The 72,089-nt window shown below is 45.3% G+C and overlaps 1 protein-coding gene, 1 long non-coding RNA gene and 1 pseudogene across 2 annotated transcripts; 1 reads left to right on the top strand and 2 right to left on the bottom strand.

Annotated features, from left to right (window-relative positions):
- Positions 1 to 15,097: 15,097 nt before the first annotated feature.
- Positions 15,098 to 17,423, bottom strand: AMIGO1 (adhesion molecule with Ig like domain 1). The gene has a single exon (XM_066598688.1). The coding sequence runs from the start codon at positions 17,275 to 17,277 to the stop codon at positions 15,757 to 15,759; it is 1,521 nt and encodes a 506-aa protein (XP_066454785.1). The 5' UTR covers positions 17,278 to 17,423; the 3' UTR covers positions 15,098 to 15,756.
- Positions 17,424 to 50,886: 33,463 nt separating this feature from the next.
- On the top strand, positions 50,887 to 51,587 carry LOC136624758 (uncharacterized). Its single transcript, XR_010792421.1, has 3 exons — positions 50,887 to 50,914; positions 51,064 to 51,214; positions 51,310 to 51,587. It is a non-coding gene; the product is annotated as an uncharacterized lncRNA (long non-coding RNA).
- Positions 51,588 to 54,251: 2,664 nt separating this feature from the next.
- On the bottom strand, positions 54,252 to 57,606 carry LOC136626541 (uncharacterized; annotated as a pseudogene).
- Positions 57,607 to 72,089: the final 14,483 nt, after the last annotated feature.

The following is a 72,089-nucleotide window of genomic DNA, read 5'->3' as shown; positions in this document are numbered from 1 at the left end:
GACACCACCAGGAAGTACTAGTGGAGACAAGACTGACAGGGGGTGATGCCCCCTGTACCTCATTGGCTGCAGACAATGCTCCCCTGCAGGTCCTGGCAGGCCACTAATCTGCTGCTGTCCCAGCTCGCCTTGCTGATGGAGGTTGGGCGCTGCTGCTCCGCTGGTGCTGTAAGTATCTGTGGCCGTCTGCCACTGCCACTCTCTGAGCGGCATCTGCAGACGCTGTGGCAACTGTAGGGGCAGCAAGCGTGGGGTCCAGGGCAACTACCGGAGCATTAGCAAGCGCTTGTTGGTTGCCGGGTTGATTTGCTTCGCTATGTGACAATTTTAAACAGTCTTTTACTTTAGATGCGGTTCGTTTAAATTTTTGCATTACCGCAACCACGTGTGTGTGGCACAGAGGCATTTGTAGCCTGTTCGTGTTGGGGCACGCCAATGTGGGGGAGACCATGGGGAAGCAAGATGGATGTAACAGTGGCTCTGCAATCTTTCCCGGCAATGGCGGCAAAGGTGCTTGACTTGGTCGCCACACAGTGGTAAAAAGGGTTTTACAGTCTATGAATACTAACGGTGGTTTGTCACGTGATGCCAGCACCTCATCCGGGACTTCTAGGGTTATCGACGAAATAGCTGACACTGTATTCACACCGACAACAATGGCAGTTTTGCAGTAGTGACAGAGATATTACTTTGCAGTAAATGAAACGTTGATTCACAATTGAATTCAGTATAACACAGGTAAATCTTCAACGCTCTCTTTCTATATGACTCTAGAGTAGAATTCCCACAGTCCTAGTTATCTGCTGGGGTTTCACTGGAAAACTACAAGGCAGATAATGAAGTTGATTTTAAGATGGGCCTCTTTCACTTTCCCTGGCTTTGATTTCACCAGGTTTTGTGTAACTGGCTGTTTAGTAGACAGGTCACAAACTTTATCCTCCACACGGCTGTTGATTAGGAAGTTCGTAAATCCTGACTTCCCACCTCAGAACACGTTATCACTGCTCACACTGTGGAACTCCTCTTGCACATCCTTCTCCGAGGACTGCCTCTTTCTGACTCCCTCACTGTACTCCTAACTCCTCCTTCACTTCCTGTCTTAACTCCCGTACTTTCTGTCTACACCTCCCCCTAATATCCTGCCTCACCCTGATATTTTCCCATTCTGGACTATCACACCATACCCTCCACCAATCAGTGGTATCATGACAAGCAGCCAATACGCAGCTAGCTGTTACCATGCAGTTAGCTTTAGCTTTGAGAAGAAATGGGAAAATAGGGTTTTTCCGAAATACAGCACCTTCTATGTCTCCAAGGAGCCCACAGCCAGGTGTTACAGGACAAATGATTGTGTGGCTATACTGGAAGACCTTCCGGGCCACTACACTAGCACTGATATATTACCCCAGACCAGACACTAAAGCAATATCACATACCATATATACAAGGTGCAAATACTATTACCATCCATATTACCTCCATGCTGTCATTGAACAAAACCCACTATACCAAAATCAGCATTAACAATAATAACATTATATAAGAGACAAATAATAATGCCTGACCATGATCACATATTACCACATAATGATGGAATACCACCATACTGCAGCAGAAAAAACACTATACAAAGACTAGTATTACCCCCATACAGTGACCATATAGTAGATATCCAGGTTTACCAGGACTGTGGAATCGGTAAGCCAAACCTCTGACTCCCAACACAATTTTCCCAGACTAAATAAGTGATTACAGTACCTTTACATCCAGTGATCACAGGTGATTTCCTGTCTGAATGGAGTTGTTCAGCTTTCTTCCCTATCTGATCCAGACCACCATGAGACTTTTTCTAGTCATAACTTTTCTCTGCAGAATGACACAGACATTTTGGCTCCTCGATTTTCCAACATCCTCCTTAATTTTTCCACAATTCTACACAATCTCCCCATCATCAGTACCCCTGATAGTTATAATGCCACCCGTATTGCCCCATACAGTAAAAGAAACCCCTTCTGTATAGGCCACATGGTAAGTGCCACTTATAACCCATTTTTGCCCCCACTCAGTAATGCCTCTTTAGTAATGCTAAAAATCCATTGTTTTCTGCTGGGCCAAAAAGTCACTTGCACCCCAAAATATTACAAATAATATCAGATTATGTTGCAAAAAAAAAAGCCCTCATACAGCCCCGGAGATGAAAAAAATAAAAAAAACCTTCTTTCTGAATATGGTGATGCAGAAAAATATGAAAATGCTTTTATTTTGCCAAAGTAGTAAAATGTTAAAAAAAAAATAAAAAAAAAATAAAAAAAAAAAAAAATATATATATATATATATATAAATTTGGTATTACGAAAATCGTAATGCCCCACAAAATACAGGTATCATTTATTTAACACGGTCCAGGACATTCGATAAGAAACAAAAAATAATTTGACCATTTTTTGTTCACCTCAGCTCTCAAAACACACAATTAGGCCGGTGTTGCACAAGCAGTTACGTAGTTTGCGCACGTCTGCGTACACAATTGTGCATACAAAAAACACGCACCGATGCTCTAAGCCATTCAAATGGCCAATTCATTTATTGAGTTCAAGCTGTCTTCTTTTCCTGTGCAAATGCACAGGAAGATAGAGCATGCTATGTTTTTTTGTGCAATGCAATTTCGCACGCCAAATACGCTGTTGTGAACAAACCCTTTGAAATCAGTGGGTTCCATATTCTGTGTATTACATGCAGAAAATTTTAGTGCACAAATATGCCCATGTGACACAGGCTTTAAAACGCAAAAGACATCTGTACTAGAGATGAGTGAGTATACTTGCTAAAGGCAATTGCTAGAGCGAGCATTGCCTTTAGCGAGTACCTGCCCGCTCGAGACTGCAGGTTCGGGTGCCAGCAGCGGGCAGGGAGCTGCGGGGGAGAGCGGGGAGGAACGGAGGGGAGATCTCTCTCTCCCTCTCCCCCCCCCCCCCCCCCCCCCGCTCCCTCCTGCTGACTGCAGCTAATCACCGCTCCCCCGCGCCGACACCCGAACCTTCAGTCTCGAGCGGGCAGGTACTCGCTAAAGGCAATGCTCGCTCGAGCAATTGCCTTTAGCGAGTATACTCGCTCATCTCTAATCTGTACCCCAAAACGGTACCAATGAAAGCGTAAACTTGTGCAATAATAGACGAGCTCTCACATAACTCTCTAGACAGAAAAATAAAAAAAGTTATGGCTGACAGATAATGGTGACAGAAAATATAAAGTTTTTGTGCAAAAGTAGTAAAACCTACAAAAACAATGTAAATTGGGTATTACCTTAGTTAAATACATGCACAAAATAAAATTGACATGTCACTTATAGCACACAGAAAATGATGCAAAATTACAAAAAAAATCCCAGAGTTAGGGCGCCCACCCACTGGCGTTTGCGATTTCCATGCGTGAAAAACGCAGCGTTTTCCGCGCATTTTTGGTGTGTTTTCCGGGCGTTTTTCGTGGCTTTTTCGCGCCTTTTCCGTTAATTTCCATTGACATTCATGGGTGCATTAAGAGAAAAATAAGGACACATATGCAACTGACAGTTCCTATGTTAAAAATTGCAACGGACTGAAAAAAAAAACGCAAGTGGACAGGAGTACATTCAATTCTAATTGCTCTTGAGAAAAAATGCAAAACGCAAAGGAAAAAAAATCGCCAGTGGGTGGGCGCCCTTAGGGTGGTTTCACACTGGTGATTTTCGCATGATGCGAGAGTGAGTAAAAAAAGCATGATAACCTTTGGAACATCTGGCTCTCCTTTATTCACAAGTTCACAACCCATCTCCACAACCCACCACTACCCCTTAACAGACGAGGTTTCTCCTTATCCACACATTAACCCGTTATACACTATATACCCGGCTTCCACCTGTCAGAGGCCATCTCTCGAGGTACCCTCATCAGAGCTATCACTGTTCCATTTGTTATGTATATTGATTGTCTATTTTATTTGTGATTATTAGAGATGAGCGAGCGTACTCGGATAAGCACTACTCGCTCGAGTAATGTGCTTTATCCGAGTATCGCTGTGCTCGTCCCTGAAGATTCGGGTGCCGCTGCGGCTGACAGGTGAGTCGCAGCGGGGAGCAGGGGAGAGCGGGCGGGAGAGAGGGAGAGAAAGATCTCCCCTCCGTTCCTCCCCGCTCTCCCCTGCAGCTCCCCGCTCCGTTCTGGCACCCGAATCTTCAGGGACGAGCACAGCGATACTCGGATAAAGCAAATTACTCGAGCGAGTAGTGCTTTTCCGAGTACGCTCGCTCATCTCTAGTGATTATCCATTGTTTCCCCTAATTTCTCTTTTCTGTAACCCCCCTTCCCCATTTTTTCAAACCAATCAAAAATAAAGAATATATATATAAAAAAAAAGCAGATTTATTAAACCAATGATTTTCAATGGTTTTCTTCCCATTAGCGATATTTTCAATGATGCGATGTTGCAAGAAAAAAAATTGCAGCATATTTTATCTTTCTGCGATGTGCGATTTTTAAAATCTCCCATGTTTCCCTATGGAGCCTCTTTTTAATCGCATCGCAAAGCAGGAACTTGCGTTGCAATGCGATTTTAATATTAGAAAGTCCTATTGACCTTCACGCTAGAAAATCACACAATAAAAACAAGTGAGAAAATCGTGAGCGGCAGCAATGTTTTTGCGAAAAAAGCAGCGCTGAAGCTTAAAAAACCAGGGGAAAAAGACGATCGCCTGTGTGCAACTAGCCATTGTGCTTTTCATCATTAAGTCTCACAAAAACAACATAAAAAAAATCAAAGCACTACATGGTGATCTGACTGGCAGTGCTGTCCACATGAGCAGTGCTAATCAGTCAGCATGTAGTGTCTAAGGCCCCCTGTCCACGGCTGTGACGGACTATCGCTAGTGATATTCCACCGCCGAGTGCTGTCAGGTCTCTGTGGTGAGCCTATCTGACAAATAGGCTCACTGCGGAGAATCGTGGCAAATCACAGCATGCCGCGATTTAATTCCCGCGAGCGGAGAATCGCTATTATTCTCCGCTCTTGGACATCGGGGCCACGCAATGAACTATCGCCTGTGGACAGGCAGCTTAAAGGCCCATTTAGATGGGACGAGTGTCAGGCATTATTTGCTGCATAAACGATGGATGATGAGCTGATCACTCAGTGTAAATAGCAGCTGTATTGAACGGCCGCTATGTTAGGGCAATGGAGAGCAGTGGGGGAGTGTGAGGAGAGAAAACTCCTCCAGCCTCCCGCTGTGAGCCAGTAATACTAGCTCTCTTGCAGGTGCATAGGCGCTAGTATGTGCAGAGATGAGTGTCGGCATCGTTTGCCCATCACTCGTCACGTCTAAATGGGCCTTAAGACTACTGATGCTACTAATACACAGTGTGCATCATCTAGTCAGAAAAGCAGTGCGTCTATCTTTGTTTCTCCAGGATCAGAGGGTAACTTTAAAGTGACACATGTTAGATTTGAAAAATTGGGCTTGGCCAGGAAGACTACAGCTGGCTGGAGCGGGAAGGGGTTAAATGCAGTGTTGTCATAGTATTTTTCATAGAAGTGTTTTCTTTAACCACTTTCCATTGGACCAATCTGTGTATGACTGTACATACACAGATAGCTGTCAATCACCGATAGCTCCGCCCACTGGACTCTTCAGCTCAGAATGTGCAGAGATACAAATTAATAAAATACAAGTTCTGCTGAATATTTCCCCATAAAACTATATATCTGGCAGCTTGGCTCCTCCGGCTCTATAACATGAACATGATGACAGGTTCCCTATAACAATTACCAAACAATCTGAAGGAAAAGTTGCAGAAGTTCTTACAATTTTGCAGTGTTTCAAAGAGATTATAATTGTAGATATTAATATATAGATTAGATAACTATAATAATAGATATAATATTACCTATCATTATAGATATCTAATTTATAAGGCCTCTTTCACAACATTTTTAAAATATATTTTGGAATTTTTTTTGTTAAAAAGCATATAGAGGCTTAATCCCCATAATGGCCAGTATTGCCCTGGTCATGTAGGTTTATGTGGAAAACGTCATGAATGCTTTTTATATCTTCAGACCTTTATGTTATTGTGTACTATGCAAACCAAATACATATGTTTAAACTCCTATTTTAATTTCTACACATAAACCTAGGCCACCAGAAGTATATCATCAGTCTGTGCATTCTCCAGTCTGAAATCCGAAAATGCTAACTCTTCTATAGGAGTTTAAGTGGAAGGAGGGAACTGTCACATTCAGCTCTCGGCACTTCTAATTGGCTGAACCGAGGCGCCCATATTTTGTAGCAGGGTTTTGGTCTATCATTCTGCAGACTGGGGGGCTGTTTAATGTGAAATATAGAATCTTGAGTTCTAATGAGAGATTAGTAGGTTCTGCGCACGAGTCTCCCTGATCAGCAGTGGAAGCTGCAGCGGCCTGAGAGCGGTTGGTGCAACATTTATTGCTGAAAGAACAGTTTCTGCAGGAATTATAGATTTTGCTTTGCAAACAAGACAAAATACTCTGTAAATAAAGGAATTAAATATTCTTCACTAAAATCATTTTACCTTAATAAATGTGTTATATAAGGTCCTCACACAAATGAGCACCGGTAGCGCATGTGGGTGGGGCATAAGGAGTCTGGACAGCTGCAACAAAGAGCATGGACCAGGATTAGCTCATTTTAAATGAGCATATGTATTTTGGTCAAAATATTAAACAGTAATCATATTTATCGATAATTTTCATTATTTTTGCAGCAAGCAGTCTGGCTTAAAATGCTGAGGAAGGCCAGGTTGTCAGTGCCCGTGTGGCTAAATTCTATGTGGGTTGTGAGCCAGCATGCTGCACCTATGATCTATTTTCCTGCACATCTGCACACCAAAAGTCCCCATAGAAGTCAATGAAATGCTGCGTAAATGTGCAAGAAAAGAACACATCTTGAACTCATTAGATAAATTAGCCATTTAAATGGCTGAGAGCATCATGCCTTGCGCACACAAAAACCAGCAAAATATATGTCAACTCCTGCGGGTACAAATATCCTTACTCTTGTGTGAAGCCGGCCTTAAGAAAACAAGCCTTTCATGGAACAACATATCTAACTATGAACCTGCAGGCAGCGCTGCTGTAACTGACCTTTCGCATTTAATTGTACGCAGGATGCAGCGCAGAGGCACAGTTTGTCATTTAGTGCAGAATGTGTTCTGAGGAAAGTCTTGGGGAATTTATTGCGTTCTGTTATGCAGACTTTAATTGCAGAATGACATCAACACCACAACAACTCCATAACAACAAACCCAAGATTCTATATTTCACATTAAACAGCCCCACAGTCTTCAGGATGATAGACCAAAGCCCTGCTACAAAATATGTGTGCCTCTGTTCAGCCAATCAGAAGTGCCGAGAGCTGAATGTGACAGTTCCCTCCTTCCACTTAGGGATGATTTTTGGGGTAGGGCTTATATTTTAAGCCACCCCCCAAATATCATCGCTGCAGGGGTTGCCTTAATCCCATTGCTTTCAATGGGGCGGCAGCAGCACCGGCCCGATTGAAAGCAATGGGATAGCATTGCGGTCCTCTGCCACAACTGTGCTGTGACAGCTGTGGCAGGGGAGTCTTTCATGCCCGCAGGAAGTCTCATCATCACTGAGCACTGTGACAGTGATGTCACAGTGTTCAGTGATGAGGGGACCTTCGTGGAGCAGCTGCGCTTCTACAAGCACAGCTGCTCCACTGAACGGGCATCTGAAACTTTGCCCGTTGAAGGCCTGCACACACTATTTTGGGCATATGTAAAAAAAAGCATAGAGCTTCAATCACGCGCATTTTGGACATCCGTGGAGCGCATTTTTTCTGCGCACATAGGCGCACAAAAAGAACCGCTCGTTTGACTGAGACGTTATTAAGAAGAGGTGAAATTTGCTGTGGAAATGGTGATGAAATTGACATGCTGCGGAATTGAATTTTGTCAATTTTTTGCCATCTCTGCTTGTCAATTTCCACACGGGTTTTGTATGGATTATTTCCGCAGCTTGTGGACAAGATTTTCAAAATCTCATTCACTTTGCAGCTTCTGTAAACGTGCAGAATTTCCATACCAAGGAAATTCCATGGCAAATCCCCCCCCTTTGGACCCCTCTTTGTTTTCTCAGTGTAAGGACGCTGTATATCTTTTCATGCATTTACAAAAAGTCTAGGCTGCAGAGATCATATACTGAAATATTTATTTTCAGATTGCGACTATCAGAACAATTCAGCCGAGTGCTGGACGTAAGGAAATAAAGTAGGATCTATATTTATATATGTATATATATATATATTTGTATATATATTCCGTACAGGGAGCAGATCTCTTCTGCTTACAGGGGAAGACATACAGTAAGACAGAAATAGTAAAGAGAAACAGAGAAGGCAGATTGTAGACATTAATGAATGTACAGTATATGGCATATCTCCAATTCGAAACAGATATCACAGATAAAGTGCCTGAATTCTCTGCTTGAGTTCATTTTTTTTTCACAACTGACAAACACAATAAAAACAATCCATAAATTAACACTGTATATTTTTCTTTGACTTTTTCTGTTATCTTAGCCACACAAGAAATGATTTCCTCCGTATTACATCATGACACGTCCGGGGCATTTATTTATAGATGGAAAAATATGGGAAAATATTCCAACTATTATTTCAGAATGACACCTTTGAAACTTTCACGCAGGATGGAGTTACATCGCAGGACGCAGCCAAATCCAGAGCTGCAGAATTCCACACCGAATTCACAGCTGTCAGTCATTCATGGGATTTGCATGACCTTTTAGTATCTAGGTTTATGTAATTAATTAACTATTCATTTTTGCACGTATCAAGACAACAACAGGAAAACATCTCCAAAAACATCAGATGGGTCTTTTGAAAAGCATTTCCTGAGTGGCTAATACTACTTAGAAGAGGCAATGTGGTCTTGATTGCATCATGCAGCTATTAGCTTACACAGAGACAAAATAAACAATATGACACAGAAGACAACTGACTAGAAAAAGCACCTTTCACACGGGACAGAATTACGCCACAGCCAAATCCGCAGCTGCAGAATTCCACCCCAAGATCTACAGTTCTAAGGGCTCCTTCACAGTGGCGATCGCAATTTTGCGGCAATAAAAGTGCAGCAAAATCGTGTCTTTGGTCAAGCACCAGTGATGCTTTTTTATTTTTTTTGTGATGTTGCTGTGATTATCTTGCAGGAAAGACAAATGGACTTTCTAATGTTAAAAACGCATTGCATGAAAATCACAGATTCGTGCTTTGCGATACGATAAAAAGGGGGCTCCATAGGGAAACATGGGAGATAAAAAAAAAAGGCACATCGCATAAAGATAAAGCATGCTGCAATTTTTTTTCTTGCAACATCGCATCAGTAAAAACATAGCTAATGGGAAGGAAACCATTGAAAATCATTCTGAAGATAGGACATACCATGATTTTTTTCACTCCACATCGCATGAGTGAAGACATAGTAAATATGAAGGAAACCATTGAAAAGCATGGGTTTCATAATTCTGCGTTTTCACATGCTCTCAAATTGCACAATTTTATCGCAAGTGTGAAGGCCCCCTAAGGCCGCTTTCATACTTGCGATAAGATCGAACGATGTAAGAGTGAGTGAGTGATGTGAGATTATTCACAAGAAAAATCATTGCTGATGCTCAAAAACCATGGGTACAAAGACACGATTTTGCCGCAATTTTCTTGTGGCAAAATTGCAATCGCCAGTGTGAAGAAGCCCTAAGGGTGACTACCCACTACAGTGTTTTTTCACTGCGAAATTCACAGTGTTTTTTTTCTCCAGGGGTCTATGGGACTTCGCGGAAAATTGCGATTTTGCCGCAATGCGTTTTTAACATTAGAGAGCCCTATAGACACCTGGAAAAAATAAAACGCTGCAAATTCGCAAACGCTAGTGGGTAGTCACCTTGATTCTGCATTTTCACTCATTCTTGCATTGCTCAAAAAACGTGTGATTTTCTCACAAGTGTCATGGCACCCTTATAAAGGGGTTTCACATGCTCAATAAAATCGCACGATTTTTGCGCGATACGAGAGTGAATTAAAATGCAGAGTTATGAAACCAATGATTTTCAATGATTGCCTTCACATTTGTGATTTTTTTCACTCGTACGATGTTGTGATAAAACAAAATTGCAGCATATCCTAATTTTTGCGTTTTATGATTTTTTATCGCCCATGTTTCCCTATGAAGCCTCCTTTACATCGCATTGCAACAAACTTGCAATTTTCGTGCAATACAATGCGTTTTTAACATTAGAAACTCTTATTGACTTTTGCGCAAGAAAACTGCAGCAAAATCGCATGAGAAAATCGCAAGCGGCAGCGATGTTTTTGCGAGAAAAAGCAGCACTGACTCTTAAAAATTGCGTGAACAAAGACGCGATCTCCCATAATTTTCTTGCGGCGATATCGCAATCACCGGTGTAAAACTACTTTAATGGCAACTTTTGATGCAGACTAACAAACAGCCACTTCCCATTCTTTACCAAAATCCAGAGGTAGCTGCAGATTGTGGTGCGGAAATTACAGCAGCTTGTAGTGTGTCATGCGGACTATTCCGTCCCGTGTGAAAGGTCCCTAACATTTTGCTAGATATTTGTAAGACGCCACTTGTAAGTTTTCAAGCATCTAACATACAAAAACCACAGAAGACCCAAATATTATAGGAGGAATTATATAAGCAAAATATAACATTTGGAAACAACGATACGAGTCTTCCCTTCCAGAGAAGCAGAATCTACGATAACACCACCTTATCAGTCCGTGTTGTCTGATGGCTGCACTCTAGATAGATTTAGCAATAGGAAAGATTAATTTAGTGCTTCTATTGTGCTGTTGTAGCCTGACGTCACACAACCAGGTTGTACTTGTGTACCAGTTGTGTGATGCATCCGCTGCAGATGAGATGAGATACTTTATATCGGTTTGCTTCTACTGTCTAACTTTCCTGAGTATAATATTATCATAGTCATATAGTTTATCAAATGTTTCCTTCCTAACAAAGATCCAGAAGGGGGTAGAACTCTCATTCTCTAGATGTATTTGCATTGGTCTTTAGCTAAATGTTGTGGGCATGTGATTGATTACAAGGATACAAAAGGCAAATATAAGTAGATCTATTAGCTGGAGATTATTTCTGAGGGACCTTTCATTGAGACGCAATATTCCGTCCAAAATCCACACTCCTAACTGCGGATCATGATGTGGGATTGCTGGACGGGATCTGCTATTTTCAACTCTGCATCAAAATCCTCATATCATTAGAGCAGGTTTTAGTCTAAATATTCCGCAGGACGCCGTATTCTCTACGTTGTGGAATATTCCGTCCCATGTGAAAGGTCCCTGAGAGGAGATTAGTGCCTTGCAAGTAAAACTGGTATGTCCACATGTGTTAGGAATGTATGGAAATGACCTGAACTCTCACATAGGCTACCTACACACGGGCGAGCACGATATCAGGTCGAGAAGCTCGCCAAAGATTTGGCCCGATATCGCACTCATCGACGGGTTTGAAAAACGCCTCCCATCACTTCTGTGAGGTAAGAATCCTCTGGTGCGGCTTTCAGGCGCTTAAGAGGGTCGGCAAGTGTTTGGGTTTAGCAAGGGAAACCTCGCATTGCACTCATGTGCACATCGTACGGCATGTGATGTGTTATACCGTCCCGTTGAAAACAACGGGGGATGTGTTGCAAGGAACGTGAAAAGAGAGTACATGCTATGTAAATTAGGACATCGCTCATGTATTTGACTCCATTCCAAAGAATGGGGTTCATATTCACGCAAGTTTTGTGAGTCTAATAACGGACCAAATTCAAGTGAGATTCTTGGCCGTGTGAAACCGGCCATAGTCAGGAATTAATGAACCTTTGTATATTTTCTCCTCTAGGGTTTGTTCGCACGTCGCTGATTTGCTGCGGATTTTGGTGCAGATCTACAGTAGGTTTCAGACTTTCAACTGAATTCAAATTAAAGGGTAAAATCTGTAACAAAATCTGCAGCAAATCAGCGACATGTGAACACATCCCTGGGAGGCAAAAAGTCCAGGTTGTCCTGGAGAGAAAGAGTATTCCAAAACTTGTCTAGTGCTTCAAGGATCTGATTGTCCTTCAGCAATGAGAGAGAATTCTGATGCTTGAGTTACACTTACTACATTAAAGGGGTTGTCTAATTCTGATGTCTTCTGGCGTTTTTAGACACGCTTGCGCAGTCCGTGCTTCTGGCTGGTGAATGGGGCCGCTCGTGCCGGAGAGCTGGTCACCGCGTCGTCATCGTAGCTCCGCCCCGTCACGTGTGCCGATTCCAGCCAATCAGGAGGCTGGAATCGGCAATGGAACGCACAAAGCCCATGGTGCACCATGGGAGAAGACCCGCGGTGCACCATGGGAGAAAACCGCAGTGCATCCCTAGGAAAGGACCGGCGGCCATCTTAGGGAGAAAATTTTTATAACTCCATATTTCGTTGGATCGGTGAGTAGCAAGCGGTTTAAAAACCGCTTTAAATTGCTATTTTATGCCAGGGGGGGACAGGGGGAATGGGGGAATGTAAAATTTTGATGTTTGCCGCGAGACAACCCCTTTAAGTAATGTAGTAAGTAGTATTGTAAGTAGAATGCACTTACAATTCAATATTTATAGGGATAGAGACCGTCTGGGGAGACTCGGACATGGGATGCAACCAGAAAATAAGATCTGCTAAAAGGGTCTCACAGTTTGTGTCTCTTTTCCTTTCTCCCTGTGAATATTTCTTATGAGGCCAAGGAGATGGTTGTTGGCTGAACAGCTATTTTATCTGTATAGCCAATTTAAGGTAAATTGCTACATATAAGGGCTAATTCACACAAACAATATTCTTGCATGAATTCTGTACGATTCGATGACCACAAAACTTGTGCAAATAAGAAATCCATCCACACTAATGATTCTTTCCTTGTAGCATTCACTGTGGGGGGAAAAAATCCCACCATGTTCTATTTTGGGGCATTACCCTAGAACGCCTTGCCTATTGTTTTGAATGGGACCTTAGGGCTCCTGCACACTAGCGTATGTATATATACTCTTGTGAGAGAATGATGCGATTGCATTAAATGGAGCGCGAATACTTGCTTTTGTACGTGTGCTGTGAATCGTACTTTACATTTTTGCACTGCCAGGTCCGTTCACATTAGCGCCGGAGACACCTGTGCCGGATTTGAACTGGCTTAGCAGCCTAATTAGGACTTAACACCATAAAATCGCACAGTTTCAATCGTAATTTACTGCTGACAAGGTGTACATTTGTGTACCCCCATAGACTCTAATTGAGCATCAGGTGCGCAAATGCACACAAAAATAGAGCATGTTGCGTATTTTTCCGCCCGACAGAAATGCGGGCGCAAAAACACTGATTGTGAGGAAAACCATTGAAATCAATGGGCTCTAGTGTCTGCGGATTGTGCAGGCAATTTGCACATGCAAAAATGCACTCAAAATCGCTCATCTGCAGGAGCCCTTAAAAGCCATCACATGGCACTTGCATGCTGTGCGATGAGCATGCAAGTGCGATGCAATGTTTCCCACTGAAATTAATGGGAAACATTTGCGATCTTTTGACGCACATGAAACACGTGAGGATTGCAATTTCACAGAAGTGATGTGATGTGGTTTTTAATCAAAAATGCTTTGCTTCGCCGTGAGAAACACACATTGGCAAACGGGATATCGGGTCAAAAAACTCGGCCCCATATCTCACTCGCCTGTGTAAATGTAATTTAAGTATGAGATTAATAGCTAAAATAAAGAGATTTTAGCTAATCTCCATATACAAGTATGAACATGGTAGCAAATCACTGATTAATTCAATGTGATAATCCAAAACCTAGTCCTTAGAATGACAACTAAAGACTAAAGGTGCCCGTACACTCTGCTTTAGGTACATTTCTGCTGAACCAGCCAATTTCGGCAGGATTGGCTGACCATTAAGCAACCCCAACGGCATATATTGTATTTCATTACGCCCAACCCTTTCTATAGGGGTGTTGCAGGACCTGATTGCTTTCCCTCACTCCACGAATGCATGCCTGGGGGAATTGGATTCAACCAACAGCTCTGTAAATTATATAGGCGGCTGAAGATAGCTTTATGTACCATGCATCGAATAGAGTAAATAATTCGGTTAGGCTGCTTTCATATCCACGCTGGAACCATCGCAGATTCGGCACAAAATACTGGAAGAAATAGAGCTGCATGCAATACTTTTTTGTCGGAACAGCTGAATGGAAACTGAATGGACCTTAGTATAATCAATGGGGTCCATTTGGTGCGGTTTGGTTCCACCGTAATTGGGTTCTTCCTTCAATGGAAGTCTTCAAACAGAGGCTGGACAGACATCTGTCTGGGATGATTTAGTAATCCTCCATTGAGTAGGGGGTTGGACCTGATGACCCTGGAGATCCCTTCCAACTCTAGCATTCTATGGACCTGATGACCCCAGAGGTCCCTTCCAACTCCACCATTCTGTGATTATATGATCCTTACAGCCAAGGAACCCCCAACGCAGACATGAAAGCAGCCTAAGCCATCTTTTGGCACATTCAGATTTTGAACCTTGAGGTGGGAATGAGGTAAATAGGAAACAATACTGAATATTGGTTGTACTAATGATACAGCATCCAGAAGCAATTTCTGTAATGCTAAACTGCCAAACCACCTTACATAAATAAAATGTAGTTGCGAGCACCTGTAGAACAAGAGGGGATCACATACAAGGAGGTGATGGAACGTGGCTGAGTGTGCTTATATAGCTGCTTCACTTTACACAACAGTCAGTTTTCAGCCAATTCTACACCAGACATAACTACAAATTCGTAATTACTACAGACTGTCACTTATAGGGGGGCAGGAAGCAGGATGGGCGTCTTCTGGATATTTTGATAAATGTGAAAGCCTGTGCTAGCTATTATACCAATCACTAAGTGAACAGTTTATTAACTTCAGTAACTTTATATTACTTATAAGCTACTTTAAAAGCTTGTGCTTTTCATTACTGACCACCAGCAGGAGTCTATGGTCATTCTTAGTTATCACTGATGCTTAATATGGACTCCAGACTTGGGGACAATAAGCGCCGCCCTATGGAGTTGTCTTTTATGTCATCAGCACCTAACAGTTATGGCAAGTAGTTCGATTTGTGTTTAACAAAGCAGTTATGGCAAATAAGATAATACAAAAATATTATCCTGACATTTCTCCTACATAGATTGTTGGGTCTACATGCTGATCCTATTAGTTGGGTCTACTTGCTGATATTATGAGTTGGAACTCTACATTTAATCTTATACTATTGTTTCCATTTGTATAAAATGTTTACAGCTAGACTAGATTTAATACATGTAGTTCAGCAAGGTCTTCAATATCCCTCGAGGTACTTGTGATCTCCATCTACTTACTACTCCTAAGTGTTTGATACTTTTCTACGTTCTTAAATGTCTTAAATATTCTTACCACACTAACATGACCAATTCAGTTTTAGAACCTTTTCTCGCCGCTTTCACTTTTCTCCCGGTCTTTGAACATGACTAACCTGACATGCACATGCGCTTTCAGGAGATTTTTTTAAATAAGAATTCTAGAGTTGGAGGTTACTTATGAGATCTTTGCAACCATTCCTAATTTACCATTTCTGAGTATCTATCCCCTCACACTACAATAGGGGTATCAGAAAACACAGAACTTATTGATCCAGGATCTGACAACTTCCTTTGCGGAGATGAAGGTTGTAATGAGTTGTTCTTTATTCCAAGTGCATCCTGTGAGCCATTTGGTTTAAGTTTTCCATTTTGACCCCGAAGGTCTTCGGGCGGATCCAGAAAAGCCACATGACGACTGAGTGCTGCTTTCTCACTGGTAGTCTCATGGTTAGGTGTTGCACTGAGAACTGAGGAGCGTATACTGTCCCTATCTTCCCCTTGACCTCTATCACCTGTTCTACACCAGCAGCGGCAAGGTGTCATGTATAAATAGATAAGGACTAGGATGACGCTAGCCACGCAGCCCACAAGAGTGGTATACGCAGTATTAAGTGTATCCGGGTGCACGTGTCTCGTCAAATTGAAGACGCTGAGAGTCACATACAGTGTCTCATTCTGTGCCTCACCTTGGGCATAACAAGTATACGTGCCCCTGTCCTCCAAACGGATATGTCTGATTTGTAGACTGCCATTATTCAGAACAGATATGCTGCTGTTAGTTTCAGCGCCATCGTACTGTCTATGCACCTCATTGCTTGGCGTCATCCATATCTGGCTTATATCTCTTTGTTTAGTGTCACAGTTTAAAACCACGGTGTCCTCCAGATACACTTCCATTCCACTCTCTCGCACAATGCTGCAGTTCATGTATTCATTTTCATTAAGGGCAAATACATTTAAAGTAACAGTTCTTTGCTGGGAGGGCGGGTAACAGCGCAATTGTTCCCGGAAGTCCACAGTGGACGCCAGCTGCCGGACGTGCCAGTTCCAGTACAGTCCATACAATTCACAGTTGCAGGTCAGTTGATTTCCATGTAAGTACAGCCTGTTGGACAGCCAGGCCGGCAGCACCCGCAGTTGTGGCACTGGGAGACTCTTCATTTGATTAAAGGAGAGGTCAAGTAATGTCAACTCGGGTAATTTTTCTCCATCCCTCACCAGTTCTATGGGGAAGCGTGTCACTAAATTGTAGCTCAGGTAAAGCTTCTGCAGATGCTTCATCTCATCGAAAGCACTGCGATCAATATCTATAATTGCATTTTTAAAGAGAACAAGAACCTCTAGATTCTCCAAAGCACTAAATGCATTCTCATCAAGTAGTCGCAATTTATTACAGGACAGGTCTAGGTGACGTAGATTCGGGGTCAAATAGAAAGCCTCCGATGATACAAAAGTCAAATGATTGTGTGATAACAATAGGGTATGTAGTCTTGTAAGTGGAGCCGGAGTCCATTCAGCCCTCAGACGCACCAAATTATTGTGAGTGAGGTCCAACATTGCTAAATACTTTGGTAGACCACTAGGAACCACAGCCAGATCCTTCTTGGAGCAAGTGATGACATCGCTTGCGCAGACACAAGTATCCTGGCAGTTCAATGGAGATGCTTCTAATACTGTCAGCATTTTTCCAAGAAAGCAGAGATTGAAGGCCCAAAACAGTTGTGGCCAGAAGAAACAGGATAGCCACATAGTGAGAGATCAGTCACAGGAAGCGGACACTTAATTATGTTGCATTGTACCAGACTGTGGATGGCAGATATTCACTGGCACAAGACATGTCACACATACTTCAACGCCTGTTTACTTCAGGAGCATGGTGAAGGGAGATATGTAGAAGTTGCTGAATTAGCCCATATTCTCTGAGTACAAACAACAAGATTTTAAAATATTTCTGTATCCAGATCCATTATGGCACATTAGAAAGCCAAAGCAGATTCAGCCGAGGTTGGAGGGTAAAACAACCCACTGTTAGGGAAAACAAAATAAAAATGTTGAAACACACAGTGCAATAATTACATTATAACACATATTTTTATGCTGTTATTACTCTTCTATATCATATAGACAACCATCATTTTTTCATTATGCTTTAAATCTATTAGAAGGAAATAAATTTATTGCCTGTGTTTAGTAAAAAAAAAGAATAAAGAACGTTTTAACTCATCTTTAGCAAGCTCATGTGCTGCCATGAGATGAGGTATCATATACTGTACATAATATTGTCTTTATGTTTACTTTAGACTTTACTAAAAGCATAGCCGTCATTTCAGGTGACTTTTCAGAACAAGTTGTTCTGTGTGTACATGAAAAGTTGCCCTATTTCTAGTAAAGATTTGACAACACTTTACTAGTTCCACCTGTAATTGTCAATGTTTCCTTAAACTGTAAACTGGAATTACTAATGTCTGTGGAGAGTTATCGTATAGCAGGAATAACTGAGACCTGGTTGGAAGAAAGCTGTGACTAGGCAGTGAACTTACAGGGCTATAGTCTGTTCAGAAGGGATTGTAAAAATGGAAAAGATGAGGGATTTGTCTTTATGTAAAGTCTTGTTTAAAGCCCACACTACGGGAATATATATGTGAGGGTAATGGGTAATACATGGAGGGAAAACCAATAGTAAAATCCTCATAGGGGTTTTCCATAGGCCTTCAAATATCATAGAAGCCACAGAAATTCTATTACTAAGGCAAATGTTACGTCTGCTCAGCGCACTAAAGTGCCTTACCTCTGTGCTGACGCAGAAGTGTCCTATTTAAAACTGCAATCACTTACATAGTGTTGCATAGACCAATTGCACCTCTCCAGGCAAAGATAGAAGGATCCTTGTCTTTTACTAACCAGGGCACCCCTGCCTAAAAGTGGGGTGATTGTCCCAGTAAGGACAGACCCAATGTCTTCATCTGGGACCTGGCTATCCCTGATTAGGAGCCTGGAGAAGTGCACAAAACACACATAGGACACGACACTGAACACGGAACAGGACTGCACATAAGTCCTTATTCACACGGACTACAAAATCACACAATTTTGTAGCACTACAAAAATAAATGTATGTGAAACCCATTGTCAACAGCCACCATCCGAAATGCATCCAGCATTCCTTGAACACTGTTTGTGAGCTATATTCTCTTTTAAAACAATGAAGAAGATTTAAAGCTGTTGAAGCTGTCCTCTTATCACATACATTTTGAACTATATCACAGCCGCTAGCCAACGGCATCAATAGGATTCAGCTCCATCTTTTCTTCTCTGTTATGCCGAGGTACTGCAGGAGAGGTGAGCCCCCTTTTCCCTTTTTTTATTGCTTTAATATGGCATCTGTACACCGTTCCAAGCAGTAAAGGAAATAGCCAAAAGAAACAGTACTCAGATGAATGCTTCTGCCTATTCGTTTTAAGGATCGGTTGGGGTCTCAGCACCTGGACTGACTAAACAAAACTTATGAAATGTCACTACCACTAGTCAGAAGCTTTTGAAAAAGTTTGGTTACCCTAAGTTTAGTTACCAAACTCTAAAATGTTCTTGAATTATATAAATAGAAAAAAGGCTTAAACCAGAAATTGTTGACCCTTTAAAAAGTATTGATGCAAGAATTGTAATGGGTGATGAGGAAAAAGCAAATCTAATTTTTCTCCACTGTATTCAAGAGGAAAATGAAATGTTGGGGGAAATACAAAGAGATAAAGTAAACTTTCCATTAAATGTCACCAGTCTAAAGGCCCATTTAAACGGCCCGATGATTGCTCAAAGATCGCTCAAACGAGTTTGAGTGACAGCTTTGAGCAATCATTTTGCATAAACTTTTAAGTAGCTACTCAGCTACTTAAGAGCAATTAAGTGTGCAAATGAAGCCTTAACTGAAAACAGTTAATAGCCCTGGGCTATTATCTGCCTTCAGATGGTTTGTTCTCCAGCTGGAAACAATGCTATCAGCACTCCCCGTGGAGAACTGCTGATAAGGCTGAACCACGATTTTTAGGTTGGACTGAATTTAACGATCAGACAGCAGTGCACGAAACGTGCACGATGGGCGCACATTTAGATGCAACGATTGTCGCTAAAACGATCGCCTTTTAGTGAGTTTTTTAGCAATCATCACTCCATGTAAATGGGCCTTAACTCAGGAAGAATTGCAGAGCTGCCTTAAAAAGATTAAAATAGACAAATCACTGGATCCAGATGGCATATATTCCCGAGTTCTGAAGGATTTAAGTAATATGATAGACAGACCATTATTTCTAATATTTAAGGACTCTATGGTGACAGGGTCTGTCCGATGGGTCTGAAATATAATTAATGTGTTACCAATATTCAAAAAGGGCCAAAAAGTGAAACCCAGAAACTGTAGGCAACTATAGGGTTTCTAAGAGATACTATCCTATAGTACCATCCGGAAAAATGAACATAGGTTTTTCAGTGATTGGTCCTGCCAAAGCAATCTGATCAGCTTCTATGAGGAGGTATGTTCTAGACTGGGCTAGGAAGAGCCATTGGATCTTGTATATCTGAGCTTTTCAAAAGCATTTGATACTGTGCTGCATAAAATGTTGGTAAAGAAAATGATAATACTTGGTGTGGGAAAGATCATGTGTAAGTGGGTAAGTAACTTTCTCAGTGATAGAAAGCAGAGGGTGGTTATTAATGGTGATTGGTGTCCCCGTTACTAAAGGGGTACCACAGGGGCAGTATAGGAGGGGGTCACCGTTACTAGTGGGGTACCAGAGGGGTCGGTTTTGGGCCCCAATTTCTTTAACATATTTATTAATGACCTGGTAGAAGGACTGTGCAGTAAAATAGCAATATTTGCAGATAACACAAAACTATCCTTTCAGTGAATGGCCATGGAATAAGAAGATGGAACAGGATTCTAGAGGTAAACAACTGGCTACATTGATGGTAGAAATTCACATCTAATTAATACATTTGAGAACCTTGTTATTAGAAGTGGAAAGAAAGAACAAAGACAAAATTCAGAAGGAAAGTAGAGGAGCAAGAGACACCGATCACAAACTAAAATGTTTTGACACAAATATACAGAGCATGGGAAACAAGCAAGGAGAATTGGAGCTCCTGAGGCTGCCTGCAGACGGCCGGGTTGGATCCCGCTGCGAGAATTCTCGCAGTGGGACCAGACACGAGCCCCTGCAGGGACCAGTGTGGCACTCACCACTCCCGCGGCTCCGGCTCAGAGCCCCGCACAGAGATAGAGCACGCCGCGATTTGTGATTTCGCATGGACAAATTGCGGCCATCTGCCTAGGATTTCATTTTCTAATGCAATCCTATTGCAGCGGCCACGGGCAGAAATTCCGCGGGAAATGCCGCAGCGGAATTTCCGCCAGTGTGCAGGGGGCCTAACACAGGAAGAGAAATATGATGTCATAGGCATCACATAAACTTGGTGGAATGATACACATGATTGGAATACAAGGCTTGAAGGATACAACGTATTTATAAGAAACAGACTTAAAAAAGGGGAGGTGGTATTGCGTTGTATGTTAGGAAAACATTCATCTCCACCGAGATTCAAGCCTCAGAGAATGGTAGTTCTATAGAAAGTGTTTGGGTAAGAATACAAGGAGAGAACAACAGAAAGGACACTATTGTAGGCATTTACTATACATCAGATGGCCAAGCTCTCAAAAAAGCATGACATAGTGATCATGGGAGATTTTAACTATGCAGACATTTGTTGGAAATCTCTCTCAGGTAAAAAGAAATGGATCCAACAAATTCTTATCCGCTCTTGCTGAAAACTTTATCTCCCAAAAGGTAGAAGAGAAAATAAGGGGATCTGCTATCTTGAACCTAATTCTTACCAACAGGGAGGGAGTGGTTGAGGAAGTAAAGGCCCATTTAGACAGGACGAATGTCAGGCAAACGATGCCCGACACTCGTCCCCGCACATACTCGCTCTCATGCTACTGCACAGGAGCTAATATCGCTGGGTTACAGCGGGGCGGCTGGAGGAGATTTCTCTCCTTGCGCTCCCCCACTCCTTTCCATTGACTAAACATAGCAGCCATTCAATACTGAAAGGCTGCTATTTACACTGAACGATGATCGTTCAGCTCATCGTTCATCGTTTATGCTGCATAAACAATGGATCATCGTCCTGTGAGCGAGCCAGCGATACTAGCTCCCGTGCAACAGCACAGGAGTGAGTATATGTGGGGAGGAGTGTCAGGCATCATTTGCCCGACATTTGCCCCATCTAAATTCACCTTAAGAGTGGCTGGGACCTTAGGAGACAGTGATCATGCTATCCCTCAATTCTGAATAAAAAGGAGAGGCAGACCTGAGAAAACTCAGACCTCAAGTTTGGATTTCAGAAAGGCAGATTTTAATGAATTCAGAAAGAGGATAGGAAGAATCCAATAGCTGGATGTTCTTAAGGACAGAAATGTCCAAGAAAGTTGTGAAATATTGAGAAGTGAGATTCTCAAAGCACAATCGTTAACAATCCCTAAAAGAAGGAAGAATGGGAAGCATTTAAAGAGACCAGGATGGATCAACACAGAACTTGCACACATCTTAAAAGCAAGAACAATGTTTAGCAAATGGAAAGAGGGGGGAATGTCTAAAGAAGAATATAATGTGGTCTGCAGAAACTGTAGGGCAAGTGTCAGAAAAGCTAAAGTTGATAATTAATTGAGGCTTGCAACACAGGCCAAAAGCAATAAAAAATGATTTTAGCAGTATGTCAAAAGCAAAAGAAAAGTCAAAAAAGCTATTTGATGCCTACAAGATGAAAATGGTGAATTTGATAGGAATGATGTTGAGAAAGCAGAACTTTTAAATTACTATTTTGTATCTGTTTTCTATCAGAAAGTAGATGGAACATCAACTGATCTTCCCCATGCTATTGGGGGAATAAAAGGATGCAGGCTATCCATATGCAGAGAGATGGTGAGGGAACACTTAGCTAACTTAAGTGAATTCAATTCTCAAGGTCCAGATGAATTACATCCTAGGATACTAAAAGAAGCAGCGGAGGTAATTGCTGAACCACTCGCCATAATCTTTGAAAATTCCTGGAGAACAAGAGAAGTCCCAGAAGATTGGAAAAGGGCAAATGTTGTTCCTATCTTCAAAAAATGGAAAAAGGTGGATCCAGGAAACTACAGGCCTGTAAGCCTGACTTCTATACCGGGAAAGATCTTTGAACAAATTGTTAAACAGCATGTATGCAAGTACTTGGATAAAAATTGAGTAATTAACTAGAGCTAGCATGGGTTTGTAACCAACTCACCATGCCAGACGAATCTAATTTCCTTCTATGACAGAATGACCGACTGGATTGATCAGGGAAATGTGGTGGATATAGTATATCTTGACTTTAGTAAAGCATCTCATACCATACATATTGAAAAAATAACCAGATATGGGATTGACAAGGCAACTGTTAGGTAGATTCACAACTGGCTGAGTGATCGTACTCAGAGTGGTCATAAATGGCTGCACATCCAAGTGGAAGAATGTATCAAGTGGGGTACCACAAGGCTCTGTACTAGGACCAGGCTCTGTACTAGATCATTTTTATAAATGATCTGGGGGAGGGAATTGATGGGAAACTGATCAAATTTGCCGACGACACAAAGCTAGGAGGGATAGCTAATATTAGGCTAGAGAGAAATAGAGTATTAAAAAAGATCTAGAAAAGCTTGAACAGTGGGTGGCGACTAACAGAATGGTATTTAACAAGGATAAAAATGAAAAAAACACATACAGAATAGGAGGAATTGGGCTAAGTAGCAGCACATGTGAAAAAGACTTGGGTATTCTAATAGATCATAGACTGAACATGAGTCAACAATGTGATGCGACAGTCAAAAAGGCAAACACAATTCTGGGATGTATTAAGAGAAGCACGGAGTCTAGATCACGTGAGGTAATTATCCCCCTCTATGCTTCCTTAGTTAGACCTCATCTGGAATACTGTGTTCAGTTCTGGGCACCCCACTTTAAAAAAGACATGGACAAACTGGAGCAAGTTCAGAGAAGAGTTACCAAGGTGGGGAGCGGTCTGCAAATCATGTCCTATGAGGAACGGTTAAAGGATCTGGGAATGTTTAGCTTACAAAAAAGAAGGATGAGGGGAGACAATACAAATATCTACAACTGTCTTCAAATATCAGAAGGGCTGTCACAGTGCAGAGGGATCAGCCGTATTCTTATCTGCACAAGGAAAGACTAGAAGCAATGGGATGAAACTGAAAGGGAGAAGACACAGATTAGATATTAGAACTTTCTGACAGTGAGGGTGATCATTGAGTGGAACAGGTTACCACGGGAGGTGGTGACTTCTCCTTCAATGGAAGTCTACAAACAGAGGCTGGACAGACATCTGTCTGAGATGATTTAGTGAATCCTGCAATGAGCAGGGAGTTGGACAAGATGATCCCGGAGGTCACTTCCAACTCTACCCTTCTATGATTCTATGTAAAGAAATTAACACAAGAGAAGACACAAGGAGATTGCAAGAGGATCTGGATAAATTGGGGGTTTGGGCAAAAAAGTGGCAAATGAGGTTTAGCACTGCTAAATGTAAGGTTATGCACATGGGCAGAGGAAATACATGTCACCATTACACACTAAATGGGAAATCACTGGGAACACTAACATGGAAGAGGACTTGGGGATTTAAAGGGGCATTACCAAAATTGACTTTTATCATCTGTCTCTAGTGATTTAAATAGCCAACACTATTATCTGTAATGATAATTGGTCTGTCTGTCATTGTGATGGGGATCATCTGATGATGTGGGGGCTGGAAAATACTTTGCTTGCCTAATGAACAGTTGGGATAGTTCCCTCTTACTTTCAAAACAGTGAACCTTACTCGGAGCCAGATGGCTTAATTTTTGAACAGCGGTATAAGAGAAAACTAAAATATTTTATACATTGAAATAAAGATCCACAGGCCTTTTAATTCTGGAAACAGCAATTGTGCCAGATGATGCAGACACAAGCCCACTTCCATTTTGAACAGGGTTTATTGTTCTTCATATCAAGTGACTCACCTATTTTGGCGGCAAACATGTAACTGATGAGTATGACTGCAATGCTTTTGCTTTGACCACATATCAGCTACTTCCCAATCACCATTAACATATGGAGTTTGAAATATCAGCGTGTGTTTAAATATTTGTAGATAAAATATATCATTTTTAAGTGCATCAAGCAGAAGATACAATGTTACAGATGGCATGTAATGTTGAGCTACACTGAAAGGTAAAAAGCCTACAAGGATGTGACCTACTGATATTACTTTAACTCATGAAGACAACCCTTGTCCACATACCTTTATATGGCATGTAGATGTCAGGTTGGGTCCTTCGCTCGGAACCCTTTTTGAACCAGAACTATGAGCTGCTCTGAGACTAGTTCTCATTCTAGTAAACGCGATCCATCCTTGTATTTTATGGTCAGCCATTCATCTGAATAGCTGCCATGTAAAACTACAGTTCAGCTACTGTAGCCACTGCAGGGATAATGCCTAGTTGGTCATGGTTTCCCTGGCAAAATGAGCTCTATAATGGGGTGCCAAAAGTGTAACCCTCTATTTTCAAAGGGATTGAGTCTGATGAAACAACTCCTTTAACTACCACCCTTAATGTCTTGACCCAAGTAGTACCACGTTCTAATAAACTATGACTTGCCTAGCATCACAATAATATCTGGAGCTGCAAACAGATGAGGAGCCACAAGCAGGAGTCTGAGGGCCACATGTGACTCCCAAACCATTGGTTGGTGAATACTGGCATATAGCTTTAGTAATGTTCTTAGATAAAAACAGATGAAAACATCTGTCAGTTTTCTGAAGAAATTCAGCTCAAAGTGTAAAGTGGGTTCACATATGTGCACTTTCTATAATGTCCACAAGTAACATAATTGTGATTGTTTTTGAATCGTTATAGATAGGAGAGTTTTCAACTTGCTACAGAACTACACAATGAAGTGCTTCCAAAAAGTGCTCTGTTAACAACTTTTTAATAAATCTCTTCCCTTCAGCTGACATCTGTACTAGTTAAAATAATAGGAGGCAGCAGGAGAACCCTACAAGTATGTACAGCCATAATAACACTACAAGTATGTACATTGCCATAAAGACCCTACAGGTATGTACAGCCATAATAAACCTACAAGTATGCTGTACATTGCCAGATGGATCCTACAAGTATGTACATTGCCATAATAACTCTATAAGTATGTGTATTGCCATAATGATCCTACAAGTGTGCACATTGCCATAATTACCCTACAAGTATGTACATTGCCATAATAACCCTGCAAGTACCGTATGTACAGCCATAATAACCCTACAAGTATGTACTTTGTCATAATAAACCTACAACTATGTACATTGCCATAAAGACCCTGCAACTAAGTACAGCCACAACGACCCTATAAGTATGTACATTGCCACAATGATCCTTGGTGGAAATAGGACAATTTTTTTAGCATATCATTTCAGCATAATTAAAGCCAGCCACAAATGTCTCCTGATTAATGTATAGACGCTTTTACAGCAAGCCCATCACATATACAGTACTGTACCTCTATAACATAAAGAAACGTGACAATGGCAAATCTTCCAGCCTATTCCTGCCTGCTGTCTAGTGACACATCTCATGTGGCTACAAGCTCAGATTCTACTGAGATACACCAAGAATTCTCTGTAGCATCGGCCGGAATCATTGCATCCACCCATGACAGTGTCATGTCTCCATGTCCATGTGTCCACAATCAGACATACCTGGAGCGCTGCCTGGGCTCCTGGCGTGTGCTGCGGGTGAGTAAGTGTGTACAGTAAGTGCAGGATAGGAGGGGGCTGTATGTTTACCAGGATGATGCAGATAAACTGCAGGTCCTCAGGATGGGGATGTCATGGTGCTGCTGATGACAGATGAAGGTGTGTTTGTAGGAAGTCTAGATGTAGTCGGACCTTCTATGATTAAGTCCTCTCTGTGGATGATGAGGCTCCTATGCCCTTAGAGCTCAGCTATTCCAGGTATTCCTGAGCACAGCCAGGCTTATCGCTATGTAATTGGTGTATTACTCTACCTGCACCTAGGAATCAATGCCAGCACTTGTATTTCACCATGTCTACAGCATGTCTGCTCCCAGATGACATATATGAGCATCCTGTCTGTGCAGGCAGCCCCCACCCGGCGCACCTGTACCTGTGTCCTGGCTCCTCTCTTCTGCATGTCTCTGCGTGTCGCAGGCAGGTGCAGCTCTTCTCGGTCGTCCGTCCGCTGCAGCCACTGCTGATCTCCTCTTGTTATTGGAGCCAGAGAGCTGGGGGAGGAGAGAGAAGGACAAAAAGAGAGAGAGGGAAGAGGGAGGAGAAGGGAGGGGGAAGAAAAGACAAAAGGAGGAGGGAGACAAGGGGGCTTGGATGATAAGGGATGGAGAAAGAGGGGAACAAAAGGAAGGCAGCACAGAAGGAGGAGGTGATGCTGAGGAGCCTCCTGTTTGATGCTCACTGACTCTTTGCCCTTGGTAGTTTGCATTGGCTTGGATGCTTCTTCATTGACACTTGCTGTAGCTCTGCAGTAAATGTCAGCTGATCCTCCTTTTACTTCCTCCTTTTATTATAGTTGTTTAGTTTTATTTTTCTGTCCCTTGTCATAACCTTCCAGTGATGTCCTTGAATCACTTCTCAGTTATCTCCAGTCCCTTCTTCTTCTCCCTTACTGCACCCATTCAGGATCTCTCACCCTATTTGTTGTGCATCATTAGTTTCTATGCTTTGTGCCCGAGGGATCCCAGCTGTGCTCTATACTGCTTTTACTGGGTCATAAATTATTTGTTGCTATCCTTACAAAAAAAGAGCAGACTTTTCCAGTACAGAATCCTGGGGGTCTTGTGCCCACCATCTACAATTTGCACTAACATATGCAATCCAAACTAATTAGGTAACATTAGTAAGAAGGTACACGCAGATCAGATTTATATTACACTGTCCTACCTGTCTGCTGTTTACTCCTATTTAAGGGTGGTTCTAGAAGTTAAGACACGATCACACAGGCGTTTCTAAAAACTCAGCGTTTTTAAAGCAACATTTTGCCACATTTAGAGCTGCGTTTTATTCGGTTTTGTGCGCAATTGCTGCGTTCTTACTGCATTTTTCACACAGTAAAAACACAGGCAAGCAAGCTGATGATGTCACAACTCCCCCCCCCCACACCAGTTGCATAGCAATCTGCATGAAAAATGCAGTAGATTGCGTTGTACCACATTTTTACTCCATTTTTCCCTGCACCCCATTCATTTCAATAGGCGATATAGTACTTGAAAAAGTGCTACAATGCTGAAAATAGAGCATGCAGCATTCGATTTAGCACGTGCTAAAAATGATATGCTAAACCGATCATCTGAGAGGAACCATTAAAATGAATGAAGGCTTAGTGCTATGTTTGAAAACTGCATTGAAAATGCGTGTAAATTGCGGGAAAAAACACCAGTGTGAGAGTGGCCCTAAAGGGGTTTTCTGAATTACAGATATATTTATTTAACCTCTTAGTGACGATTTTTTTTTACTGACCTTACTAATGGGCTATAAACCTGCACACATATCTTTTTAAGGCAGTGGCTTGGCTGACTACTGACAGCCAGGCTCCTGCTCTGGTACTGGTTCCTCTTGTCTTCACCGGAAGTATGGGTGGAGACATGGGTATGTGGAGGTGAAGTTCTACTGAACGCCCGCAGCTGTCAATTGGCTAATGCCGGCTCCAGCACTGCCTGCTCCATCCATCCACGCATCTGCCAGTGGTGCTGATGTGATAGTGGTGCCAGCTATAGGGCCTCTGGTTCTATGCATCCACACTTCTAACAGTTGTGCCTGCTTAAGGGCCGCTAGCGCCATGCTTCTCACAGCAGTGTCGGCTTCACCGACGCAGCCGCCATCCATCCAGCCAAGCAGCCAAGCAGGACGGGAGCACTGCTTGGAGGCAACATGCGAGGTTGGGGGTGAGAATGACAGCGCCGGAGCTCTGAGGGCAGAAGGGACATCGGCAGTGAAAAAGACATGAACCGAGAGTGGCGATTATGCGAGTATGCCAGGGAGTGGAGCTGCTGGTACACCAGTGGCTAATGTGACATCTGCGTCGGGAGTGCAGATTTCAGCGTGGCGTGGGGAAGAGTTACAGCGGGGCCATAAGGGGAAATGGGAGGCTGCCACAGGGAACAGTGACCTAGGCGCTAGGAGCACAAGCGGAGATGGAGGCGTCACCTGTCCCTCCCCTATAACAAAACCCAGCCAATCCATGTCTCCACCCTTTCTTGCGGTGGAGACAAGATGCACCAGTACCTCCTGCTCTAACCACCAGTATCAGGGAAACCTCCATTCCTGGCAATTTAACCGCTTACATGGCACAATCAATAGTAACTGCAGCATGTAAGAAGATGACAGGGGTAGGCTCTTTCTGTCACCCATCACCACTCTGCAGTATGATCACAAGGTACCAATGGGTTCCCATGGCAGCCAAAAGCATGATAAAGATCTTCATGTTTTCCATGTAACTCAGCCTACTAGGCTCTTGTCTAATAGGTTGCTGTCATAGGCATAGTATAATGCACTACATGAGTAATGCAGTGTACTATCCTAATGATCGAACAATTGCATCTTCAAGTCCCCTTTAGGGACTAAAAAATAACATTCAAAAAGTTCAGTAAGGTTTAATTTAAATAAAATATATCCAGTTTGAAAAAAATGTATTTTCCCCACAAAAACCCATTTTAAATACCAAAATAATTTTTAAGAAAGCAAAACATAATAGGCATTATCGTGTTTATAATGAGCGAGACAATTAAAATATTTTGATATTTATCTCACACAGTTAACTTTGAGGGACATGTTACATCCAAAATCTTTATACAATTTCAATATGTCGGTCACAATCTGTTTGAAGTTGTTTGATCTCGTTTTCCCCAGAAATCTGTCACATTTTGAATGGCAGATTTTTTTTGCTTCTAAGGCCGCCTACACACGGCCGGGTCGGATCCCGCTGTTAGAATTCTCTCAGCGAGACCCGACCAGAGCCCTTGCAGGGACCAGCGCGGCACTCACCTGCTCCCGCGGCTCCGGCTCTGTGATGTGCCGGCTGCCACACAGCCAGCGCATGCGCAGAGCGGTGCCAGCCAGTGAGACACGCACAAAAATAGAGCATGCCGCGATTTGTTTTCCGTGCGAGATTTTGCGTGGACAAATCGCGGCTGTCTGCATGGGATTGCGTTTTCCTATGGCAGCTTCCACAGGCGGAAATTCTGCGGGAAATCCCGCCGTGGAATTTCCGCCCGTGTGCAGGGACCTTAAGCATTCATTTAATCTAATGTCATATTTCAGTTCTCTGATCTGTGGACTCATGAAAACACCCTCTGTTATCTTTGCTACTGAAAGATGGGTAAATTTGGTCTTGAGATGGGTAAATCCTCTGCCATTTTTATCCATTGCCTTGACAAACTGTTTCATAAGACCTAATTTAATATGTTAGTGAAGAAGCAGGATGTTTTCAGAGGACACAAAACTTTCCCATTGCACACTTTTACCTGTCACAGCTATCGCTCATACAGAAAATAGGAATATTTCGTGAATGCTGTCTGCATTCCCAATATGACTGCAATGACCTTCAAGTCTCCATAGATCTACCACTTATGTTCAGAGTATTTCATTGAGTGAATCATATGCTGCAGCATTTCATATCCTTTGCAAGACTGGGATAACTGACTGCATCAGAATGCGGCACATTGCCGTTGTGAAGCAAAACTATTTTCAAACCGATTTTTTTTAGACCTTTATGAAAAGCCTCCACTCTTAGACATTATACATCGTTACAAAAAGTTAGGGTCCCATCAAAAGTAAAGAAATGCCCAAGATTTCGTTCACTATGTCTATAAATTGTTACACTTGTTTTGAATTGGAGAAGATTCCATTATTGCATCCTGGAGCCTAGAAGTTTCACCTTCCTTTTACTAAGGCCTAAATCACAAACTAAATCATTTAAATCTGCATGTGTTAAGAAGTGCAGAGTTGAATGTCCTGAAGGTTTAAATGTAGAATAATTTCTTTCACTGCTTAATGGAAATTTATTCTTTGGAGATTTATTCTTCCTGTATCATCATCATCATCTACAAGTTCTTCACTTATAGTTAGTAAGTGGACAGCAGTAGTTTCAGAGTGCGTTACAGGTCTCATCACAGACAGCAAGTTGGGATACACAACGTGACTTTTGGATTTTCTGCTTATGAAGCCCTTGACGTTAGTAAAACAGAAGTAACAGTGTGTAACTTGGCCCTTTTGTTCCCCCCATATCATGGGAACCCAAATGACATTGATGTACCATGTATCCAAACAGAGGACGAGCAGAATTATTATATATGGGTGCTGTATAAAGCAAACATAAGTGAGAGTGCGTGCTGTATTCTAAGCATGTTTTATTCTAACGTGTGCTGTTTCTTAAAGGGGTTGTCCCGCGCCGAAACGTTTTTTTTTTTTCAATAGCCCCCCCTGTTCGGCGCGAGACAAACCCGATGCAGGGGTTAAAAAAGAAAATGGGATAGTGCTTACCTGAATCCCCGCGCTCCGGTGACTTCTTACTTACCTGGTGAAGATGGCCGCCGGGATCTTCTCCCTCGGTGGACCGCAGGTCTTCTGTGCGGTCCATTGACGATTCCAGCCTCCTGATTGGCTGGAATCGGCACGTGACGGGGCGGAGCTACAAGGAGCCGCTTTCCGGCACGAGCGGCCCCATTCAGAAAAGAAGAAGACAGGACTGCGCAAGCGCGTCTAATCCGGCGATTAGACGCTGAAAATTAGACGGCACCATGGAGACGAGGACGCTAGCAACGGAACAGGTAAGTGAATAACTTCTGATAACTTCTGTATGGCTCATAATTAATGCACAATGTACATTACAAAGTGCATTAATATGGCCATACAGAAGTGTATAACCCCACTTGCTTTCGCGGGACAACCCCTTTAAGTGTGTGACTTGGGATTAGAATGTGATTGTTCTCAACAAGAGAAACCAAGTAATCTTGTAGATATGATACCTTTTAATGGCAAAAAATGCATGATGTTATAGCAAGCTTTCGAACCTACTCAGGGTTCTTCCTCAGGCTTAAATGGAATAGATCAGAAGAGGCATTTATGTATACACATACATATGACAAGTCAACTAGTCATATCTATTAGAATTTTTGCATATACAGTAGAACCTCAACTAATGTCATTAATCTGTCCGGAAGCAATGGACTTTAGTAGAAATCAATGTTATTAAAGGGGTTGTCCCGCGCCGAAACGGTTTTTTTTTTTTTTCAACAGCCCCCCCGTTCGGCGCGAGACAAACCCGATGCAGGGACCTAAAAAAAAATCCGCACAGCGCTTACCTGAATCCCCGCGCTCCGGTGACTTCTTACTTACCGGTTGAAGATGGCCGCCGGGATCTTCTCCCTCGGTGGACCGCAGCTCTTCTGTGCGGTCCATTGCCGATTCCAGCCTCCTGATTGGCTGGAATCGGCACGTGACGGGGCGGAGCTACACGGAGCCGGCATCCAGCACGAGCGGCCCCATTGAGAAAAGAAGAAGACCCGGACTGCGCAAGCGCGTCTAATTTGGCCATGCTCCATGGAAACGAGGACGCTAGCAACGGAGCAGGTAAGTGAATAACTTCTTATAACTTCTGTATGGCTCATAATTAATGCACAATGTACATTACAAAGTGCATTAATATGGCCATACAGAAGTGTATAGACCCACTTGCTTTCGCGGGACAACCCCTTTAAGGATATTATTTCCATAGGAATTAATGTAAATCCAATTAATTGGTTCTAGATGTTCCAAAAAACACACCAAACCCCATTTAATAGAGACTAACTATGGTCTTTAATAGCAAAAACAATAACTATAACAATACTAAATGAACATAAAACACAACTGTAAAGAATAAATTAACATTTAACAGGTCTTTGGACATTTAGCATAGAGTGCTTTGACATGGGACTGCAGGGACATCATTAGCAGTATGTATCACTGTGTTATCTGTGCTTTTACATAGAACTGCAGTATTTATTTGCAAATGTTTCTTTACTATACTGTACTCATCTGTACAGTACTTACATTTTGCAGTACAATGGGGATTCAGGAGGCAGGAAGCGTTAAGCCGGCACTTTGGGGATTCAGCTGCTGTACTGTGTCAGGAGGCAGGCAGACACAGCAACGTTCAGCCGGCACTGTGCACTGTGGAGAGGGGAGGGTGAGGAGTACGCGCGCTTATGCAGGAGAAGCAGGAAGTGACCGGCATCAGCTGCACACCGGCTCACTGAGCGGTGCCCGGGGTCATGGAGTGGTCAGCGCCCTTATCTGAAGAATGCAACTTTATTTGAGGGACTGCCGCTGCCCTGAAACATCGACTTAAGTTGAAAACAGTGTTACTTAAGAGCAATGCTACACAAGGGTTTACTGTATTACTTTGATCTATCTGTACAGTCCCCATTTAGCATGCGCTCCATGACTGACAATGCCATCCAGGGTACATCTTGTAACATGTATGCAGTCCTTGACCAGCCGGGTACATATTGCTGTATGAGGTGGGAGCGTGTCGCACATTTGGAAGCCCAGATCCTGGATCTACATGAGCAGCTTGCAACACTGAGATCCATTGGCACCATGGAAAGGAGTTTGTTGCTCACTGAGCAGGCACTCACTAGGACAGATGTGGGGGTGGATGGTAGTATGGGAGAGTAGGATGAGCAGGCAACTCGCTGGGTGACAGGAGGAGGGGTAGAGGGAAGAGATCCAGGGAGGCTAGTCCTGAACTGGCACAGCCCAACAAGTTTGCAAAGTTGGCAGATCAGGTGAATGCCATTACAGGGTTAAGACTGCTGCAGTAAAACATGTCATCTGACTGCTAGGGGAATGTCTGCTCCAATAAGAAGGAGAATAGGAACGCAGGGCAGACTAGACAGGTCCTGGTAATGAGAGACTCAATTATTAGGGGGGCAGACAGGGCAATCTGCCACGAAGACCAGGCTTGTCAAACAGTGTGTTTTCTTCCTGGTGCTTGAGTTCAACATGGATCGGGTTGACAGATTAGTAGCTGGTGGGGATCCAGCGGTCATGGTACACATTGGCACCAATGACGAAGTTAGAGGTAGGTGAAAGGTCCTTAAAAACAATTTCAGGGAACTAGGAGTTAGGCTTCAGACAACGACCTCCAAAACAGTATTTTCTGAAATATTATCTATACCACGTGCCACACCAGAAAGGCAACGGGAGATAATGGAGGTAAACAAGTGGCTTTAGAGTTGCTGTAGGAAGGAGGCGGATGGGTTTCTGGAGAATTAGGCTGACTTTGCTGTTGGCTACAGGTACTATCATAGGGATGGGCTGCTTAATGGGGATGGTGCAGCTGTGCTGGAGGAGAAAATGGCTAGAAGGTTGGAGGGGTGTTAAAACTAGGGACTGGAGGGGGGCAACCAGAGAGATAGAGGGGAAGATAGTGTAGACAGTGACCTGGGACTAAATAATGGAAATAGTGGTGGAGCAGTGGGAGGAGTTAGTACAGTTAATAGGAAGAACAGAATAGTTAGATCAGTTAATAGGAATATACTTAATATAAAAAATAACCAAAACCTTCTAAACTGTATAGGGATTAATGCTAGACGTCTGACCAATAAGGTTAACGACCTGGAAGTTATGCTGTCTGAGGAAAACTGTGACATATTGGGAATAACTGAGACCTGGTTGGATGAAAGCTGTGACTGGGCGGTGAACTTATAGGGTTTCAGTCGGCTCAGAAGGGATCATAAAACCTGGAATGGGAGAGGGGTTCGTGTTTATATAAAAATCCTGTTTAAAGCCCTCATTATGGGAAGATATATGTGAGGGAGATGGACAATTGGAGTCGCTATGAGTAGAAATATATGGAAGAAGAAACAATAATAAAATCCCCAGTGGGGTTTTGTATAGGCCACCAAATATAACAGAAGCCACTGAAAGTGTTACATGTGCTGCTGAGATATGTTGTTCAATTGTGTTTCCAGCAGCACAATACTCTCTGGGTTAATGATTGAGCTGGCTGGGTGTGGTACTTTCTGCTAGCCAATCCCCTGGATCTGTGTTCACATATAAACCCAGCCCCTGGTCAGTCACTGCATGGCCCCTCAGGTGAGTAGTCATGAATGCTTGTCTGGTGAGGTTTGCAGTGTGACTTGGTTCATGTCCGTTTGTACGTTTAAATTCTGTCAGTTTTGTGTTAGTTTGCTGTGTGTCCTGCAATCTGTTTCCTGTCCTGTTGCAGCGTGTGGTGTGAACGGTGTCTGGTTCTGCTGGACTCCTGGCTAGTGTAGGGACTAGCAGTATAACCAGGAGCCGTGAAGTGGCCTGCTAGCTTTCAACATCTTGTACAACATGTCAACTAATACCTGGTATTTATCTTCAGCTTCCTATTCATTACTAGTGGTTGCATGTTGTATGCGGTGTATTCTGGGTCTGTCATGTGGCATGTGAATGTATCCTGTACGGTGCATGGCTCCTAGGATCAGCTAGGGCCCAGCTCCGAAGACCGCTGGGCTGCCCTTATTGGGGCAATGTCCCCTCTTAGGTAGGGCAAGGTCATCCTCCTGGTAGCACAGGGTCAGTTGCATGAAACCCGTGTGTGTCCCCCTTTGGTCACGATCGTGTGGGCCCCGTGCTTTGCTTGCCCACACGATCGTAACAGAAAGTCTATTATTGAGGCATATAGATGAAGCAGAAAATCACAAGGCGGTAAATATTATGGGGGACTTTAACTATCCGGATATAAACTTGAAGATGAAACCTGCAAATCTCATAAAGGGAACAAGTTTCTGTCAATAACTAAAGATAATTACCTTACCCAACTTGTACAAGACCGAACTAGAGGGACACCCATTTTGGACTTAATATTACCCAACAGACCTGACGGTCGTGGGAGAATGACAGAGGTGCAGGTCGGAGGGCACCTGGAAAATAGTGACCATAATATACCGTAATATATTTCCATTTGTCTTTCAAAAGGAAGTTTTTTTTGGGGAGGTATGAAAATACTAAACTTTAGGAAGGCAAATTTCGTTCAGGTCAGAGATGCCCTTAACCCCATAGACTGGGACAATGTCCTCAAAAATAAAAGTATGGCCAATAAATAGGAAATGTTTAAAAACATTAACAAATACCTATTTTGTGCGGTTCATACCTTTAAAGAAATAAAAGGGTTAAGAATAGGAGAAAACCAATGTGACTCAATAAAGATATAAAGAGAATAGAGATGAGCGAACGCGTTCGTCCGAGCTTGATATTCGTGCGAATATTAGGGTGTTCGGGATGTTCGTTATTCGTGACGAACACCATGCGGTGTTCTGGTTACTTTCACTTCCTTCCCTGAGACGTTAGCGCGCTTTTCTGGCCAATTGAAAGACAGGGAAGGCATTACAACTTCCCCCTGCAACGTTTAAGCCCTATACCACCCCCCTGCTGTGAGTGGCTGGCGAGATCAGGTGTTCGCCTAATATAAAAGTCGGCCCCTCCCGCGGCTCGCCTCAGATGCGGTGTGAGTTAGATGAGGGACAGTGCTGTTTATACCGGAGCTGCTGTAGGGAAAGAATTGGTAGTTAGTGTAGGCTTCAAGACCCCCCAAAGGTCCTTATTAGGGCCACTGATAGCTGTGTGTTGGCTGCTGTTAGCAGTGGGATTTTTTTTTTTCTCAAAATCGCCTCTGCAGACCGTTGCACCTGGCATTAGGGACAGAAGTGCTGCATAGGCAGGGAGAGTGTTAGGAGTGAGTGTAGCCTTCAAGAACCTCAACGGTCCTTTCTAGGGCCATATTTATCCGTGTGCAGTACTGTCCAGGCTGCTGTTGGCTGTGCTGCATTTTTTTTGGGCTTCTCAAAATCGCCTCTGCAGAGCATTCCACCCTCCATTGATACTGCAGGGAAAGAATTGTATAGGCAGGGCCACAACACAGTTATTATTCATAGAATATACGCAGTGCTGCCTGTTGGTGGGAAAAAACTGAAAACAAATCTATTTGTCCAGCCTCTGTCCGTCCTTACGGGCGGTGGACACGTGTGAGCTGCGTGAAAAACATTGCTAAATCATACGCAGCCAGCTACGCTTTACTGCTGGGTTCGCCATTTGCTTTCCTTAATTGGGAAAAAAAATACCTGCTCTCCAAGAGTTATAATAACTCTGCTACCCTCACGTTCTGTGACACATAAGCAGGGACACAGCACAGTTATTAAACTTCTCAGGTTCATTGAATATACGCAGTGCTGCCTGTTGGTGGGAAAAAACTGAAAACAAATCTATTTGTCCAGCCTGTGTCCGTCCTTACGCCTGTGGAGACGTGTGAGCTGCGTGAAAAACATTGCTAAATCAGACGCACCCAGCTACGCTTTACTGCTGGGTTCGCCATTTGCTTTCCTTAATTGGGAAAAAAAATACCTGCTCTGCCACAGTTAATAACTCTGCTACCCTCACGTTCTGTGACACATAAGCAGGGACACAGCACAGTTATTAAACTTCTCAGGTTCATTGAATATACGCAGTGCTGCCTGTTGGTGGGAAAAAACTGAAAACAAATCTATTTGTCCAGCCTCTGTCCGTCCTTACGGGCGGTGGACACGTGTGAGCTGCGTGAAAAACATTGCTAAATCATACGCAGCCAGCTACGCTTTACTGCTGGGTTCGCCATTTGCTTTCCTTAATTGGGAAAAAAAATACCTGCTCTCCAAGAGTTATAATAACTCTGCTACCCTCACGTTCTGTGACACATAAGCAGGGACACAGCACAGTTATTAAACTTCTCAGGTTCATTGAATATACGCAGTGCTGCCTGTTGGTGGGAAAAAACTGAAAACAAATCTATTTGTCCAGCCTGTGTCCGTCCTTACGCCTGTGGAGACGTGTGAGCTGCGTGAAAAACATTGCTAAATCATACGCACCCAGCTACGCTTTACTGCTGGGTTCGCCATTTGCTTTCCTTAATTGGGAAAAAAAATACCTGCTCTGCCACAGTTAATAACTCTGCTACCCTCACGTTCTGTGACACATAAGCAGGGACACAGCACAGTTATTAAACTTCTCAGGTTCATTGAATATACGCAGTGCTGCCTGTTGGTGGGAAAAAACTGAAAACAAATCTATTTGTCCAGCCTCTGTCCGTCCTTACGGGCGGTGGACACGTGTGAGCTGCGTGAAAAACATTGCTAAATCATACGCAGCCAGCTACGCTTTACTGCTGGGTTCGCCATTTGCTTTCCTTAATTGGGAAAAAAAATACCTGCTCTCCAAGAGTTATAATAACTCTGCTACCCTCACGTTCTGTGACACATAAGCAGGGACACAGCACAGTTATTAAACTTCTCAGGTTCATTGAATATACGCAGTGCTGCCTGTTGGTGGGAAAAAACTGAAAACAAATCTATTTGTCCAGCCTGTGTCCGTCCTTACGCCTGTGGAGACGTGTGAGCTGCGTGAAAAACATTGCTAAATCATACGCAGCCAGCTACGCTTTACTGCTGGGTTCGCCATTTGCTTTCCTTAATTGGGAAAAAAAATACCTGCTCTGCCACAGTTAATAACTCTGCTACCCTCACGTTCTGTGACACATAAGCAGGGACACAGCACAGTTATTAAACTTAGATAATTCATTCACTAGAGGCAGTGGGGCCTTTCGTTTTCAAAAAAGGGAAAAAATTATATTTGGCCTGCAGTCTTGCGCCAATTTTTTCCTGCCTGTGAAATCAAATCACTGGTAATACAGCATGCTGAGGGGTAGGGGTAGGCCTAGAGGACGTGGACGCGGCCGAGGACGCGGAGGGCCAAGTCAGGGTGTGGGCACAGGCCAAGCTCCTGATCCAGGTGTGTCGCAGCCGACTGCTGCGCGATTAGGAGAGAGGCACGTTTCTGGCGTCCCCACATTCATCGCCCAATTAATGGGTCCACGCGGGAGACGGTTATTAGAAAATGAGCAGTGTGAGCAGGTCCTGTCCTGGATGGCAGAAAGTGCTTCGAGCAACCTATCGTCTACCCGCAGTTCTGCGCCGTCCACTGCTGCCAATCCGAATCCTCTGTCTGCTGCTCCTCCTTCCTCCCAGCCTCCTCACTCCACTACAATGACACCTGCTCAGGAGCGGGAACACTCCCAGGAACTGTTCTCGGGCCCCTGCTTAGATTGGGCAGCAGCGGTTCCTCTCCCACCAGAGGAGTTTATCGTCACTGATGCCCAACCATTCGAAAGTTCCCGGGGTCCGGGGGAAGAGGCTGGGGACTTCCGCCAACTGTCTCAACAACTTTCTGTGGGTGAGGAGGACGATGACGATCAGACACAGTTGTCTTGCAGTGAGGTAGTAGTAAGGGCAGTAAGTCCCAGGGAGCAGCGCACAGAGGATTCGGAGGAAGAGCAGCAGGACGATGAGGTGACTGACCCCACCTGGTGTGCAACGCTTACTCAGGAGGACAGGTCTTCAGAGGGGGAGTCAAGGGCATCAGCAGTGCAGTGGCCAGGGGTAGAGGCAGGGCCAGACCGAATAATCCACCAAGTGTTTCCCAAAGCGCCCCCTCGCGCCATGCCACCCTGCGGAGGCCGAGGTGCTCTAAGGTCTGGCAGTTTTTCACAGAGACGCCTGACGACCGACGAACAGTGGTGTGCAACCTTTGTCGCGCAAAGCTCAGCCGGGGAGCCAACACCAACAGCCTCACCACCACCACCATGCGCAGACATATGATGGCCAAGCACCCCGCAAGGTGGGACAAAGGCCGTTCACCGCCTCCGGTTTGCACCCCTGCCTCTCCCCCTGTGCCCCAACCTGCCACTGAGATGCAACCCCCCTCTCAGGACACAGGCACTACCGCCTCATGGCCTGCACCCACACCCTCATCTCCGCTGTCCTCGGCCCCATCCAGCAGTGTAGTTCAGCGCACCGTTCAGCCGTCGCTTGCGCAAGTGTTCGAGCGCAAGCGCAAGTACGCCGCCACGCACCCGCACGCTCAAACGTTAACCGTCCGCATCGCAAAATTCATCAGCCTTGAGATGCTGCCGTATAGGGTTGTGGAAACGGAGTCCTTCAAAAGTATCATGGAGGCGGCGGCCCCGCGCTACTCAGTTCCCAGTCGCCACTACTTTTCCCGATGTGCCGTCCCAGCCCTGCACGACCACGTCTCCCGCAACATTGTGCGCGCCCTCACCAACGCGGTTACTGCCACGGTCCACTTAACTACGGACACGTGGACAAGCACAGGCGGGCAGGGCCACTACATCTCCCTGACGGCACATTGGGTGAATTTAGTGGAGGCTGGGACAGAGTCAGAGCCTGGGACCGCTCACGTCCTACCCACCCCCAGAATTGCGGGCCCCAGCTCGGTGCTGGTATCTGCGGAGGTGTATGCTTCCTCCACTAAAGCACCCTCCTCCTCCTCCTCCTCCTCTGTCTCACAATCAAGATGTGTTAGCAGCAGCATGTCGCCAGCAGTCGGTGTCGCGCGGTGTGGCAGCACAGCGGTGGGCAAGCGTCAGCAGGCCGTGCTGAAACTACTCAGCTTAGGCGATAAGAGGCACACGGCCCACGAACTGCTGCAGGGTCTGACACAGCAGACCGACCGCTGGCTTGCGCCGCTGAGCCTCCAACCGGGCATGGTCGTGTGTGACAACGGCCGTAACCTGGTGGCGGCTCTGCAGCTCGGCAGCCTCACGCACGTGCCATGCCTGGCCCACGTCTTTAATTTGGTGGTTCAGCGGTTTCTGAAAAGCTACCCACGCTTGTCAGACCTGCTCGTAAAGGCGCGCCGGCTCTGCGCACATTTCCGCAAGTCCCACACGGACGCTGCCACCCTGCGCACCCTGCAACATCACTTTAAGCTGCCAGTGCACCGACTGCTGTGCGACGTGCCCACACGGTGGAACTCTACGCTCCACATGTTGGCCAGGCTCTATGAACAGCGTAGAGCTATAGTCGAATACCAACTCCAACATGGGCGGCGCAGTGGGAGTCAGCCTCCTCAATTCCTTTCAGAAGAGTGGGCCTGGTTGGCAGACATCTGCCATGTCCTTGGTAATTTTGAGGAGTCTACCCAGGTGGTGAGCGGCGATGCTACAATCATTAGCGTCACCATTCCTCTGCTATGCATCTTGAGAAATTCCCTGCAAACCATAAAGGCAGCTGCTTTGCGCTCGGAAACGGGGGCGGGGGAAGACAGTATGCCGCTGGATAGTCAGGGCACCCTCCTGTCTATTTCTCAGCGCGTACAGGAGGAGCATGAGGAGGATGAGGAGGAGGGGGAAGAGACAGCTTGGCCCGCTGCTGACGGTACACCGGCTGATTGCCTGTCATCCTTTCAGCGTGTATGGCCTGAGGAGGAGGAGGAGGAGGAGGAGGAGGATCCTGATAGTGATCTTCCTAGTGAAGACAGCCATGTGTTGCGTACAGGTACCCTGGCACACATGGCTGACTTCATGTTAGGATGCCTTTCTCGTGACCCTCGCGTTGCACGCATTCTGGCCACGACGGATTACTGGGTGTACACACTGCTCGATCCACGGTATAAGGAGAACCTGCCCACTCTGATTCCCGAAGAGGAAAGGGGTTCGAGAGTGTTGCTATACCACAGGACCCTTGCGGACAAGCTGATGGTAAAATTCCCAGCCGACAGCGCTAGTGGCAGAAGGCGCAGTACCGAGGGCAAGGTAGCAGGGGATGTGCGTAGATCGAGCAGCATGTACATCCCAGGCAGTGCAACAGTCTTTAAGGGCCTGGCCAGCTTTATGGCTCCCCACCAAGACTGTGTCACCGCTCCCCAGTCACGGCTGAGTCGGCGGGAGCACTGTAAAAGGATGGTGAGGGAGTACGTAGCGGATCGCACGACCATCCTTGGTGACGCCTCTGCCCCCTACAACTACTGGGTGTCGAAGCTGGACACGTGGCCTGAACTAGCCCTGTATGCCCTTGAGGTGCTTGCTTGTCCTGCGGCTAGCGTCTTGTCGGAGAGGGTGTTTAGTGCGGCTGGGGGAATCATCACCGATAAGCGTAGCCGCTTGTCAACCGACAGTGCCGACAGGCTAACACTCATCAAGATGAACAAAGGCTGGATTTCGCCAGACTTCTGTTCTCCACCAGCGGACAGCAGCGATACGTAAGCAATACGTAGGCTGCACCCGCGGATGGAAGCTACGTTCTCTCTCACCATCCAAAACGGGGACATTTGTGCTTCATCAATCTGTGTCTAATATTCCTCCTCCTCCTCCTCCTGCTCCTCCTCCTGAAACCTCACGTAATCACGCTGAACGGGCAATTTTTCTTAGGGCCACAAGGCTCACTCAAATAATTTTTCAGAACAATTTTTATAAGTTTCAATTAGCTTAAAAGCGTTGGAACTTTAACTTGAACCAATTTTTCGTTACACTGGGCTGCCTCCAGGCCTAGTTACCACTTAAGCCACATTAACCAAAGCGATTCACCTGCCATCTTGGTTGGGCATGGCCAATTTTTACTGAGGTACATTAGTACTGTTGGTACACCAATTTTTTGGGGCCCTCACCTACAGTGTAATCATAGTAATTTCTATGTTCTTCGCCTGCACTCATGGTACAGAAAGGTGTGTGGGGTTGGCCTACAGTTTAGCTACATAAATGTCACTTGTGCCTTGGCTATACTAAGGCTACTGAAATGGAACGAAGACTGCGCTCCCGCTATACTGCTGCTTCAGAATTGTTACTGGGGCCTGTCTTGAGTGCTACTATTGCTTACATGGAACGAAGACTGCGCTCCCGCTATACTGCTGCTTCAGAATTGTTACTGGGGCCTGTCTTGAGTGCTACTATTGCTTACATGGAACGAAGACTGCGCTCCCGCTATACTGCTGCTTCAGAATTGTTACTGGGGCCTGTCTTGAGTGCTACTATTGCTTACATGGAACGGACACGTGGAGAGGACACGTAGTGCCTCAAAAACATCCCCCTCCTCCTCCAACAGGGAAAACATTGTTGGCAAATGCCTTTGCATTGGTTCGTCTGGTGGCAGTCCAAGAATTTCACCTTTACCGACACTACAAGAGAGCCCCCCCACCATCCCCCCGCCACGGCCCACTTAATCCTGGCCACATTCCGAAAACCAACAAAATACAACCGTGGTACTAGGTCCGCAGTCACCACCACATTACCACCAACGCGGTTACTGTTAAGGTGCATATAACCACGGACACGTGGAGAGGACACGTAGTGCCTCAAAAACATCCCCCTCCTCCTCCAACAGGGAAAACATTGTTGGCAAATGCCTTTGCATTGGTTCATCTGGCGGCAGTCCAAGAATTTCACCTTTACCGACACTACAAGAGAGCCCCCCCACCATCCCCCCGCCACGGCCCACTTAATCCTGGCCACATTCCGAAAACCAACAAAATACAACCGTGGTACTAGGTCCGCAGTCACCACCACATTACCACCAACGCGGTTACTGTTAAGGTGCATATAACCAGTCTGACTGGGGCATGCAGACACCTTGACAGAATGAATAGTGTGTGGCACATAGGTTCCCCATTGCTATGCCCACGTGTGCAGCTCCTGATGGCGGTGGCACAGGATTGTATTTCTCATTGCTTCTGTACAGCATTGTGGGCTATCGCCCCGCCCCTATTAAAGAGGGTCGCTACCTAGCCGTGCCAACCCTGTGCAGTGTGTGCCTGCGGTCCCTCGTCGTGGCAGACGCACTTCTAAATAGACATGAGGGTGGTGTGGCATGAGGGCAGCTGAAGGCTGCGCAGGGACAGTTTGGTGTGCGCTGTGGGGGGGAGGGGGTGCGGTTGGGCAGCATGTAACTCAGGAGAAGTGGCAGTGGAGTGTCATGCAGGCAGTGATTGTGCTTTGTTGGAGGTAGTGTGGTGCTTAGCAAAGGTATGCCATGCTAATGAGCGCTTTTCAGAAGTAAAAGTTGTTGGGAGGGGGGGGGGGCCCACTCTTGCCGCTATTGTGGCTTAATAGTGGGACCTGTGAACTTGAGATGCAGCCCAACATGTAGCCCCTCGCCTGCCCTATCCGTCACTATGTCATTCCCATCACTTTCCTGAATTGCCCAGATTTTCACACATGAAAACCTTAGCGAGCATCGGCGAAATACAAAAATGTTCTGGTCGCCCATTGACTTCAATGGGGTTCGTTGTTCGAAACGAACCCTCGAGCATCACGGGAAGTTCGTTACGAATAACGAACACCCGAACATTTTGGTGTTCGCTCATCTCTAAAAGAGAACAATAAACAACAAAAAGAAAGCATTTATACTACTAAGACAAGAAGGCAGCGAAGAAGCACTAAAAACCTATAAAACTATATAAAAATTAATACTGAAAGTGTTGGCTCTTTAATAAACAATGAGGGAAAAATTCTAGAGGGTGATTAGGAAAAAACAAATCTATTAGCTAGTTTTTTCTCCAGCGTATTTACAGAGAAAAATGAAATGTCATATGAGATGCAGAGTAATAAAGTAAACTATCCACTAAATTTCACTAGTTTAACCCAGGAAGAAGTGTAGAGCAACCTTAAAAAGGTTCTACACTCCCGAGTTCTAAGGGAATTAAGCAATGGGATAGACAGACTGTTGTTTCTTATATTTAGGGACTCTATAGTGACGGGGTCTGTTCCACTGGATTGACATATAGCAAATGTGATGCAAATATTCAAAAAGAGGGCAAAACATGAACCAGTAAATCAGGCCAGTAAATCATACTTCTATTGTGGGTAAAATTGTGGGTCACCATTACTAGAGCGGTACCACTGGGGGCAGTATTAGAGGAGTTATCGTTACTAGTGGGGTACCACAGGTGTTAGCACCTGGGCCCTATTCTTATTAATATATTTATTAATGACCTGGTAGAAGGATTGTACAGTAAATTAGCAATATTTGCAGATGATACAAAACTATGTAAAGATATTAACACAAGAGAGGGCAGAATGTGGTTGGAAGAGGATCTGGATAAGTTGGGGGCAGAAAAGTGGTAAATGAGGTTTCAACACGATAAAAGGTTCCGCACATGGGCAGGAAATACATGTCACCATTACACACTGAATGGGAAGCCACTGGGGAACCCTGACATGTAAGAACTTGGGGATTTCAGCTACCTGTAAGCTTAACTTAAGCAACCAGTGTCAGGCAGCTGCTTCCAAGGCAAATAGGATCATGGGTCGCATCAAAAGTTGTTTAGGGGCACATGATGAGTTTTCATTGATTTTGCGTATTTTTTTGGCATATACGCAGCAGCGTCCCGTGTGACTCGCATGAAATATACGAATAAAGATCAGGACTCGATTGCGTCAAATCTTCATTCATGCGATTAAACGGTGCGTTCGGGCGAACGTAAAAATGCATACGGTCATGTGAAGGAGGCCTAAATCTGCAGTAATACACTTGCAACATGGGTTTATGGTTGCTTTAATTCTTCTATATTGGGTTTTAGAATGTTAAATGAAGTGCTTATGCTTAAGAATGCAGGAGGGACAGGAAGAGAGACTTTAGCTCTGCCAAACTCACTCCCCCTTCCCTTCCCCTCTCCGCCCCTTGCCAGCTGCCAGCAAAGGAAGTGGGTGGGACGGGGCAGGAGCTAGTGTGTTAAACTCCTGCCCCCTCTCTGCCTGTTGCTGACTGCCCACAAGTGGAGGGGGCAGGACAGGGTGGGAGCTTACCAGAGCTAGTATGCTAATCTCCCGCCCCCTACCTTTTCCGACACCCAGCAAGGGTCAGAGAGGCGGAGGGAGTTTAGCAGAGCCAATTTTAGGCCCCCCAAAAAATCGCCAATCTGAGGCTCTGCTAAACTCCCACTTCCCTCTCCCTCTCCGCCCCATGCTGGCTGTTGGCAAAGGGAGGGGCGGGACAGGGCGGGAGTTTAACACACTACTTCCCGGCCTGCCCCCTCCCTTTGCTGACAGCTGGCAAGAAGTAGAGAGGGGAGGGAGTTTAGCAGAGATAAACTCTCTCCACCCGACGGTATTCCGAGCCCGGCTTATACTCACCGCACCCGGGCCATCAATGAGAGGGGACGTGATGGGGCGGAAGCTTAGCAGCTAGCTCCACCCCCATCCTGCCCCTCCCATTGCAAACAGCTGGCAAGGGGCGAAGAGTAGGAGGAAAGGGCGTCAGAGTTTAGCAGTCACAATGCTAAACTCCCTTCTCCGGCTGCTGTCATAGGCTCCCATAGGAGTCTATGCAGCGGCCGACGTATTCCGGCCAGAAACATAGTTCCAGGACTATCTTTCCTGGCCGGCGTAAAAGCGTCTGGTGCTATATTGGCTGGCCGGGCGCTGCAGGAATACACCCGTGTGATCTACAGTGGAATCCAGCTCAGTTGTTTAGGCAGTGGCTAGGCTTGATACTGCAGCCAAAGTTTCCATTAAAGTAACTGGAGATTTTGCCTGTAATGCCAAGTCTAGCCACCTCAGAGAGAACAGTGTGAACACAGTCTAATCCTGGTTTTCACAGTAGCTTAATAAATGCATATAAGCAGGTATCCAGCTTTCCCAATGGAGGCTTTAGTCCCAAAGAGAGGTGTCTTTTAGAGTTGGGTACCCATTTAATAGCACAGATTTTTATCAAAGCATGTGAGTCCAACCGCCTAAGAGCATTGCATTTTTGTGTGGCTAGTAAGGATGAGTATACTCGCTAAAGCACTACTCGCTCGAGTAATGTGCTTTAGCCGAGTATCTCCCTGCTCGTCCCTGAAAATTCGGGAGCCGCTGCAGCTAACAGGTGAGTCGCAGCGGGGAGCAGGGGAGAGCGGGGGTGGGGGGGAGAGAGAGATCTCCCCTCCGTTCCTCCCCGCTCTCCCCCGCCGCTCCCCGCCCCGGCCCCCGAATCTTCAGGGACGAGCAGGGAGATACTCGGCTAAAGCACATTACTCGAACAAGTAGTGCTTTAGCGAGTATACTCGCTCATCCCTAGTGGCTAGTATAAACAGATATTGAATGTGTGTGAGTGCTCAGGCATGTGTTTCTATTACTGTATTTGTTGCAGCCATGGCTCATATGCATCTTCATATTTAACTCATTTGTTGGAAGTTCTAAATCTTTTGTAAAGTAATGTGAAGTGCTGCCTAATATACATGCAATATACTGTATACATAAAGGTTCTTATTATTAAACATTGTCAATTCAAAGAGAAGAAACATATTTATCTATTAGATTTTAATATTCATTTGAGTTTTATAGCATTTATGAACATAGAATTCATGATAACAGAAAGTTTGTTAGTTAATAAAGGGTTAAGTGGTGCAAAAGGGAATGAGGGATTGGAAAACAGCTGGGGATATTCCAGGCTGCATGTCAGAGCCCAACTCCTAGCATTGTAATTTCTCAAACGTCAACAGCAAATTGCAGCTTCTCTAAAAGGGAGGTGGAGGGAGAGAAATGAAAAAGATCAAGGGAATATGGCAGAAGTGCGGCGTGGAAGGAGGTCTGGAGGAATAGAACGCAGGAGCCAATGAATAAGTCATGTTTCCATCTGAGCTTATGCTTGATGATTTGAAGATGCCCGACTATATGCATATTAATACACTGATATTCGCATGTATAAGAGTTCTTCTGAAAACCCAAAAAATCTGACAAGGGAGATCAAAGTCAACTCTCAGAAACGAGCGGATGCTTTTGTAAAAATCTGAACAGGATATAAAGCAGCGGTTGGAGGCTCATATTCCCACCCCTCTGTAAACAATGTTAGGTCGTATTAAATGGGTGAGTGCAATATTGGCCTAAGAAACTCGGACCAATACCACCCTTGGAAACTGGCGATTTTTCCTGTGATGTGTTTCACAAGACAAACGCATTGCATCACTATACTTTCCGTCATGTGAAAATCGCATGCTGTTTCAGTGAAAACAGAAAAATCGCATCACACTCATATGAAACTTGTATTTACATGTGCGTGTAATGTAATTTTTTATTCCTCCCATAGGAAGCAAAAATTGCTCATGTAAATAAACACATTGAAATAAATGTGTTATTTTCATGTATGAGTTCCATCCATTTCGTTATCAGACTGAATTTGTGCGTAAAACTTGCCTGTGTAAATACGGCCTTATTAGTTGCACTTACAGAAAGAATCGTTATTTCCCTACTTAGCGCCTTGTGAGCCCAATTTGTAGGATTGCACATACATTGCAAAATGAGATGGACGACTGTGGAGGGAAGACCGCTGTGTCCTGGGTTATGGTCCATTTACATGTACTGATTATCACTCAAAACAAATGAACTTGAGCTACAATTGTGCAGTATAAATGCAAAAAAAGTGCTCATTTGGCGTTAGTTATCACTCACTTTCACCAGCATAAAAACTATCCCTGGATCGTGGGCTTCTCGTTCAGTATAAGGCTGGATTCACACAGGGCGGATTTACTGCTTATTTGCCGCGGATTGCATATCCGCATTGCGGCCATTCCGTTGCGTTTGCAGTGCAATGCAGTGCAAATGTGTTTGGCCAAAATGCCGTTCTCACAGGGCGTATAATTTTCCGCAGAGCCGTAGTGCGGATATGCAACTGCGTCGTGGTTTTGAAAGATGCAGCATGTCCATTCTCTCGACCTTTCCGCAGCGCTTTTTTTCCATAGGCCCCCATGAACGCAGCTAAAATCGCTATGAAATCCGCAATTGCTTGTTTTGCCGCGGTTTTTCAAAGCGGTTCCGCAGCAGATTGTTTGCATGAGAAAAGAGAGGCAATAAAGTTTGTTCACAGGAAGTGGTACAGCGGCCATTTTAGGTGCCTGGCACCATTTCAGCCTGGACATTGTGCAGCGAGAAAGCAGGGAGCAGGAGCTCTGCCGGCAGCACCACCACCCCCAGCGGCACCAGAACCCCCATTGGCACCACCAGCAACACTACGACCACCACCGGTAGGGACACCACCGACGCCCAGGGGAAAATACTGGGTTAGAGGCAGGAACATCCCTACCCCACCAGTGGCAGGGAAAACCATCGGCGGCACCACAACCCCCAGTGGGTCTACCACCCCCAGCGGAACCACCAGCTTGCCCACCGCCACTACCACCACCGGCAGCGGCACCACAACCCCCAGCGGGTCCACAACCCCCAGCGGAACCACCAGCTTGCCCACCGCCACTACCACCGGCAGCGGCACTACAACCCCCAGCGGGACCACGCCCAGTGTCGGGAAAACCACCGCCAGCAGCGGCGGCACCACAACCCCCAGCGGCACCACAGGCCCCAGCCGGCCCACCAGCACAACCACAGCCAGTAGTGGGAAAACCCCAGCCAGCAGCGGTGGCACCACAACCCCCAGCTGGCCCACCAGCACAACCACCACCAGCAGTGGCGACACCACAAACCCACGCAGCACCAGCAGCTTGCCCACCACCGGCAGCGAAAACACAACCCACAGCGGAACCACTAGCTGGCCCACCACCGCCAGCAGCAGCACCACCACAACCCCTAGCGGCACCACACCACCGCAACCACCACCAGCAGCGGAACCACAACCCACAGCGGGACCACCAGCTGGCACACCACCGCTACCACCACTGGCAGCGGAACCACAACCCACAGCGGGACCACCAGCTGGCCCACCACCGCTACCACCACCGGCAGCGGAACCACAACCCACCGGCGGGACCACCAGCTGGCCCACCACCGCTACCACCACCGCCAGCAGCAGCACCACCACAACCCCTAGTGGCACCACACCCCCCCAGAGGCACAGGTAGCTTGCCCACCAACGCCAGCAGCGGCACCACCACAACCCACCGGCGGGACCACCAGCTGGCCCACCAACGCTACCACCACCGCCAGCAGCAGGACCACCACAACCCCTAGCGGCACCACACCCCCCAGAGGAACCACCAGCTGGCACACCACCGCTACCACCAGCGGCAGCGGAACCACAACCCACAGCGGGACCACCAGCTGGCCCACCACCGCTACCACCACCAGCAGCGGAACCACAACCCACCGGCGGGACCACCAGCTGGCCCACCACCGCTACCACCACCGCCAGCAGCAGCACCACCACAACCCCTAGTGGCACCAAACCCCCCCAGAGGGACAGGTAGCTTGCCCACCACCGCCAGCAGCGGCACCACCACAACCCACAGCGGGACCACCAGCTGGCCCACCACCGCTACCACTGCCAGCAGCGGCACCACCACAACCCACAGCGGGACCACCAGCTGGCCCACCACCACCAGCAGTAGCAACACCACAACCCACAGCGGGACCAGCAGCTTGCCCACCACCGCTACCACCACCGCCAGCAGCGGCGCCACCACAACCACAAGCGGCACCAGCAGCTTGCCTACCACCACCGACAGCAGGGCCACCACCACAACCCCCAGCAGCTAGCCCACCACCGGCAGCGGCACAACAACACCCAGCGGGACCACCAGCTGGACCACCACCACTACCACCACCGGCAGCGGAAGCACCACCAGCAGCGGCGGCAGCAGCACCGGCACAATCTTCCACCACGGCCGAAAAAGGTAATGCATCCCCATCTTGGTTGTGCTCCACCCCCGCTCTGCTCCACCCCACCTTTTTGTGGGCTCTACTTGCAGCATCGCGCTCTTAGTTATTTTTGCGTGCTCCTTTTTTTGCATTGATACCCCGTGTAGTCGCTCATTTCCTCCCTTGCATTGCTCCCCTGTTGCATGGCCTTCCTTTGCAGGGGCACGGTCGCCGTTAAGTAGCGCATTTCCTCCCTTGCATGGCCACCCCCCCTGTTGCATGGCCTTCCTTTGCACAGGCGAAGCCCCCGTTTAGTCGCACAATTTCAGGTTTTGCATCGCTCCCCCTGTGTCGCATTGATGAAGCTGCCAACATTTTTTGCACATTGGCTTTTATTAAATTGCTCACCCTTTGGTATGGCACTCGTTTGTATGTGAGCGTCGTCGTTCTTTTTGGCGACTTCCTATTGTGCTCTAGTGCCCCATTAGCATGTCGTGTATCCGCTGAAATTGAATTATTTTCTGATTTTTCACAGCAGGACATACACTGTCTCCAGCCGACAAGTCAATTACAATCGGACAGTCCTCACTCTTTCTGTGCTATGGCGTGGTACCTAAGGATGGGGATCAACGTCGGCAGGATGATACACTTGGTGAGTAAATTGCCAGCTGCCACTACCATTTCCATCCCACTCAGAATGCAATCTAACTTGTTGTTTTCTCTCTTCCTTGTAGATTGAAAGCAAGCCTCAGATTTGGGACCCAGCCGAGCCGGGCTACAGCGACCGGGACGTAAAGGCGGACGCCTGGATTGCGGTCTGTTCCGGAATGTATCCCGATTGGGACTCTGCAAGTGCTGCCCTTCAAAGTGAGATCCGTAAGTTGACACTGCTAGTTGTCACGTTTTCGGTGCCATTTCTTTGATGTACTTACGCTGTCCTGTATTTAACCACACTCTTTATTGCAGCGGTAGGTGGATTACATTGTTTTGCAGACTTCTTTAAAAACGCATCTTTTATTTTGCAGTTAAAGATGTGAAGAATCGCTGGTGGTCTGTACAGGACGATTTCAAAAAACACGAAAAGGACTGCGAAAAAAGTGGCTCTTCCCCGTCCAAGAAAAAGTGTCCACACCAGGACGCATTGCTCTTCCTCAGGACCAGTAGAGAATTGCGTCCGTAAGTTTAATTTTTCTTCCGGCTTACTGCTTTGCATCACAGACTTTGAAGTTTGGGTTGTACGTCTCTAAACTGTACTCTTGTTTCGTCCACAGATCCAGCGGGAACGTCACGGCAGCACCAGCCACGAGCGTCCACAGTTCAGGCGACACAGAAGGGCCGGAACAGAAGTCGCAGGATGCTGAGCCACGAGAAGGTACCCCAACCTTGGACGACAGCCAGCTGAGCACGCCAGATTTGGACCCCATTTCAGTTACACCAGAAGTGGGGGACCAAAATGTCTCGCGTAGCAGCAGTACTGGCAGCAGAGCAAGCACTAGCAGGGAGGTCAATTCCGAGCGGACGAGCTGCAACGTTGCTGCTCGGCTGCGGCGGAAAAATAATGAGCCGGATGCCGCCCAAGAAGCGCTGGAGATGTTGCGCGGCGCTGACACCGAGGGTCAGCGGGAGACAATGGGTGCCGCCGTGGCAGTACGCATTCGTGAACTTACCTCGGAGCGTCAGTGGGCTATAGCGCCCATAATTTACGCAGTTCTTGTGGTTTTTGCGGCTCCAAGGCCCATTGCCGATAGCTGTGACATTATTAGGGCTATGAAAAATGCAGCCTTTGCTGCGCCACCATCTACCCGCATGTTGTCTCCACCCCAATCTTTCCCTGACCAACCGGGCAGGGTTTCTAGGACGCCGGGATACCCCATTCAGTATGTCTCTCAAGACACTGGCTACACTGACACGGTGACGGGCGGGTCCCCTTCCCAACCATCGTTTCTGTCAAAGATGAGCAGCCCTTTGCATCAAACATCGCAACACACTACCTCTGTCTTGTACTCGCCACCATCCGGTTCTCAATCAGGTAGTGGAGAAGGGTCGTTTATGAGTTATACGACATTGCAGTGATCACGACTGTTGCAGGTGGATCACTGCAATGTCGTAGACGCAACCAGTGGAAACTGCATGTTCCATTCTGCTGTAGCCTTATGTGACACTGCATGGAGTTGCCGGGTGTCCCAGAAATTCTACCGGATGGCTATGGGAAAGATTGGAGACAAATTTCTAAAATCAATCAGTGTCGGCTACTATCTGCTCTGCTGCTATATAGACAAGGCTGCCACATTCCTTCCCGTCAGTGGCATGACTGTGAAATGCTTCAATTGTGCCACTGAACGCGAAGGAATGTGTTTTTACTTGTCGCTTTTTTTATTACCTGGCTGGCCGTCCTCCAAGGTTGGGGTAACTCAATTCTCATGGTCAATGTCCCTTTTTTATTTTAATTTTTTATTTTTCTGTGTATCTTCATGTTCGCTCAAGTTTAACTAACCTTTGAGGTCTTGTAACATGAAAAAGGAAAAAAAAAATACTGATGTGAACAGGGGCATCATGTCGGCCTGTTCCCATCAGTATTTTCGCTTGAGGTCTCTCCGTCAAGTAAGGCGAAAGCTAATTGGGTAGTGGATTGTCGTGCCACACACAAGAATGCAGCACTACACAAATAACAACTGTCAACTAAATTCCCGTGGTCAATGTGCCTTTTTTTAATATTATTTTAATGTGTATCTTCATGTTCGCTCAAGTTTAAGTAACCTTTGAGGTCTTGTAACATGAAAAAGGAAAAAAAAATACTGATGGGAACAGGGGCACTATGTCGTACAAGAACGCAGCACTTCACAAGTAACAACTGTCATCACATGCCATATGTGTACTGCTACAGGTGCTAGTGGCTTCCTCTTTGCACAAATTGTGGTATTGTATCCTGTTTTCCCGAAAATAAGACGCGTCTTATATTAATTTTTGCTCCCAAATATGCGCTACGTCTTATTTTCAGGGGGTGTCTTATTTTGCCGCGGCCATAGAAACGGAAAAGCGTGCGGCAAGGTCGCTTCAAAACAAGCGGCTAAGTGCCGTGGGTTGTGAAGCAGCACTTTCCCGGCGGAAATCTCGCTGTTTATCGCTGTGGCCAAACCACGAGATTTTCGCTGGAAATACGCTCTGTGAGAACCCAGCCTTAAGAATCACACACAGGTTGCCTGACTCACACACAGAGCCATAAAAAAAAAAAAAGGGCTGTAAAGTAACGTACCTGTCTGCAGACAGAAGTTCCTGTACTACTTGTAAGCAGGGATGGTATTGCAGCTTCCGGCCACCAGGGGGAGCTCATCACAGCAGACGTGTACAGCAGGAACAGAATGTACAGTATGGACTTTTCCAGCCAGCAAGGGGAGCTCACAACAGCACACTCTTACAGCACAGCAGGGACAGGATAACAGCAGACTGTCTGCAGATCTACCTATACATCTGGAGGTAGGAGACAATGGGGATGGCAGCAGGGGACAGGCCTCTTGACTTGCCTGCACACTTTAGTGTGCCTTACTATCGGGGGTGCCTTATATTTGGGACTTCTGCAAATTTCTTACTATGTCTTACTTTTAGGGGGTGCCTTATTTTCGGGGAAACACGGTAGGTTTCCATTTTGGAACTAAATATTTCAGAGCAAACACAGCATTCCGCTATCCGATAGGCAGAAACATTATGTCTACAGTTTACTTAAAAACTGATGGAAAAACCTGACTGAGAGACGGAGAATTCATGCCCTCCTGGTGAGTGCCTGATGTCACCCAAGGTTGTGGTGCTGCGTCCTGCATCCGAATGCAGAACCACTGCTTGAAAATATTTCTTTCCCAATTCATGGAGTTAAAATCCTTAACTAGTTATGCGCTTACAAAGCATATGTTTAAACACCTATACCCAAGCAGTGTTCTGAATCCATGTATTACTACACCACATTGGCTTTCGATTTTCACCACTTTAATGTAACATTTACATATTGTATTCGGCGAAAAAAGGAAGACTTTTTTTTTTTAGTTTTTTTTTTTTTTATTTATTTATAAATGTTATTTAAACAATATTTAAAACTGCTGTGATCTGGCACTTGTGGTGGAGTGTCTTTGATGTGGCGATGTGGCATAAATAAAGAAATTTCGGTTTTCAATTGAGTCTTCTGCGTCCTTCTGGGGCTAGTCGCTGGGGGATCACACTGCAGTTAGGGCTGCACACCACCGACACAGGAGAACTGCCATGGCACGGTGCCTTCGGGATTAAGGAAATAGTCAGTGAAGAGTTCACGTACCTGCAATGCGGTAGCAGCCGGGCGACCTGCCCCCCAGTTGATGACTGTGTCAAAGGCAGAATCGAGTTCTTCGACATCTACCTCGGGGCGATAGTCCCGGAGGTAGTTGTGAAGAACACAACATGCCTTGACAAGGTCATCAACTGTGGTAGGGTCTACCATTAGGGTAGTCCCTAGAACTCTCCACTGACTTACCATAATCCCGAAGGCACACTCAACCACTCGACGTGCCCGGCTCAGCCTATAATTAAAAATCCTTTTCGGGGCATTCAGTCCTCTTCGTGGGTATGGGCACAACAGGTTTGGCATCAACGGGAAAGCCTCATCCGATACCATCACAAAGGGGACTGGATGTGTGGTTCCCAGGAAAGGTTGTGGGGCTGGGAGCGTTACGCCATCTCGGAGAATTTGCATCCCAATCTGTGAAGTTCACAGCACCCGAGAATCTCCAGTGCTGCCATAGGCGCCGACGTCGATGCAAACAAATTTGCAATGTGCATCAGCCACCGCCATCAGGACAACCGAAAAATATTTTTTGTAGTTATAAAACTTGGAGCCTGAGTGCGCTGGCTGAAGCACACGGACATGCTTGCCATCAACCGCGCCTATGCAGTTAGGAAATTTGGCAACAGCTTGAAAGCCTGCTGCGACACGTTGCCAAGTGTCCTCGGTTGGTGAAGGCATCACGGTGGGCTGCAACTTCTGCCAGATGGCCCTGCATGTGCACCTCACAATTTCGGTGATGGTAGATTTACCAACACGAAATTGGAGATGCAGGGATGCACAGCTCTCTCCTGTGGCCAGAAAGCTGAAAAGAAGCAGAGAAGAAAAAGAAATGTTAGTTCACTCACAAGACCTGCATTGCCTCATCACTTCAATATACACAGTATTCACATGTTGCTCTCTACACGAAATGTATAGGAGAACATGGTAGAATTTGTGTGATGGAAATAATACCTCCATTGCAGCAGGAGGTAGCCATGGGGGAGGTTGAATTTTCGCTTTACACGCTATACATTTTTCATCGTCCTTTCTCCCCATCCACAACATAATAGTAGATGGGGAGAGAGAATGAGAAAAGGCAAACATGTTCCCGCCACCCTCATGAACTGAACAAGGGTCCGGAGGGTGCAGGTGCGCAACAATGGTTGCGGCAGTTTACTTGTTCAGTAAGTTCCACAATCTCTCTTCTGCCAATTGGTTTCTGAAGACAACCTGCGTGAAGATGATGGCCCTGCTAGGTAGCAGAAGAGAGAATGCTAAAGACAACGAACAGTTAAAACTGCCTCTCCCAAAGCTACCTGATCGCACGGAAGCCATTGAAGAGGCCACAGTGGCAAAAGGTATCTCCGGCAGCCTCCTCATTGCAAGCAGCAAGATATAAACTATAACTTTTGCTCGTGAACACTTCGTTATGTGTATAGGCGTGGGCAGGAAGGGTAAAAAACCTTTTCTGCCTTCTCCTTGGGGGTACTGGAGGAGGATCCGTGCAGGAGTGCACCTGCACCCAGAGTGTTTGATGATTGGGTGCTGATGCACTTCTGTACGGAAGTGCGTGGTCTGTATCGACATCGAAGCAGTGGAGGCTAAGGATGATGTCGGGACAGACACGGCATAGGGTTGGAAACGGTCAAGCATGGGGTATTTTTGCATGCATGGGGCGAGAAAACTCACACCCACGCACATATTAATAACGAACGACTTTACATGCTCTGCAAAGTGGGCCGCGAATTTCACGATGGAGTCTTCCGCTGGATTAACCTCTTTGTGACGGGGCTATAATAAAACGACGTCCTGCTGTTGCAGGACGTGTATCGTGGGAGGTAGCGCCGCTATCTCCCTCCATCCAGCGCGGGCGTCAGCTGTTTATTAAACTGATACCAGCGGTCAATAGCCGTGCTCGGCCATTCGGCCGATCGCGGCTATTAACCCTTTAAATGCCGCTGTCAATTCTGACAGTGGCATTTAAATACCCCGAATGCTGTTCAGGGGTCCCGCATGCCCCCCCCCGGTGAGATCGGAGAAGCCGTGCAGGTGTCGTGGCAGCCGGGGGCCTAATGAAAGGCCCAAGGGCTGCCTTAACAGACTGCCTATCAAGCCATCCACACAGAGTGGCTTGATAGACTGCCTGTCAAAAAGCAGTATGATGTAATGCTATAGCATTATGTCATACTGCAGCAGCGATCAAAGCATCGCATGTTGTAGTCCCCCAGAGGAACTTAAAAGTAAAGTAAAAAAAATAAAAATCAATAAAGTTTTTCTAATTGTTAAAAAAAAAAAAGTTATAAAAGTTTTAATCACCCCCCTTTTGCCATATCTATTATTAAAAAATCTAAATCATAAAATATAACTATGTATTTTGTATCGCCGCGTCTGTAAAAGTCCGATCAAAGTAGCGCATTATTTTTCCTACACGGTAAACGTCGTCCGAGAGAGAAAAAAAAGAACGCCAGAAATACACTTTTTTAGTTAACCTGTCTCACAAATGTATGTATTCCTAAATGATACTATCGGAAACTACAGGACATTCCGCTAAAAATGAGCCCTTGCTCAAGTACGTCACCGAAAAACGGTATTGCGCGCAATAACTCACAGCTGAAAATAATTGAAAAATATTAAATGTGGAAAAAAAAATACAACTACTACAGCAGACGTCAATGCTGTGCATTCGCAAATTACATTACAGATTTAACAACACTGAAAGGTTACTTACCGAAGGGTGATGAGCAGCTTTTCTTCTGCAGTGATCGCCTTCCTCATCTGCATATCTTGGTACGTAAGGTCCCGGCGCACCAGCTCCAGAAGGCGCTCAAAGGCCTCCATAGGCAGCCGACAGAAGGAAAAGAACTTCTCCGGATGGCTGCAGAGAGAGAGAAAGAGAAAGCGGGCAAAATTAAATAACAATTCTTTGTGCAACCTCAAACCTATTCACGTGCTATAGTTGACTTACTTTTTTAAATCCTGGAAAAGACTTGCGAAATGGCCTTTGGTCCCCCTTTCCGTGAGCAGGGGATGGACCCAGTAGCGTCTGTGACGCCGGGAAGCACGATCAGTCTGCAGTAGAAAATTGGCAAGAATTAATAAAACACATGGCCGCAATCGCACTGTAGTGCACAATGCATCAACAAACAACAAGGCAGTTAAGCACACAATTTCCAGTAAAGACATTGCTCACCTTTTTTGCTTTTTCTGCCTGCATTAAGACCACCAGCAGAAGAAGTTTTCGGCAGTAAGCACGACGGAGACGCAGTCTGCGGGCTGGCTCCATGATGCTGCTGCAACATACAAAATGGCCAGGAATACAATGCTCTTCATACCCGGTGCAGAAATGGGCGGGAACGATGACATCACAGGAAACAGTATATTTTTTTTTGCTAAACCTAGAATCTGCACCTAAAATACGCACGCAAATCCATAACTAAAACCGCGTCTGTCATGAAAATTCCGCTGCGGTTTTTAACACAGCATTGCTCCTGCGGATTTACCGGCGGTAGAACCGCTGAGAAATACGCGGTGAAAACCGCATTTAACTTTGGGCATTAGTTGTGGATTTGCCGCCGATGCGGCACGATTGCGGCAAATCCGCAACGGAAAAACCGCAATATATCCACGGTAATTCCGCCCTGTGTGAACCCAGCCTAAGGGCGCCCACCCACTGGCGATTTTTTTTTCTTTGCGTTTTGCGTTTTTTCTCAAGAGCAATTAGAATTGAATGTACTCCTGTCCACTGGCGTTTTTTTTTGCGTTGCGTTGCGATTTTTAACATAGGAACTGTCAGTTGCATATGTGTCCTTATTTTTCTCCTAATGCACCCATGAAAGTCAATGGAAATTAATGGAAAAGCCGCGAAAACGCGGCAAAAAATGCCGCGAAAAACGCGTGGAAAATGCGGGAAAAACGCCGCAAAAACGCTGCGTTTTCCACGCACGAAAATCGCAAACGCCAGTGGGTGGGCGCCCTAAGGGTGACTACTCACTACAGTTTTTTTTCACTGCGAAATTTGCAGCGTTTTTTTCTTCTGCAGGGGTCTATGGGACTTGTAATGTTAAAATCGCGATCATGCAAAATCGCAATTTACCGCGAAATCGCGATTTTGCGCGATTGCGATTTTAACATTACAAGTCCCATAGACCCCTGCTGAAGAAAAAACGCTGCGAATTTCGCAGTGAAAAAAAACTGTTATGGGTAGACACCCTTAATGCTCCTCGCTGAGCACTTCACATAGGAGGTGAAGCGCTGAGCAAGAAACCTGCGGTCTAGCTAGAAGTCTGTCTGTCTAAATGCCCTGCACGTGCGCTAGTGACCCTAGCGGTGACATCAGCGCTTGTGCAGTTGATTAGCTGACTGGCGTCTTGTGTAAGCATGCCGTTACATAGACACACAGTAGCAGTCGCACATACAAGATTCGGGCTGTACCCTACATTGAACTCAACCAGCTCAACCTACTAAATGTTGTGAATAAACTTTTGCAAAGCAAAATCCTATCTAGTCTGCACTGATTGCAGATAACTATCAGCAGACCAGCCGCTGAATGCCTGCCTCCAAACCCACATTGCAGATTTGAATTCCGCACTGTAAGTCAATTTCCGCATGGGGTTTGTGCACGTTATTTCTGCAGCTTGTGGACGAGATTTTCAAAATCTCCTCCACTTTGCTGCTACTGTAAATGCGGTGGAATTTTTCCTGTGGAGGGTCCGCACGGAAATTCTGTGGCAGTTCTGCCCTGTGTAAATCCCGCCTTAAACAGACGAATGTATGCGCAAATACGCTTGCCGCAACAGAGCCTATTTACACATGAACAAGTAAAAAGTCTTGGTCAATGTGGCTGTTCAAACCTCGCGCTATTGCATGTGCAATAAAGAAAAGTAGAAAGATAGGGCAGAACTTATGTTTTCTTGCAGGTAGTTGAGAATGTAAGAGAACGTTTTACAAGTGTGATTTTTCGCATGCGCAAAAACCTCCACAGACATGTTCATCTGATTAATCCCTCAGGCTGAAGGTCTGTAGCACAACACATTATCACTGTTATTAGGCTTTTATTGCATGAGTGTATTTTTCATTAATAATTGATGTTTCTTTCTGTTAGTAATATGCAGCTAATGTAAAGCATTGTGTAGCCTCATGGTAGGTCGTCATTAATAGTTATTTAAGAAAGAAATATTGGACAGCGCTCCGCAACTAATAGTTTAGGGGAAGTATCCAAAAAAATCTACCACCAGCAACCAGAAATCCCGGTTGGCCTTCAACAATATTGGTGTTCCTCTAACTCCTTCTGTATCCTGCATCCAGGAGAGTCACCAAGAGTATTATCCTCACTACCCGGTGAGTATAAAATAGTGTCTCAAACAGCAGAAAGAAAGATTCCTGCGCTGCTTTTGTTGGATCATTGTGTTCACCTCTACCCACTGACAAAAGGAGCGCAGGAATGTTTCTTTTTGCTTTTTGGATCAATAGTTATTTGGCGGGGGGTTGTCATTTAGGGCCCATTTAGACACAACGATTATCGCTCAAAATTCACTCAAAAAACATCTTTTGAGCGATAATCAGTGTGTGCATTTACACAACAAGATAATCACTCAAAATTCGCTCAAACGGCAGTTTGAGTGACAGTTTTGAGCGTTCACTTTGCATAAGTGTTTAAATAAAGGCCCACGCTGTACGCAGAAGACAAGCAGGACCACTATCTTCTGCATAAAGATGTTGTCTTCTCGGAGCACTCAGCTGGTATACAACTGAGCACTCCGAGTGGGGTATGCAGAACACAGCTGGAGTGCTGTCTTCTGCATACTTCTTCTGTGTTCTCTGAGTAGGATACCAGCTGATACAATAGTATCAGCAGTATCCCATTGAGAACTCAGTGCGAGGTCCTGATAAGACTCATCAGCTTACCTGTCCAGCGTATTCTGTGCTGCCAATATACCGGCCAGCACATGGGCAGTACAGAGAACGCCGCGGTGTTGCTTTCACAAAGACGCAGCCTCCTCTGCTGCGAATGTGTCGGCTGGCATATGCACAGTTGAGGACGCTGTGTCATCGCCATAGCAAATGATGATTGCAGAATGGCCACGGGACGGACAGCTTCCATTGACTTCAAATAAAGCCGGCCGCGCATAGCCCGCACAAAATCGCAGCATGGTGCGATTTCTCCCCTGCGAGTGGAAAATCGCAATAGATTTCCGCTCGTGGGCAGAAAATCATGTTTTCTCATAGCATGCTACAGGCTGGATTTACTGCAGAATCTGGAGGCGGAATCCTGCTCCGGATTTTGTAATGCAAATCCGCCCGTGTGCAGGAGGCCTAAGGCCCCTTATCCACGGCCAAGGCGGAATATGGCTAGCGATATTCCGTCGCGGAGGAGGGGGGAGCACTGACAGGCATCCGAGTTGAGCCTTTCTAATAGATAGGCTCACCGCGGAGAATTGCGGCATGTCACGATTTAAATCCCTTGAGCGGAGAATCGCTATGATTTTCCACTCAGGGACACCGGCGCTGCGCTTTCTATAGTAATCCTATAGAAAACTTTACAGAGCGTAATCCGTGGGCGATTTATCGCAAGCGGATCATCACCCATGCTTAAGTCTTATATTCCTGTAAGGTATCAACCACTTACAGTAAGTATTTAGTTTTTTTTTTTAAACATTTCCCATTTAGGCTGGTTTCAAGTGGCCAAGAAAATTGTGTGAGATTTGTGCTTTGCGAGACGCAAAAATCTTGTACGAATATGAACCCTATTCTTTTGAATGGGGTCACACACATGAGCAATTCTTTACACGCATTACGGCATGGGAAAAAATTGCGGCATGACCTATCTTTCGTTCCATTGCATTGGCCATTGTTTTCCTAGGGGCCGGAACAGCATTGCATGGTGTGTGAGGTGCACACAAGTGCGATGCGAGGTTTACCCATTGAAATAAATGGGAAACACTCTACTTCCCTGAAGTGATGCGAAGCAGTTTTGATACAAAATCAAATAAATAGCTCAGCATATAGAGCTGAATAAAAAGTATCAAATTTTAGTAATACATATGAAAATATAAAAAGACAATTAAAAACATACACAGGAGTTGATGACAACTGAAAGAGTAGGAACAGGGTGTGGTAATTCAATTGCAATACATATGCTGTAGTGAAAGATCCACAGTGTTCAAATAAAGGAAGCATCAAATAATTAAAATGCATATCCAATGTAACACTGGGATCACACAAAAATCATCATAAACTAGTTTTACCGCATCGTATCACACTCAGTCATCTGCACCCCCAACGCACGTTTCGCAATGGCTTCCTCCAAGGCAATTGTATTGCCACACCCTCTTCCTGCTTTGTCATCTCCTCCTGTGTATGTTTTTAATTGTCTTTTTATATTTTAATATGTATTACTAAAATTTGATACTTTTTATTCAGCTCTATGTGCTGACCTATTTATTTGATTGTCTATGTTGCTATAGACCACTTCTGTTGATACAGAGTTACGCCATTTTGTTTAATACAAAAACGCCTCTCATCCACGGGGACATCTCAGGTTGGTGAGCGCAATATTGGGCCAAGTTTCATGGCCCGATATCGCAATTGCCTTTTTGAAATTAGCCTTATTCTTTGTACTCTCATTTTTGAGGACATTAAGCCCCATTTAGATGGGACGAATGTCGGGCAAACAATGCCAGACACTCGTCCCCACAGGTACATGGACAGGAGCTTGTATCGCTGGCTCACAGGAGTAGATTTCAGTTCTCGCTCCCCCCCTCCCCCCTCCTCTCCATTCAGTTAACATAGTGGCCGTTCAATACTGAACAGCTGCTATTTACACTGCACTGTCATAATTAAACTCATTGTTCATCATTTTTGCAGCACAAATACCCGTGTGACTGAGCCCTCAAGCAAAATATCTGTTCTGAAAGCCACCGGCTGCTCCTTTCGGTTTGGGCCCCGTTGTGCATACGGACATAATATCACGGCTACAACGGGTATGTTTTTGTACACGGGACAAACAGGGGTATCCATTTTGGGATAAAAATTCTCATTTTTATATGCACTATAGGAAAAAAAAATCCTGGCTTTAAAATGACACATTTGCAAAAATATTAAATTTTATTTTTTTCTCCTCTAAATTGCATTAACTCCTGAAAAACAACTGTGATGCCAAAATACTCCTGACACCCCTCAGTAAATATATAAAGGGGTGTAGTTTTTAAAATGGAGTTATTTGTGGGGGTATCTATCATTCTGACACCTATGAGCCTTTGCAATCTTGGCTTGGTGCTGGAAAACAAAATGTTCCTCAAAATTGTTCCTCATTGATAATCAATGTTGCATGTCTCCTAAATGGTTGAAAAAAAAAACAAAAGCTTTTCAATGTGTGTCTAAAATAAAGTAAACAGAAATATATATCTTATCAACAATTTGTACAGTAGGTTTGCACATATTAGATATACTACAATTGAAAATGTCAAAAAAAGACGGTTTTTAAATTTTCTTCCCAATTTTGGCCGTTTAATAAATATACACATTCTATCAGACAATTTTTAACACCTAAATGAAGTACAACATGTGGCAAAAAAAACAATGTCAGAATTACTTGGATATGCAAAATCTTTACGGAGTTATTCTATGTTAAAAATGTGACATTAGCCTTGGTCACTAAGGGGTTAAGAGAGTAGAAAAGACAGAGGTTACAAGAGGAGAGAGCAGAAGAGGTACAGAGGTTACATTAAGAGAGAAGAGACAGAGGTTACTTGAGGAAAGAGCAGAGAGGTTACATGAAGAGAGAAGAGAAAAGACACAGAGGTTGCACATGGAAAGAGCAGAAGAACAGAGAGATTTAATGAGGAAGGAGCAGAGGGGGCACAGATAAAGGTTACATGAAAAGAGAGTAAAAGAGATACAGAGGTTATATGAGGAAAAATCAGAAAAGACAGAGAGGTTACATGAAGCGAGAGCTGAAAAGACACAGAGGTTAAATGAGGGAAGAGCAGAAGAGACAGAGGTTGCATGAGGAGAGAGCAGAAGAGACAGAGGTTACATGAGGAGAGAGCAGAAGAGACAGAGAAAGATGTCACATGAAGAGATAGCAGAAGAGACAGAGAGGTTGCATGACGAGAGAGCAGAAGAGGCAAAGATAGACTTTACATGAAGAGAGGGCAAAAGAGGCAGAGAGGTTACATAAAGAAATAGCAGAAGAGACAGAGGTTACATGAGGAGAGCGCAGAAGAGGCACAGAGGTTAAATGAGGAGAGAGCAGAAGAGGCAGAAATAGAGAGTATATGAAGAGAGATCAGAAGAGGCAGAGAGGGTACATGAAGAGAGATCAGAAGAGGCAGAGAGGTTGCATGAGGAGAGAGCAGAAGAGGCAGAGAGGTTGCATGAGTAGAGAGCAGAAGAGGCAGAGAGGTTGCATTAGGAGAGAGCAGCAGAGGCACAGTGGTTAAGTGATGAGATGCAGAAAAAACATGAGATTAAATAATGAGAGCAGAAAAGACAGAGATTACACAAGGAAAGAGCAGTAGAAGCAGAAATAGAGGTTACATGAAGAGAAAGCAGAAGAGACACAGAGGTTACTCCAGGAAAAAAGCAGAAGGGACAGAGGTTGGATGACGAGAGCACAGAAGAAACATAAAAAGATGGTCAGGGAGGCGCTTCAACTGGTTATCTGGGGGGTGTGTCACTGGGTGATCCGAATAAGTGAATTTAAAAGGTATAATACTATAAAGTAAAATAAAATAAAATAAAATGGGACTTACCCGGTGTCTGGTGGAAACCCCTGTGGAGAGGGGTCCCACCAACACCTCCTAGTCCAAGTTGGCTTGTCAGACCTCTAAAGGGTCTTACTCCTCTGGTGTCGTCCTGGTTCCTGAGTTGTTGGAGTCTGCTGCAGAGCCTCTGTGTCCAAATGGTAAATTGGACCCACGGAAACGTGATAGCGATGAAAAAAATAAGAAAAAATAGCTCTTGCGCCGTCTCAACAAACAACTGGAGTTGACAATTTGATATTGTCTAAAAGATTTAATGAAGTACAACGCGTTTCGTCGCACAAAAACGACTTTATCAAGTACATCCTACATACTTGATAAAGTCGTTTTTGTGCGACGAAACGCGTTGTACTTCATTAAATCTTTTAGACAATATCAAATTGTCAACTCCAGTTGTTTGTTGAGACGGCGCAAGAGCTATTTTTTCTTATTTTTTTCATCGAGAGCACAGAAGAGGCACAGAGGTTAAATGAGAAGAGAGCAGAAGAGGCAGAGAGGTTGCATGAAGAGAGAACAGAAGAGGCAGAGATGGATGTTGCATGAGGAGAGAGCAGAAGAGGCAGAGATAGAGGCTACATGAAGAAAGAGCATAAGAGACAAAGGTTACATGACGAGAGGGCAGAAGAGACACGGAGGTTGCATGAGAAGAGAGCAGATGAGGCAGAGAGGTTACATGAGGAGAGAGCAGATGAGGCAGAGATGATACATGAAGACAGAGCAGAAGAAACAGAGGAGTTACGTGAAGAGAGAACAGACGAGGAAGAGGTTGCATGAGGAGAGAGCAGACGAGGCAGAGAGGTTACATGAAGATAGAGCAGAAGAGACAGAGGGGTTACATGAAGAGATAGCAGAAGAGACAGAGGAGTTACGTGAAGAGAGAGCAGACGAGGAAGAGGTTGCATAAGGAGAGAGCAGACGAGGCAGAGAGGTTACATGAAGATAGAGCAGAAGAGACAGAGGGGTTACATGAAGAGATAGCAGAAGAGACAGAGGAGTTACGTGAAGAGAGAGCAGACGAGGAAGAGGTTGCATGAGGACAGAGCAGACGAGGCAGAGTTTGCATGACGAGAGAGCAGACGAGGCAGAGAGGTTACATGAAGATAGAGCAGAAGAGACAGAGGGGTTACATGAAGAGATAGCAGAAGAGACAGAGGAGTTACGTGAAGAGAGAGCAGACGAGGAAGAGGTTGCATGAGAAGAGAGCAGATGAGGCAGAGAGGTTACATGAAGATAGAGCAGAAGAGACAAAGTGGTTACATGAAGAGATAGCAGAAGAGACAGAGGAGTTACGTGAAGAGAGCAGACGAGGAAGAGGTTGCATGAGGAGAGAGCAGACAAGGCAGAGGTAGAGGTTACATGAAGATAGAGCAGAAGAGACAGAGGGGTTACATGAAGAGATAGCAGAAGAGACAGAGGGGTTACATGAGGAAAGAGCAGAAGAGACACAGAGTTTAACAAGAAAAAAGCAGAAGAGACAGAGAGGATGCCTGAGGAGAGAGCAGAAGAGTTAGAGGGGTTACATAAGGAGATAGCAAAAGACACAGAGACTACATGAGCAGAGAGCAGAAAAGGCACAGTGGCTTAATGAGAAGAGAGCAGAAGAGACAGAGATTACATGAGGAAAGAGTAGTAGAGGCAGAGATAGAGGTTACACGAGGAAAGAGCAGATGAGACAGGTACAGAGGTTACATGACGAGAGAGCAGAAAAATCAGAGAAGTTACATGAGACAGCAAGAGAGGCAGAGACAGAGAGGTTACCTGTGAAGAAAGCAAAAGAGTGAGAGGGAGAGGTTAAATGCGGAGAGAGCAAAAGAAGTAGAGATAGAGGTTAAACAAGGAGAAAGCAGAAGAGGCAGAAACAGAAAGGTTACATGAAGACAGAGCAGAAGAGGCAGAGGTTACATTAAAAGTGAGTAGAAGAGACAGAGAGTTACATCAGGAGAGACAGGTTACATGAAGAGAGAGCAGAAGAGACAGAGAGGTTACATGAAGAGAGTGCAGAAGAGACACAGAGGTTACATGAGGAGAGCGCAGGAAACTCAATCTTGTGTCACAGCAGGCTGAGGTCGTCAGATGAGATGGCAGAGAGGAGTGATGCTGTCAGAGGTGCTGAAACAGTCAAAAAGGTGGCTGTAATTAATTGGACCTTAAAAGATGAAGACACAAAGGAAGTTGCTAGTGCAGGACCATCAGTAATACAAGCCCTGCATTACCCCCCAAAAGATACAAAGTTCAAGATGCGTCCTATTGTAAAGGGTTGACAAGAATTGTACATTCTCAGAGTTCTCATTTCCTAAATATTGGTCCATCAGTTAAACAGGATATACCCTGTACAAGGACTAGTTATGAATCATTCATGCAATAATCCATTTGGGTGACCAATTACCCAACTTGTGCCATAACCTTGAAAAGAGGGCAATTACTTCAGCCTACTGAGCCAATTCATGGCTTACAAGTTATTGGATATCTGACCCGTGGATTACAGTTATTACAAACCACTGAATCCTGTGAATTATACATGTTGCTCTTTAGTAAACCCTGTGGATTACAATACTGGGGATTATAAATTCTGTTCTTCACAATGTGTTATGAGTGACAAAGGCTGTCGTGTTTTCAGTTTGTGAGGATAATCACATTTTTCTGTGTTGTTCTAGAAAATTATACTTCTTGTTTTACTCCTTAATATCCAACTGTTTAATAAAAATTTATGGTTCAATTACTTTTTTTTAAGAACAGGTAAGAACAAAATGTCCAAGACATTACATATTATATAATAGACAAGGACAGGTACCGGTACAACTAACAGGAATCATGAACAACCATTAGCATTTCATATGAGAAAGACAACCTCACACAACAAACAGACAGAAGAGGAAGGGAGTGCAATGGAATAGTCAGGGAGAGAAGGGGAAAAAGGGGAGGCACGAGATGCTAATCGCAGGAGCTTAACCCTTCCCCAAAGGAAGAAGATTCCTTAAATGTGAACCAAACCTGCCAAGCATCATAATATGTATTATTAGCATCAGAATCTTCTGCAATGAGCTCGCCCAAAACAACGTAACTCCTCAAATGTTTTCAACCACTCTTGGCTGAGGAAGGGTTGGGTGACTTCCAGTGCAGCGGTACAACTAGGCATACAGCCTGAAGAAATAAGCGTAGCTAACATTTTTTTAGGCATGAGATCTTTTCCGGAATCATGGACAACACGGCTATTTCTATTCTTGATTAGGGAAGAGAAACTGAACACCTTGTTGTATAACTCGTTAATAGACTCTCAAAAGGGTCTTATTCTGGAACACTGCCACCAAATATGGGCCATATTACCTTCTTCCAAACCGCATCTCTAACAGAGTGGGGGAAATCTCTGTAAAGATGAAATGGAGAGCCCAAGGAATAAGGCACCAACAAGAGAAATTTTTTAAATGTTTCTCTTGTATCTTACAGCACAAGGGTGCTTTCACACGAGCGTGTTTTTGTGCGTGCATACGCACGCACAAAAACACGCTTGTGCTTGCAACAATGCATTCCCTATGGTGTGTTCACCTGTCTGTACTTTGCAGGTGCGTGCCTGCAAAGATAGGACATGCATGCACCACAGGGAATGCACGCATTGTCTTCAATGGAGCAGCGGCTCCATTGAAAACAATGCTCTGCCGGCTCCCTGAATTCTTTTTCAGGGAAGAGCTTTACATATAAGCCCTTCCCTGAAAAAGAAACATTTTAGTGCAAAAAAAAAAAAAAACTTCTCCGCCGCGGGCATGAAGAGCACATCTGCTGCATGCGGCAGGTGTTTCCTTCACCCCCGCCAGTTAAAAGAGCTCCCTGCTTGCTGGTTGCTCTGATTGTGATTGGCTGAACTGCTCAGCCAATCACAATTAGAGCTACCAGCAGGCGGGAATTTTACATTTCGGCTGCTTATAACTCAGTACTACAGAGCCGGGGACAGCTGCAGAAGCCGCGGCTGAGCCCCAGCAGGTGAGTATTTTTTTTTGTTTGTTTTTCACACTATTTTGAAAGGCTTTTCAGGGAAGGGCTTATGAAGCCCTTCCCCCAAAAGCCATTGACGGCTGCCGGGGCTCAGCAGCAACTTATGCTGCTGTCTCCAATTCTGTAGTGCTGCTGAGCTGTCAGCAGCCGGGGATTTAAAATCCCCGCCTGCTGGTAGCTCTGATTGTGATTGGTTGAACTGCTCAGCCAATCACAATCAGAGCTACCAGCAGGTGGGGATTTTAAATACCCGGCTGCTGATAGCTCAGTACTACAGAGCCGGGGACAGTGGCAGAAGTCGCGGCTGAGCCCCGGCAGATAAGTATAGATTTTTTTTTCCACTCTATATTAAAAGGTTTTTCAGGGAAGGGCTTATGAAGCCCTTCCCTCAAAAGCCATTGACGGTTGCCGGGGCTCAGCAGCGACTTCTGCTGCTGTCCCCGGCTCTACAGTTCCCAACTACCAGCATGCAGGGATTTAAAATCCCCGCCCGCTAGTAGCTCTGATTGTGATTGGCTGAAGGGAGGTGAGTATTGATTTTTTTTTTTAATTCACTTTTTTAAATGGCTTTTCAGGTAAGGGCTTATGAAGCCCTTCCCTGAAAAGCCATTGACAGGAATGCCGGCAGTAGGATTCTCTACCGCAGCTGTCATGTGTGACAGCTGCGGTTGAGAATTAAAGAATTCCACTGCTGCATCTGCCACAGATGTGGCAGATGTAGCAGCAGGGAACTCTTTTAACTAGCGGGGTTGAAGGAAACATCTGCCTCATGTGGCAGATGTGTTCTTCATGCCCGCGGCAGCGGCGGAGAGGTAAGTTTTTTTTTGCACAAAAATGTTTCTTTTTCAGTGAAGGGCTTATATGTAAAGCTCTTTCCTGAAAAAAAAAATGCAGGGGGCTGGCAGAGCATTGTTTTTTAATGGAGCCGCCGGCAGCAGCCGCGGCTCCATTGACAACAAGCACACAGCTGTGTTCACGCGTGTTTTTGCTCGTACCTAGGTGCGGACGTATGTACGCACCTAAGTACGCACAAAAACACGCTCGTGTGAACGCACCCTAAGAAGGATTTATACAGAATTGTAAAGGATCTCGACCAGTCCCCACAAAAAAGGTGATTATACCTACCCGATAATCAGGTTTTCAGGAGTCTCTACGACAGCACCAGCTGAGATTTCCCCCTCCTGATAGGACAGGAATACACAGAGGTTTAAAAGGTCCCCCCTCTCCCACCTTCTTCTGTGATTTCTAACGAACTGCCAGGGGTAAGAGCTTTAACTAAAAGTATCACCTATACTGGTATATTCCAAATAACCTTAAAAAAAAGAATATATATATGTAATTTCTTATTGGGGGGGGGGGATGATTGGGTGTTGTCGTGGAGACTCATGAAAACCCAATTATCGGGTAGGTATAATCACCTTTTTCCCAGTCATCTCAATGACAGCACCAGCTGGGTAGTACCAACTAAATCGTCAGGGTGGGACTACAGCCAAAATGACCCCGTGACCGAATGCCAGGTCCTCATCCATCTGAACGTCCACCCTATAATGTTTAATAAACGAATGGGGTCTCTTCCATACTGAAGCTTTGCATATTTGTTCCACCAATGCTGAAGCATGTTCAGCCCAGGAAGTGGATACTGCCCTCATAGAATGTGCCTTAGGCCTCATGTCCATGGGGAAAATCAGGCCCGCTACAGATTCTCCATGGAGAATCCGGAGCGGGTCCCTCCTGCCCCACGGACATGAGGGCTGAAAATCAGAATAAACTCACCTGCTGCGGGCCGTGCGTGTCTTCCTTCCTTCGTCGGCGGATCTTCTTTCTTCGGCCCGGCGGATGTGCTGAGTTTCCGGCAGCGAAGGAAGGAAGACCTGCATCGCCCGGAGCAGGTGAGTTTAATTCAGGCGCGGGTCTCCTGTGGAACCGGATGGCTTCCATAGGCTTCAATAGAAGCCTGCGGGAGCCGTCCCCGCAGGAGACCCGCACTTAAATGGAGCATGTCCGGATTTTTTCCTGCACGCGGGACACGCGCCTACTGGGAAAAATGACATCCGCAGGTATTTAACTACCTGCGGGTGTCTAATGCATCCCTATGGGGCACGGATCCGTGTGCAGGAAAAACGCTGCGGATTGTAATTCTTAATTTGCCTGTGGACATGAGGCCTTAAGCCTATCAGGGGCTTCTTTCTTAATTGCCTTGTATGACTTTGTAATGGCCAGGCGAATCCACCTGACTGTAGAACTTTTTGCTGCCTTTTTGCCCCGGTTGGGTCCAAAAAACTGAATAAATAAACTGCCATCCTGTCTCCACTGGCTCGTGGCGCTGATGTATCGCAGGACTGCTCTCCTAACATCTAAGCAACTAAATTCCCTTTCCTGAATACTTTTAGGTTTGTCAAAAAATGAGGGAATTATTATCCTGTGCATATTATACAGTGCCCTAAGGAATGGTGACACTACTTTGGGCATGAAGGACAGGTTTAACTGGAAAATTATTTTAGTTCCAATATCCCGGAAGAAGGGCTGGGGTGTGGATAAGGCTTCTAGTTCACTAATCCGCCTGGCTGAAGTAATCGCCACTGCAACATCCGGAAGGGTGACCCCGGACACAGGGCATATGTTGAGGAGCAGGGAGGGTAAGATGATGGCTTGTCACAGTGGCACTTCCACGCTCCCTTCCGGAGGGACACACATAGCCTCGCCCAGGGAAGCACTGGGCCTCTTCCGGACACCCTTAGGTGAGGGATGCCCAATAAATGGTAGAACAGGAATAGGTATTGTCACGGGTGCCGCTATTGTTCCATTACACATTGGAATGACCTTTGGCAGAGAATAAAGGAGTTGCAGACAGATATAATGAACCTCAGGTCCCTGGAAACGGTCAGGGCCTGGAAAAACTTTACTTGAATAAAACTCCCACAGTACAAGGCAGAATAAACAATGTTCCAAGTGCAGGCATTAAGACAGACTTGAGTAAGAGTACCTCCACATGGTGATCCCTGACTTTAGGACGCCCGTGTGTGAGCAATTGAAGATGCGTACCTCCACCCAGCGGTCCCAGATTTCAGGACGCCGGATGTGTGAATTAAAGATGAGTACCTCTGCACTGGGCCTTGTGAATAACTCACTAATGGTTTGCCAACGCTCACTTGCGGCTCACTCTTCTCTCATGCTAGAACAGTCAATCCAGGGAAAACTCTTCTCCTTGCATTCTTCATTACATGAGGGTCGAAGGTACCCTCATGTAGCTGGCACTCTTGGTCAAGAACCCAGAAGACATGAACGACTTTCTGCTCTCAGACATTCATACCACATGACAGGACATAAACTGATACATTCACAGGCAATCTGCAGGTTTTTGCAAATGCTTAACCCATCACACGCTGCAGCTGTGCAATACACATAACAGAATGACTAGACACTATTGCACAGTGCACCAACATAAGACATGACATGTATGACATAATGGAGGGGGCCAGGAATGGATGCACTGGGCCACTACACCACTAGGAAGATTTTTTTAAAGTCAGGACTCTAATAGGGAGGGACTCTATTGCTTTGAACGGTTCCGAAGGCAGTGCCCTAAGGACCCAATTCAGGTTCCAATCTGGGACTAGATTTGTGATTTTTGGTTTTAATCTGTCCGCTGCATTCAAAAATCTATCTATCCACCTCACCTAAGAGAGTCTGATGTCAAAGAAGGTACTAAGGGCCGATATCTAGACCCTTAGTGTATTTGGGGAGAAACTCTTATCAAGGCCCTTCTGCAGGAAATCAAGAATTGCCGGGATGTCCAGGGAAGAGACTGGAAGCCCTTTCCCCTGACTCCATGAGTGATATATTTTCCATATCTTTAGATAAATTTTGTTGATGGTTACTTTCCCGCTAGCTAACAAGGTTTGTGCTACCTTCTCGGAGAAGCCTCTTCCTAGCAGATTTTTCAGTATCCATGCTGTAAGTCAAAGGCCCCCTATATCTGGATGTCTCAGGAGACCCTGTGTCAGAAGGTCCGGCTGGG

Source organism: Eleutherodactylus coqui, chromosome 4 (genome assembly GCF_035609145.1).
Source record: "Eleutherodactylus coqui strain aEleCoq1 chromosome 4, aEleCoq1.hap1, whole genome shotgun sequence".
Lineage (NCBI taxonomy): Eukaryota > Metazoa > Chordata > Amphibia > Anura > Eleutherodactylidae > Eleutherodactylus > Eleutherodactylus coqui.
This window is presented reverse-complemented; position numbering and strand designations above follow the sequence as displayed.

Bases quoted from the DNA above. Each gene is read 5' to 3' on its own strand.
- AMIGO1 (XM_066598688.1), bottom strand. From the start codon at position 17,277: ATGTGGCTATCCTGTTTCTTCTGGCCACAACTGTTTTGGGCCTTCAAT.